Genomic DNA, 70,916 nt, shown 5'->3' on the forward strand with positions numbered 1-70,916 from the left:
CGTATCCCACAGCATTAGGCAGATGCCTGCCAGGCATGCAAGTAGGACTAGTAGCAGAAACAGAATCTAAATTTTCCATAGGCAATTCCAAAATTGCTTTTAGATTCTTATTGATGTAATAAAAAAGGAGATAAAATACTTTATGGAAGTATATTCACCTTCTTACAGTATGAAACCTAACTACTTAAGGTGTCTAGTTTTTAAACTATATATCTATATATATTTTACTGACTTTTAGAGGGAGAGGAAGTGAGAGGGAGAGCAGAACATCGATTGGCTGCCTCCTGCACGCCCTCCACCAAGGATGGAGCCCACAACCCCGGCATGCGCCCCAACAGGGAATCAAGGAACAAAACCTCTGTCAGGAACAAAACCCAACCAACTGAGCCACACGGGCCAGGGCAAGGTGTCTAGTTTTGAAGGGATGGGGAAAGAAGTTAGAATGTTCAAAGCAAGAAATCATGTAACCACCTAAAAGGACTGTTGCCTTGTTTCCAGGAAGGAAGGAGCTGGAGCTGGAGTGTAAGGTGAAGAAAGGGATGGGATTCTCCCCAATGTTCTGTGTTCTTCTAAGTCCAGTCTAGATGGGAGCTTTATTATTTGATTTGCAATAGTGTCTAGAAGATTTATCAGCCTATCACAAGTGCAAGAATAAACACATTCCAGTAATGCGTAAAAGTAACAGATTATCTTTTTGAAATCTGTAATTTTAGCTTTCTATGCCACTAGTCTTTTCTAACATAGTCTTTTCTGTGCCACTAGTCTTTTCCTCACCTATAAAATGGTCTTTCTGGAGTGTAATAACTTTTTCTCTAATGGGGGGATGCTCCTCAGATTCTGGCGGTAACCATCAAAATCAACATTGATAATACGCAGTTGAGACCTTCAAGAACAAAGAAAGATGACCTGTTTCAGGAAGCACCGTGCTTGAGGAAACGGGCCATATTCATTCTTCATCTGGGTGGGATAAGTCCAACGTCACAGTGCCTAGCCACCACTGTGACCATCGGTAAGGCTGTCCTCACAGCACGGGGTAAGTACTTCACACTCTGGGTGGCGCCCTGGTGGCAGGGCATCCTCCCTATAACCCGTAGTGCCTCAGGACACCCCTTTGGGGTGCATACTCACCAACTGGGAGAAATTTGACCCTGAGTCCCTCAAAAACAGGAAGCTAATCTTTTGCAACATAGCCTGGCCCACATATAAATTGGGTGACAAAGAGGTTTGGCCAGTCAGTGGCACCATGAATTTTAATACTGTCTTACAACTAGACCTATTTTGCCATTCCCCCCCAAAAATGTATGGAGGCTGGCCGGGCATGGCTCAGCGGTTGAGCATTGACCTCGGATCCAGGTGATCGGGGTTCGATTCCCGGTCAGGGCACATGCCCGGGTTGCAGGCTAGGCAGCCGATCAATAACTCACTCATCACTGATGTTTCTATAAATAAAGATATATTAAATATATATCAATAAAGATAATTAATATATCAATAAAGATATATATTTTTTAAAAATGGCCCGGCCGGGCATGGCTCAGTGGTTGAGCGTCGACTTAGGATCCAGGCGATCCGGGTTCGATTCCCGGTCAGGGCACATGCCCGGGTTGTGGGCTCGATCAATGACTCTCTCATCATTGATGTTTCTGTCTCTCTCCCTCTCCTTTCCTCTCTCTGAGATCAATAAAGATATATATATTTTTTAAAAAAATGGAAGGAGGTCCCATATATCCATTTGGCCCTCAGTGATAACCCTAGGCTATATACTACCTATAAACTAGATCCCTCTGTAATAGCTATACTACATTCACAGCCCCTGCCTTATAACCCCTCCTCCATTACAGAATCTGAAAGGAAAAATGTACCCAGATGGGGGGAAAAATCCAAAAGTGGGTAAATGGGTTTGTCAGGCCTTTGCCAACATTTAGGTGGCAACCCAATTCTAGAGGCATTATAAACAACTGTCCTTATTTTATAATGAAGTATGTACAGGGCCAGGCATGTGGATCCAGAAACAATTCAAAGCCCACCAACTCCTATTACCTTCCCCAAACCTCCCCTATTCATCTCAAAAGACTTATAGATAACTGGCTTTATGAAACCAAAGTCCTCCTAGCAGGAGCTTGCATTTCTTTTCCTGTACCTTTGAGATGTAAATACCTGCTCTTCTTTAACAACTTGTATCTGGGCCATCTTCTAAAATCCAAGGTAATTCTTATGAAAAAGGGAATGACTAAGCCATATGAGCAGATCAGTTTAACTTATTTTAGCTGCTCTTTCTAAATTAGTGAGTTTTGCTTTATGGTACCTGTCTCATGGCTAAAAGATCTGTGTCTGTCTGTTTCTATGTTCATGAGTGTTGAGGTATTTTCTACCTTTGGATGACATTGTTAATTAAAAAATAGGAGCTCTGTTAAATTGGCTAGAGCTCACTGGGTCCTCCCCTAAAGGGTTTTAAGGGTGGAGATTTTAGGGGAGGTCCCAGGGGAAGATCTCAATAGAATATTCAGCAGCTTTCCAGGTGTGTCCTTTCAGGGTTGTGGTCTCCACTGATTGATTGGTCAGCACCGGGGCAGAAGGTCATTATCTAAAGCAGCTGGTCCTGAGGTCAGGTTCGGTGTAGTTTGTCTGGTTTTGCTGCTTTTCTGGGCCTGGAGCTGAAATACAACTGAGGCTTAGATGTTATCTCTAGGGAGGAAAGGTCAGGGTGTGAAATCACATGACCAGCAATATGCTAGGGGAGGAAAAGTCACCCTGGGGATTAGGTCCCACCCTACAATTGTCTGTTGCTAGGCACCTGGGGCTTTTCACCCTGGTGACCTACTGTACCTGGCCCAAGGTCCCTGCTCTGCTCTCATGTCTAACTACCCACCACAAGGCAACCAATGAATGCATAAATAAATGGAACAACAAGCCAATCAATGCTTCTCTCTCCTCTTTCCCCTTTCCTCTCTCTCTAAAATCAATCAGTCAATAAAAGTAAATAAATAGGTAAATAAAATGAAGGGGTTTTGGATGAACCTTTTCGGTAATAATTATATACATGCTTAAACATATTTTTCTAAAGTCACTTGGTAACTTTATACTTTAGAGTTCTTCTAAGTTAAGTTAAATGGTAAAAATTGTTGAATCTCTAGGTATTCTGAAATAACATGGAATACTGAAAATTATTTCTACACAAGTCTTAAGTTCACCTACTTTTGGCTTTTTATTACAGAGAAACTAGAAAATAGGTTTGGAGCATATTGTGTTAATCAGTGTCAATGTGAGAAATGCCCAAACCTGTAAGAATTTTTAGGAGTCTATTTGAGCAAAATTGATGACAATTGTTAGGAAGCAAAACCTCAAAAGATGGAGAAAATGGCCAGAAAATGGCAGTTTTGCACTTTATTTTATACATTACAATCAAAAGAGTAAATGTAAGTGGGTTACATGAAATCCATTGGTGAAAGATTAAGGAGACGGGAGAAAGCAAGGCACAGCTCTGGGGTTGGATAAAAAGTAAAATGAGCCCGGCCAGTGTGGCTCAGCAGTTGAGCATCGACCTAGGATCCAGGAGATCGCAATTCGATTCCTGGTCAGGGCACATGCCTGGGTTTCAGGCTCAAAGTATAAATTTTAAGAGACTTTTTCTTAACCTAGAAATGGCTTTGAGTTAGTCCAAAGTTCCCCTGAAATACCTGAAGGATTTTCTCTCTCTCCTTACAAAAGAGAAAACTTAAACTAATCAGTCCTATTTAATACACTTGAAGTACATGGGAAGCTTTCTCAAATAAGGAAATAATAGCTATGTTCTATTTTTATACATATATTTTTATTATTAAAGTGGATATTGTAGAGATTATATACAAATCACCAAGGGTCTACAAAGTTCTGATATACTTTCATTTCTAATTCTAATTGTTATTTTTAAATATTGTTAAAGAAAAGCAAATACATTATAATCAGATCTATAACCATGTTATTTTAAGTTTTAGTCATTTAGTCATTTAGAGACACTCATTATTTTACTCTGATGCATTTACAAATATGTTACATCTTTAGAAAAATCCATGGAAAGGACTCCGACTGATTCTAAAATAGAATTTTCTAGAGAGAAAGGAGCATATAAATGGACTAAATGCTCCAATTAAAAGACATAGGGTAGCTGAATGGATATGAAAACACAACTCATATATATGCTGTCTGTAAGAGACCTACCTCAGAACAAAAGATTCACACAGACTGAAAGTGAAGAGATGAAAAAAAATATTCCATGCAAATGGAAATGAAAAAAAAAAAAAAAAAAAAAGCTGAGGTAGCAATACTGGTATCTGACAAAATACTTTATACAAAGGCCACACAAGAGACAAAGAAGGTCATTACATAATACTAAAGAAAATATAAGCCTTGTAAACATATGCGCACTAAACATAGGAGCACCTAAATATATATTTTTTGAAACTCTTGAAAGACGTTAAGGGAGATATCATTAGCAATACAGCCATAGTAGGGAACTTGAACATCCCACTGACATCACTGGATAGATCTTCCAGCCCTCCAAAAAATAAAAATCAACAAGGAAACAATGACCTTAAAGGACACACTAGATCAGTGGATTTAATTGACATTTATAGAATGTTTCACCCCAAAGTGGCAGAATATACATTCATCCATATACATGGATCATTCTCAAAGATAGACTGCATGTTAGGATACAAAATAAGTGTTAAGAAATTGAAGAAGATTGAAATAATATCAAACATTTTCTCTGACCACAATGGCATGAAACTAAAATTCAACTACAATAAAAAACACCTCGAAAACATTCAAACACATGGAGACTAAATAGCATATTATTGAACAATGAATGGATTACCAAAGAGATCAAGGAAGAAATAAAAAACTTCCTGAAAACAAATGAAAATGATCACACACCAAGCCCAAACCTATGGGACACAGCAAAAGCAGTCCTGAGAGGGAAGTTCCTGGCACTGCAGGCCTACCTCAAGAAATAAAAAAAAGCTCAAATAAGCAATCTAACCCTACAACTAAAAGAATTAAAGAGAGAACAATGAGAAAAGTCCAGAATAAGTAGAAGAAACGAAATAATAAAGATCAGAGCAGAAATAAATGACATAGAGACCAAAAAAAAAAAAAATACAAAAGGTCAATGAAATCAAGAGCTGGTTCTTTGAAAAGATAAACAAGGTTGATGAACCTTTAGAGAGAGGACCCAAATAAATAAAATCAGAAATGAAAGAGGAGAAGTAACCACTGACATTACAGAAATACAAAAAATTGTAAGAAAATACTTTGAACAACTATGTGCCAACAAATTGGACAACTTGAGCAAAATGGACAAATTCCTAGAAACATACAATCTTCTGAAACTCAATCAGGGAAAATGATAAAACCTGAATAAGCTGATAACAACTAATGAAATGGAAGCAGCAATAAAAAAACTAGCAGCCAGAGTCGTTTTGGCTCAGTAGTTAGAGCATCAGCTTATGTATGGACTGAAGGGTCCATGTTCCACACAATTTCTGCCAAGGGCACGTACCTCGGTTGCAGGCTCAATGCCTGGCCCTGGTTGGGGTGCATGTGGGAGGCAACCAATTGATGTGTCTCTCTCACATCAATGTCTGTCTCTCTTTCTTCCACTCTAAAAAATATCCTTGGGTGAAGATTTAAAAAGTAAAATAAAATAAAATATTAAAAAAAAAAAAACTTCCAGCAAATAAAAGTCCTGGAACAGATGGCTTTACAGGCAAGTTATATCAAATATTCAAAGAAGAGTTAACATCTATTCTTCTCAAACTATTCCAAAAAAATTCAAGAGTGGGAAGGACTTCCAAGATCTTTTTACAAGGCCTGCATGATCCGAATTCCAAAACCAGATAATGACACTACAAAGAGAAAATTACAGGCCAATATTCCTGATGAACATAGATGGTAAATTCCGCAACAAAATATTAGCGAATCGGATCCAGCAATACATTTAAAAGATTATCCACCATGATCAAGTGTGATTTAATCTGGAGGTACAAGGCTAGTACAATATTCACAAATCAACAAAGGTGACACATCACATAAATAAAATGAAGGATAGAAATCATATGATCACATCAATAGATGCAGAAAAAGCATTCAACGAAATGCAGCACCTATTTATGATAAAAACTCAGCAAAGTGGGAACAGAGGGAACATACCTCAATATAATAAAGGCTATATATTACAAACCCACAGCTATCATCATACTCAATGGGCAAAAACTGAAGGCATTTCCCTTAAGATCAGGAACAAGATAAAGATGTCTACTTTCACCACTCGCAATATAGTACTGGAAGTCCTAGCCACAGTGATCACACAAGAAGAAATAAAAGGCTTCAAAATAAGAAAGGAGGAATTAAAATTGTCATTATTCACAGATGACCTGATATTGTACATAGAAAACCCTAAAGACTCCACCAAAAAACTGCTAGATTTAATAAATAAATTCAGCAAAATAGCCCTAGCAGGTTTGGCTCAGTGGTTAGAGTATCGGCCCAAGGACTGAAGGGTCCCAGGTTCAATTCCAGCCAAGGACACGTATCTTGGTTGCAGGCTCAATACCCAGCCCCGGTCGGGGCATATACGGGAGGCAACCAATCAATATATCTCTCTCTCTCATTGATGTTTCTCTCTCTCTCCCTTCCACTCTTGCTGAAAAAGCAATGGAAAAAATATCCTCAGGTGAGTATTAAAAAAATCTGCAAAATAGCAGGATACAAACTTAACATCCAGAAATCGATGGCATTTTTTTAAAAAATATATCTTTATTGATTTCAGAGAGAGGAAAGGAGAGGGAGAAAGAGAGATAGAAACATCAATGATGAGAGAATCATTGATCGAACCCACGACCAGGGCATGTGCCCTGACCTGGAATCAAACCCCGATCATTGGATCCTAGGTCAAAGCTCAACCGCTGAGCCATGCCCGGCCGGGCTCGATGGCATTTTTACACACCAATAATTAACTCTCAGAAAGAGAAACTAAAAAAAAAATCCCATTGACAATTGCAACAAAAAAATAAGATAGCCAGGCAGTGTGGTTCAGTGGTTGTGCATCAACCCATGACCCAGAAGGTCACAGTTCAATTCCCAGTCAGGGCACATACCTGGTTTGTGGGCTTGATCCCTATAAGGGGAGTTGCAGGAGGCAGCCGGTCAATGATTCTCTATCACCTTTGATGTTTCTTTCTCTCTCTTCCTCTCTCTGAAATCAATTAAAATATATATATATATATATAAAAAAAAGGTACCTGGAAATAAACTTAACCAAGGAGGTAAAAGACCTGTACCCAGAAAACTATAGGACATTGAAAAAAGAAATAGAGGAAGATACAAACTTCGGTTTTAGAACATTTCCCATCACAAACAATTCGGTTCTCAACAAAGTTCACGGAAAAAATGTCTCTATTTTCAAACAAAACATCAGTTCTTGACCTGACAACCCTTCATACTGATACATCAGCATGACAAAAACTGTCTCTCAAGCCACAAAGAAAGATGAGAATGAGAGTTAGTTTACCTTTAAACCTCATGTTGTTAACATCTTAGGAAATTGTGCTGTGAATATTTTCATGGTTTTTTGTTTTTGGGGGTATTTTTGCCTTTGTTGCTGGTGAAATGGATGATTAGCACAATTTTAAAACAAAGAGGCTATTAAGTGTGCTGATGTTGCTAAGGGTGCAAAAGTGCTCACACAACTATGACCATAGGCAATTGAAGAGGTAGAAAAACTGTGGTTTATTTGGATAAATGAAAAGCAGTTAGCTGGCGACATTGCAGAGGCAGTGATATGTGAAAAAGCAAAGATGCTGCACCCCTGGAATGAGTGCTGAAAGTGATTCATTTAAGGCTAGTAGGGGTGGTTGGATAAATTTAAGAAAAGTGTTTTTTTATAGATTAAACAGTATATTAGACATGTACTGTATATAAGAAAGGTTAAAATGGAATCATTTAGGGTCCTGGAATGGATTAATTCAATTTACATTAAATCTAATGGGGGAAAATGATTCTGTTTTCAAACAAATTGCTTCTCAAACAGCTTTCAGGAATGAATTAAATTTGGGAACCGAGGTTCCACCGTATAAACAAGTGGAAGCATATACCATGTTCATGGATTGGAAGAATTAACATCATTAAAATGTCCATACTACCCAAAGCAATCTATAGACTCAATGCAATTCCTATTAAAATATCAATGACATATTTCACAGAACTAAAACAAATATTCCAAAAATTTTTATGAAGCAAAAAAGACCCTGATAGCTACAGCAATCAGGAGAAAGAACGACAAAGTTAGAGGGATCACAATACTGGGTATCAAACTATACTACAAAGCCATTGTAATCTAAACAGCCTGGTATTGGTACAACAACAAACAGACATATAGATCAATGGAATAGAACAGAGACCTCAGAAATCCACCCATGCCAATATGGTCAATTAATATTTGACAAAGGAGGTAAGAGCATACAATGGAATAAAGACAGTCTCTTCAATGTATGGTATTGGGAAAACTGGGTAGGTACATGCAAAAAAATGAAACCAGATTATCAACTTACACTATATACAAGAATAAACTCAAAATGGATAAAAGACCTAAATGTAAGTCGTGAAACCATAAAAATCCTAGAAGAAAACATAGGCAATAAAATCTCAGACATCTCATGTAGCAGTATTTTCACTGATACATCTCTTAGGGCAAGGGAAACAAAGGAAAGAAATTTTAAAAATTGGACTACATCAAAATAAAAAGCTTCTACACAGCAAAAGAAACCATCAACAAAATGAAAAGGAAACCACCAGTATGGGAGAACATATTTGCCAATGATACATCTGATAAGGGGTTAATTTCAAAAATATATAAAATCCTCATACAACTGAACACCAGAAAGACAATCCAATTAAAAAATGGGCAAAGGGCCTCGATAGACACTTCTCCAAAGAGGACATACAGATGGCCAATAGACATGAAAAAATGCTCAGTCTCTAGTCATCAGAGAGATGCAAATTAAAACTACAATGAAGTATCACTTCACACATGCCAGAATGGCTACCATCAAGAAATCAATAAAGAACAATTGCTGGTGACGATGTAGATAAAAGGGAACCCTGGTACACTGCTGGTGGAAATGCAGACTGGTGTAGACACCTTGGAAAACAGTATGGAGTTTCCTCAACAAATGGAGCTGCCGTTTGACCCAGCGATCCTACTTCTGGGAATATATCCTAAGAATCCCGAAACACCAACCAGAAAGAACTTATGCACCCCTATATTCATAGCAGTGCAGTTTATAATAGCTAAAATCTGGAAACAGCTCAAGTGCCCATCAGTAGTTGAGTGAATTAATAAGCTCTGGAATGTAAAACTTTATTATTTAAAAGGTGGAACTAAAGGGACCAAAGTTCTGTCACCTTGAAACTGCTTTTTTGGGGATATAAAGTTTTAGCTATTTTTAGGAACCTTTGACCGTACCCCCTTTTCCCGCCCAAGAAATTCAGACCCACAAAAAACCTCCTTCAGGAAAAAGACCTTCGGATGTTCACCCTTAGCCCAATTTGAGTTAAGTATGGTAAACAAGAGGGCTTCAGTCAGGTGACAAACCTTTGTCCAGGAAAGCCCCTCTGCCAGCCTAATCTGGAACACTGTAAATTCGGTTCCTCCCTTTATCACCTGGTTCTTAACTCTCCTCAGACCTTTAGTTGCTATAATTCTTCTCATTTGGGGGCCATGCCTTTTTGCTGTTGTTAATTCTCACCTGAGGATATTTTTTCCATTGATTTTTAGAGAGAGTGGAAGGGAGGGAGGGAAAGAGAGGGGGAGAGAGAGAGAGAAACATTCATGTGAGAGAGACACATCTTGGTTGCCTCCTCCTGCACATGCCCCGACAGGGGCCATGGACTGAACCTGCAACCCAGGTACCTGCCATTGACCAGGAATAGAACCCGAGATCCTTCCGTTCTCAGGCCCACACCCTAACCTCTGAACCACACAGGCCAGGGTTGGGCCATGCCTTTTTAATCTTCTTGTCAAATTTGTCACATCCAGGATACAACAATTCCGTATCAAGATGATGACACTTCGGGGATTCGGGCCCATCTCTAATTTAGAAGAATCAGCTCACAGCCTCTCCTACTCTCAGCTCCCATTCCTTTATCTCCTTAGATGGGGAAGGGAGAGACATTCATACCCTATACAGGCGGGGACCACAGCCCTTGTCAGCAGGAAGCAGATACAGAAGACAAACCCTCCTTCCTCATCACCCCTGAAAGACTGAAGGGATGGAAGTCTCTAAGGGAGGAATGAGGCAGGATGGTAAGAAGCCAGGAAGATTGCTCAGAAAGTGGAATGGGGACACTAAGACAGACAGCTGACTCAAACTGGCCTCATCCAGCCCGACTCATCTGCCTCCTTCTCCCTTAAGTATTCAGCCCTCAGGACAATGAGGTTTTGATGAGCATCAAATAATCTTAAAAACAGCCCTGGCTGTTTTGGCTCAGTGGTTAGAGCATCGACCCTTAGACCGAAGGGTCACAGCTTGGATTCCCAGTCGAGGGAAGTATCTAGGTTGCAGGTTCGATACCCAGCCCCAGTTGGGTGCACATGTGGGAGGCAACCAATCAATGTGTGTGTCTCTCTCTCCCACCTTCCTCCCTCCCTTCCACTCTCTCTAAAAATCAATGGAAAGATATATCCTCCGCTGAGAATTAACAAAAAAATAAAAACATAATCTTAGGAATAAAGTGTGAGGTCTGGTGATCACAGAGAGAGTTTTGGTCAAACTAGAGATAACATCTAGGCCTCCATTGTGTATCAGCTCCAGGCCCAGAAAAGCAGCAAAACCAGATGAAGGAACGCCATGGCTGACCTCAGGACCAGATGCAATGACTAATGTCCCCCTTACCCTTGCCCCAACAAATCAGTAGAGACCAGGACCCTGAAAGGACACACCTGGAAAGATGATGAATATTCTATCAGGATCCTCCCTTAACACCGCCCCTAACATACTTGCCTTTAGAAAACAGATAAAAACCCTTAAAGCAAATGACTCAGTATTCTCTCTCTCTCTCCCTCCCTCCTTCCCTCCCCCAACCACCTCCTTTGCTTATCTTTGCTTTTCTTTCTCCTACGATCTAAAGTTTCCCAGGAGACTTACAACCAGGGGAGCATCTCATCCCAGGCTAAACCCCTAAACCTGTCTCCGAGGACCCCTCTTTGGCCTCTGTAACTTGTTTCCTGACTCCACATAGCCCAGCTGGCTCACTTCTTCTGTCTCTATGATTTTTTCTTTTTTTTCCCCTTTAATACATTTTATTGATTTCAGAGAGAGGAAGGGAGAGAGAGAAACATCAATGATGACAAAGTCATTAATCAGCTGCCTCCTGCAAGCCCCTTGCTGGGCATGTGCCCTGACCGAGAATTGAGCCGAGATCTCCTGAATCATAGGTGAATGCTCAACCGCTGAACCATGCCAGCTGGGCTGATTTTCTTTTTAAAAGGCCAAGGTAGCTCTCTTAGCAGCCCACTCGATTCTCCCTTTCAAGTGTACTTTCACTTTGCTTGCTAAATAAACTTCCCCCTGTGTTAAGAGTTCTTGGCACTGAATTCTTTCTTAGCTGAACTCAAGAGCCAAGGTTGCTGAACTGAGAGTCAACATCGTTGATAACATAAGGGAAGTTGGATGTAAAGAACAAGTTGGAACTCACAAGTTAGAGGTGGAGCTGAAATTCACCTGTTTTCCCTGCCTCTGACCTTGGTAATATTGGTGTCCAGTAGAAGACCCATCCTTGCAGAGTTAAACACACAACTGGCCCAAGAGTTGGGAAGGTTAGAGGAGGATCCAGGGAAAGATGCAGCAGTTGAAAGGCTGGCCCTGCCACCCACCAAGGAGGGTAAGATGGCAGGTTCCACTCTCAAAATCTCACACAAGAATCTTTTGAAGCCCCTTCCCCAACCAGAAACACAGAGGAGCAGGAATTCTGTGCAATGTCCTTCAGTTTGGCCAAGCTGCCACAGCATGAAGCCACCACCTCTGGTTCATTTAGAGCACCGCCTGTGGCCTGTCTCTCGGGGTGCCCTGACAAGAGGAAGAGTTCAGGAAGCTGTAGTGATTCTGAATTTGGTTTCTTCTTCCTTGTACAGGAGTAAGCCCTACCCTTTTTTTTTTTTTCCTGTCTCTCCCACCCACATACACCAAACCACTTGACTCAACTAATCTTTAATTTACAAACCTTTTTTTTCTGTTGTAGGTCAGAAACTTTCAAAGTCAACATTATTAAGATAAAGATCTTAAATTTGTTCCATTTTTCCAGGATAAAACTTGGTTTATTTTTTCATAGTGTTCAAAATATGTTAGCAGGACACATTGCTGTTTAATAAATCCCAAGTGATTAAAAAAGAGAACTTCTTTTTTGTTGTTAAAATTATTTATTTATTTAAATCCTCACCTGAGGATATTTTTTCCATTACTTTTCAGAGAGAGTGGAAGGGGGAGAGAGAGAAACATCGATGTGAGCCACATTGATTGGTTGCCTCCTACATGCACCCCAGCCAGGGCCAGGATTGAGCCTGCAACTGAGGTACATGTTCTTGGCCAGAATTGAACCTGGGACACTTCAGTCCGGGGGCCGACACTCTAACCACAGAGCCAAACTGGCTAGGGGCATAACAGCACATCTTAGTCCAAATGATTTTCTGACTCTGTCATAGAAGTGAAGGCATCTGCATACTCTTGGGTGGAAAAACTTACGATGACAGTTCACAGTGGAGAGAGCTAGACTAGCTCACTAACAGCCAAGTCAGGACTTGTAGGCCCAGTCTGCTGAGGAAATGGTCAAAGTAAGGGCAGATGCTCATTATTGCTCAGTCTCCACCTGCTGTCTTTTGCAAGGCAAAGAAAACAATTTAAGCAAGTAACCTTCAAGCTCAGGGGGCGCCATAATCTCTCTTTCACTATTTAACACTAAGTGCTATTTGAAAGAACTGTCAAGTCCCTGAAAGAGTTGCAGACCAGGGGGCCAGCCTTCCGTGGTGGTGACTGACTTCTTGGATAAGCATTGGTGCTGCTTCAAAGGTGCATTTTTCTATATTGATCAAGAAAAGTTAACTAGATGAGGCTGTGACTACTGAGCTTGCCTGCGTCCCACCTGGGTTATCTTATCCCTCATTTCTACCTATAAAGCACCTGGCCTCAAGGAGAAACATTACATTTGGACAGGACGCATACTGTAGCAGGGCAGTTCAGTTTGCTCTCTCACTTTATCCTTCCCTCAGATGGGAGAGGGTCTGAGTTAGCCTAAAACACCTCTCTCTCCCAGGTTCAAGAGTGTAACAGTTGAGAGTCCAGACCCTGCAACCAGAATGTCTCAGCCCCATGCCCGGACCTGTCACCTGAGTGACCTTAGGAAAGTTACCTTAAGAATTCTGTGCCTCAGTTTCCTTCCACTAAATGTAATGGTAGTATTAACATCTACTGCTGGGTTGCTATGTTTAAATGTGGTTAAGTATTCACAATAGTGCACAGTGAAGATGCAATACATGTTAGCTATCACAACTGCTATGTGACAGATACTGTGATTTTAGTTAAGGGCCTTCACTGGACTTTGGTGATCCTGCCTACCCACTGTCACTCTCCTGGGGAACAGGATCAAAGCTTAATGTGTTCAGTGTTCTTTCAGGGGCTATCAGCTGGAAAATTTTAACAGACCCTAGACAATACAAACTTCTGTATCACTTGTTATGGACTAGTGGTTTCCAGAGAGGAACTTATTTTAAAACAAAATATTTCTTGAAAGGTATTAAATTTGTGCTAATCTACTGACATAAACAACAGGGAATAAACAGGCAGGTCAGTGTGTAAGAGGATATATCTTGGGTTGATCTTCATTTGTGGTGAATTCAATTATTCCTGAATCACAGACCTTAAAGATGCATCTCAAAAAAAAAAAAAAAAAGATGCATCTCTGTGCAGGTACTCTTAAGAATCAAAAAAAATCTCTTGCCCAGCCGGGCATGGCTCAGTGGTTGAGCATCAACCTAGGATCCAGGCGATCAGGGTTTGATTCCTGGTCAGGGCACATGCCCGGGTTGTGGGGTAGGCAGCCGATCAATGACTCTCTCATCATTGATGTTTCTATCTCTCTCTCTCTCCCCCTCCTTTCCTCTCTCTGAAATCAATAAAGATATGTTAAAAAAAAAAAAAAAAGTCTCTTGTTAGATTTCAGAGTTTAGAGGAAATACTTTTGTGGATACAGAGGTGAAAAAGGGTGGCGATCCCTATGGCCCCCCAACTTAAGTGGTCCAAGTAGACCAAGTGTGAGCGAGCATCCTCCAGTTCATGAGATGGGCCAGACATATGTGGAAAAGGCCAGGGATCTGTGGCAACAGTGACTGCTTCCAGCCCTCACTGCGGAAGAGGGCTTATATGTCACTGTGCTGCCATTCACCTCTAAAAAACACCATAGTGCAGCCCAAGTGCCCATCTGCAGATGAGTGGATAAAAAAAGCTGTGGTACATTTATATAATGGAGTACCACTCAGCCATTAAAAAGGAAATCCTTTGTGGATGGACCTGCACATCATGCTAAGTGAAATAAGCCAGTCAGAGAAAGACAAGTACTATATGATTTCACTCATTTGTGCAATCCAGTGAACAAAATAAACAAACGAAACAGAAACGGACTCATAGATACAGAGGACAGCCTGATAGCTTGGGGGGCGGGGGCGTTTGCAGGACTGGGTGGAAAAGGTGAAGGGATTAAGAAAAAAACTTATTGACACAGACAGCAGTTCAGTGATTGCCAGATGGAAAAGGGGGTGAAGGGAGGTAGCAGAGGATATGGGGGGGGGGGGTGAGGTGTTAAATTATGATGGAAGGAGCCTTGGCCTGGTGAACACAAGGTATACAGATGATGTATTATAGTATTGTACACCTGAAACCTATCTAATTTTATTAACCAACGTCACCCCAGTAAATTCAAGAAATGAAAAAAAAATCATAGTGAACACCTGGGATAACACCCTAGGTCTAGGGGCATGTTTGTAACTAGGCCAAGGCCCTAGTCTTGCACTCAGACTACAAGGATTACTGCATCCTTGATGCATGATGAACTGTCAGACTTGCTGGGATCAAAGAGCCCATTAGGCTCAGAGGCCCTCCCAACCAACTACATGAATTATCTTCTTGGACCTGGTTTTGCAGTTCCTAAATTTGGAAGCATTACTATTTTTGGTATAATTTTAATATTTGCTTCAGATTGGCTACTTGCATTTTCTCTCCAGAAAGACTTAATGGAGTCATTGTGGGGTTTCTTAAAAATACTTGATTTTTGTAGGACCCATTTTCTATAATTTTGCCTCTGTCACCTTGTACATTTTCACCTCCTCTGACAACTCCTGTATTTATGCTTCAAATTTTTTTCTCAGAAACAACAACTTCTGACAATCTGTGTTCCTCCATCATCCTTGTCCAAACATAATCACACAGTACTCCAAAGCACTCCCTTAAATGGTGATTTTTAAAATAATTTTCTGCTTAATTTGTGACTTGATTTTATCCACTTTATGAAGTGTCCAAAAAATGGTAACAATGATTAATTCTAGAGCATATCACGAAAAGCCTGCTCTACTGCCGCAGGCGGGTGGTCAATCCCAGGGAGGCAGCCAGGTGGCTCCGGCGCTCGGTAGCTCAGCACCCTGCGCTCCCCTTGAGGCTTCGAGTCACCTTCAGGGGCTTTGGGGATTTTTATCCCAAGTGACCATTACGAAAGCAACCCGTTCATTCCTCCCTAAATCCTGCCGCCACAGCTGCCTCTATCCGTCTCGGGTCCTCAGGTCCCTCTCTCCTCTCCGCAGGAAACGGCCCTCGCTTTCCTTCCTCACGCAGGTCTTCAGCCCAGCCGTCCCTTGGACTCCCTGTTCGGGGGCGCTCCGTCAGTATTTCAGGGCTCAGTAGCGCCCCGCACACGGACGCGTCGCCCGACTCCCCGTCTCCAGCGGCCGCCGCTCGCCTCCGCGCACCGCCCCCTCCGCAGGCCCCGCCCTCCGCCTGGCTGACCAATCCCCGGCTCTGCTTAGGGAGCGACATAATGGCGCCTCGAGGTCGAGTTCCCGGAAGCCAGCCGTGGAGGCCCCGCCCCGCGGCTGTCTTTGCGTCCTTCCGGTTCCCTGGTGGAAGTAGGACTGCGTCGCGTCCTCCTGGAAAAGGTGGGGTTCCTTGGGGAAACCGAGCAGGGCTCGCACCAGCAGTCAGGAGCGGGGTGGGGGCGCGGGTTCCTGGGGCTGCTACTCCCGGGTGTTGGGGAGCGGGGCCGAGCAGGGGGCTTGGACGCCTAGAGCAGCAGCGTTTGAAGCGCTGCGTGCGCACAACGGGCGCGAATTGTGGACTCGGGCCTGTCGCGCTCCCGACCTGGAAGCCCCGCCCAGGGCGCGCAGCCAGGGGTTTCCATGGTGATGGTAAACAAGCCTCAACTGCCTCATCTGCAACTGCCAAGTCCCCCGCGTTCCACCCTCCTCTAGGTGTTCAGAGGGACGACGGAGGCGCCGGATGTGAAGTAGAGCGGGAGCGTGGACGACTTGGAGCCTGAGGTGAGGAGTGGGACGAGCGGAAGGTCCGAGGCCGAGGGTCGCACACCTGGGACCGACTGGGAATAGGGCCCCCTGGGGGTAGGGTGGCGGAGTTGAGATTTGGGGTCCGGGGAGGCAGGATCTGAGCACACCGGGCACCGACCTGGGACGGGGCCTCCTGCTGGTGGGGTGCGAAGGGCCTAATTAGGCGGGGTCTGAGATTCAGGGCCGCACACGGAGATACCCACCCAGGACTGAGCCCACTGGGGTGGGGGTGGCGGGGCTGAGGTTTGGGGTTGGGAGAAGTGGGCCTGAGGTCAAGGGTCTTATATTCGGGGTGAGGTTTGGGGTCCGGAAGGGCAGGGCCTCGTGCGGACTCCAGCGGGAGCAGAGGCCGAGCGCCCCTGCCAGAAGTAAGGTAAGGGGACCGGGCGACCGTCAGAGAAGTTTATTTTAAAATGAAAGCTGTACCTCCACGTGGCTGGAAGCGCTAGGGAGTTGCCCAAGAAGGGCTGGGACTGACTCCGCCCCCTCCCACGTTCCCGCTCGTCGGGCCTGTACTTTCGGTCTCTGCGGCCTTTCTTCCTTTTCGTGCTGCGTGTGTGGCCGGAGCGCCTGCCTGCGTTCGTCTCCTGCCCTGAGAGGTATTGTCTGCATTTTGGCTGGCTCTTTGGTTCTCGTCTTTACCTGGTTGCCACTTTTTCTGAGCGAGCTTGATTAATCGGTAGTTTCTTTTTCCTTGTCTTTCACTTCTTTGTATCTTTGGATATATTTGCTGATTCTTGACTGCGCCTCAGAAAGTTCTGGACGCTCTCGGCGCTCGCGCTGTGCCCTTTGCCTCCCGTGCCCCGCGGGGTTCACTGAAGGTGGCCCCGGTGACGCCAGGCAGTAGAGGGGTCCCGACCTACCCTGGTTTCTTTATATAAACGTTGGGCGGTCACAAGCCCGAAGAGCCCCCCCATCCCCCCACCCCCGCTCCTTCCCTGGGCGCCTGCGAGAGTGCTGCCCCGCGTCCGGGCGGCCCCGGCCTGTCGCAGCCTGTGTCACGCAGGACGCCCTTCGCAGCAGTTTCCTTCCCTTGAAGGCCCGAGGACAAACGAACGTGCTTCCCTCTCTGCTCACTACTGTTCGCGGCGCGCCGGGCCTCTCGCCTGCCCCTGCGGGCCGAGTGCGTAGCGTGCGGGGACCCGCGAGCGGAGGGCGGCGCGGCGGCTTCTGGGCTCCCGGCTCTGGGCTGGTCGGCGGGGGTGGGAGGTCGGGGCAGAAGCCCCTGAGGTTAGGGGCGGCCCTTGCGTGTCCCGAACCTGGTGGAGCTAGGAGAATTTTGAAAGCTGGAAATAATCTTTTAATTCAAAACGCCATCGAAACTACCGATCTTAATGTAATTCTCACTGTTACTTTTAGTCACGTTTTTAAAAGTTAATTATTTGTTTCTGAATTTCCAGTAATGAAAATACTTTGGGTTCTCCGCCGAATAGACAAAAAATATATTAGGGTCTGTCGGTGAAAATTGGTGTTTTCAGTGCTTATTTCTAGATGAGATTTTTTCATTTTAAAATAAGTGAATATTGGGAGAGACTGCTCTATCACTAATGTTAGGGGAGTCCATCCTTTGCTTTGGGAATCTCGTGTTCCTGTATGCATTTCTGTAAATTGATTAGGTTTGTTATTTCCATGTTAGTCTCCTTTTTATTTTATTTTAGTTTTTTAACTGACAAGTGACTGGTTTTCACTTAAGAGTCTAGTTACAAAGCTCCCATTAAACAAGTAAAAATTCGAATTGACTTAAGGGAAAATATTGATTAAATAGAAGAGTTACTCCTTGTTTATGGCCAAAACTGTGAAGAGTGTGGAGACAGGGTGCCCATCAGGGTAGGTGCCTGGAGGGGCTGCATAAATGGGAGGGGGCCCCCTTCCACAGAGGTAACTTCCTGCCAACTTCCCCTCAATATGAGCTCTGGCACTTACTCTTTGTAAAAACCACGTTAATTCACCTTTACTGGGTCATGCACAGAGCTAGGTGTTTTATAACATTTTCTAATCACATGTTCATGGCCAGGCTATAAAGGGGGTATTGGTATTCTCCTCGTTTTACAGATGAGAAAATGGACACCAGGAGACAAGAAGTCATTTGCTCAGTAACACAGTTGGGCCTGGCACTTAGATCTTTCTGAACTTTCTGACAGACAGCCATTCCCTGCCAGGGCCTCTGCCCCCATCTGGTTGTCCTGAACCAGGGTAGTTGTGGAAGACAAAAGGCAGGGCAGAGGGAAAACCAGGATCAGCTAAGACCAGCCTGTCTTATTTTATAGCACATCCCAGACATAATAAGATTTTTATTCATATTTCAGCTTGTATTTCTAAGGATCTTTATAACCACAATACCATCACACCTAGAGAAATAATAATTCCTTGATATCAACAAATACCCAGTGTTCAAATATACCTAATTGTTTAATAAATATTTTTATACAGCTGCTGGGTTTGAATTGGTATCCAAATAAGGTCACACCTTATATTTGGTAGATTATCTTTTTTAATGTCATTTAAAAAAAATCCTCACCCAAGGATATGTTTTCATTGATTTGAGAGAGAGAAGAGAGAGAGAAACATCAATGTGAGAGCGAAACATGGATCAGCTGCCTCCTGCATGCCTCCTACCAGGGATCGAGCCCACACCCACTATACGGCATTTGCCCTGACCAGAATCGAACCAGCAACTTTCAGCTGCACAGGACAACATCCATCCAACTGAGCACACTTGCCAGGGCTATATCTTTTAAATTATGTTGTAATCCAGAGCAGTGTTTTACAATAGAAATAAAATGCAAGCCACATATGTAATAATTTAGTTTAACCTAATATATATCTAAAATATTCATTTATTATATTTTTAAATTACATTTTTCATGCTTTTTTCAAACTAAGTGTGTACTTTATTATTTACAGCCACCTCAGTTTGTGCCAGCCAAGTTTCAAGTGTGATAAGTGACTGCCTTATTAGTAACCATCTAGATATAGGTGGTTCTCCATTCTTACAAGATTCTTCTTTGTTGAACAAATCAGGTTGTATGTCATGTAGAGGTCTTAACTCACTCTGGGTTTTTCTGATTGCATTCCTGTGGTAGTGCTTGAATCTCTGTACTCTGCATTTCCTGTGAAATGGTATTTACCTCTAAAGGCTGTTCTGATTCGGTTGAGATATTTTTGTGGAAAATAACTTTTCATTTGAGGTGGTGTGTACTTCTGCCAGAGGGCATCTATTGGTTGGTGTGCCCCATTTGTGATGTTAGCAGCCAGAGATCATTCCCTAGATCCATTGTTTTGTTAATGTTTCCAAATTAGTTTTTTTGTTGTTTTTTTTTTAAATATATCTTTTATTGATTCCAGAGAGAGGAAAGGAAAGGGAGAGAGAGAGATAGAAACATCAATGATGAGAGATTCATTGATCGGGCCCACAACCCGGGCATGTGCCCTGACCGGGAATGGAACCCTGATCACCTGGGTCCCAGGTCGATGCTCAACCGCTGAGCCACGCCTGGCCCGGCAATTAGTTGATATTTTAAGTATTTTTTCTCATTTATTAGGAATACTTCTATAGAAAGGAAATTTCTGTGTTAATCATTTGATTACTCTAAGATGTACTTTATAAAAGGCAGGTTTATTTGTTTTTTTAAATTTATTGATTTTAGAGGCAGCCGAAAGGAGGAAAGAGAGAAACGTTGATTTGTTGTTCCACTTATTCATTGGTTGATTCTTATATGTGCCCTGGCCTGGAATCAAACTGCAACCTTGGAGTATCAGGACAACCAACTGGGCTACCCGACCAGGGAAAGGCAGGTTACATTTTTTTATTCCTTCCTTATGTTTATCAGTATGCAGCATAATGAACTGAATCCCTAGCATGTACCAAAGACAGTTTTTCTGGTACCATTATGAGTTCATGAATTTTGACATATAGCATATATGTTAAACATATAGTGTTTTAATCCACAGTAGGTTTTATTCTCTTTGCTCAAATTATCCAAGTTTTGGCCAGTGGGAGCCCTTCAAATTGGTTCTTGGCTTCCGTGATTTAAGGTATAATAATAAATACTTCATTAAGTGGATCCACTAAAGTTTATCAACTGGACCTCTAGTGATGGGTAATTTGGCTGTTTCTAGTCTTTTTCTGTTGAAAATAGTGCTGCAGTGAATAGCCTTTGGGAAAAAAGGTGGCTTTTCCCTTTTTTGACCATAGGGGTTGAACCATTTAATATTTCCACAAACAGTATTTGAGAGTGCCTGCTTATCTACAGCCTGCTTATCTACAGCTTTGCCAAGGAAACATGTTAGCAAACTTCTGTATTATTCCCACTATGATAGGTATTTTAAACGTTATTTAAAATTTTAGTTTATTTTACATGGGTGAGGTTGAGCATCATCTTTTCATGTTTAAGCTCTTTTTGTTCGTTTGGGTTGTTGGACATTTTGTGTCTTTTTAGAGGCTGTTTATTAATAACACTTGGGAAATAAATTGCAAATATCTTTCCCATTTTATCATTGGTATTTTTGCTTAGCTTAATAGTGTTTTTGGCCATGCATAGGAGGCGTGGCTTTTTAATGTAATCAGAATTTATGGTATTTTCCCCATATCCTGGTTTTTGAGACATGGTCAGGAAAATTTTCCCTATTCTCAATTGATAGAAAGGTTTATCTATTTTCTATTTTTCTTTTTATTATTTAGGATATTTCTTAGTATTTCTCATAAAACATGAAAAATTCTTAGTTAACTAATATTTTGCCTTCATTAATATGTTAGTGTGACAAATTTCAGTGACGATTAACTTTGACATGATGAACTACAGTTGCATTCCTGGAATAAACCCAATGTGGTCATGATGTAGTATTGCTTTGTGTATTGCTGGATTTGGTTGGCTTTAGGGTTTTTTTTCTTCTGAGTTCATGGCTGAAATTAGCCTGTGTAACTTGTTAAGCCAATTCTAAAACTCTTGGAAATGGAAAATCAATTCCAGGTTAATTGTAGATCAAAATGTAAAAATACAGATACAAACAGAGCTTTATAAGGTGAAAAAAATCTGTGTGGCCTTGGGCTTAGGAAAAGGTTCTCTTAAACAGGACCTAGAAAGTGATAATTAAAAGGAGAGGGTGGGGAGCCCTGGCCAGGTAGTGCAGTTTGTTAGAGCATTGTCCTGATATGCCAAGGTTGTGGATTCAGTCCCTGGTCAGGGCACGTATAAGAGTCAATAGTGCCCAGCCGGGCGTGGCTCAGCAGTTGAGCATCAACCTAGGATCCAGGAGATCTGGGTTCGATTCCCGGTCAGGGCACATGGCCCAGGTTGTGGGCAGCAGCCAATCAATGACTCTCTCATCGTTGATATTTCTATCTCTCCCTCTCCCTCTCTCTGAAATCAATAAAGATATATTTTTTTTAAAAAATCAACCAGTGAATGCGTAAATAAGCGGAACAACAAAATCAATGTTTTCTCCCCCACCCCCTTCTCTAAAATCAATAGGTAAACAATTTTTAAGCGGGGGTGGGAATGGAATACTAGGATGAAGTCTGAACTCCTTCTAGGTTCCCCGATAGCGCACCTCTTTGTTTTCAAAGACCCTCGCCCAGCATGAGTATTTCAGATCCTTACCTCTCTTATTCTAATTTAGTGCATTTTAATAGGTTCTGATTAACTCAGTACACTCCAAATAATGTTTCAGCACGTAACAAGGATTTTAAAATGGAGAGATTTTACATTCTTGTTCTAATCTTTGCAACTCAGTGTGCATTTTAATACTTGCACAGCAGACCTCAATTTGTACTTGACACATTTCAAGTGCTCAGTAGCCGCATGTGGCTAATGGCTACCATATTTTTATTCTTTTTGCCTAACTTGTTCTTTTTCCAAAGCAATTTTTTCTATAGTTTAATTTTAGGATTTTTAGCAACATGTGCCTTTAAAATGTTTGCTGGGAACTACATAATTTATCCTTTTTAATAAAAAAATGATTTTGAGAGGGAAAAAGAGATCGATTTGTTGTTCTACTTACTGATGCATTCATTGGTTGCTGCTTGTATGTGCCCTGCCCGGGGACTGAACCCACAATCTTTGCTTATGGGGATGATGCTCTAACTAACTGAGCTACCCGGCCAAGGCCTACAGTTTATCATTAAGCCAGGAAAATTTCCTTCTATTTTTTATCTGTTCTCTTGCCTCCATTTGTGTCTTTATCTCCTGAATTTGTTATTCACGTGTTATTTCTCCAGTCCTGTGTTATATCTTATGTCCTCCAGATTTCATATCTTCCCCCCTTATTGTTTCTACTTCTTTTCTTTGATATTTTTATTTTATATTTAAATATAACTGCCCTTGACCAGGAATCAAACCAGCAACCCCCTGGTGCATGGGATGACACCCAACCGAGCCACAAGGCTAGGGGGAGATATTTCTTCATTTGGTTTTCAGGCCACTGTCCTTTCTTTCAACTCATTACTGACTTTTAAATTTGAAGCTCAGTTTTTAGTATTAAAAAGTTTAATTCTGTAATTGAGTATCTGAAAGTGCTCGTTTTTTTCTGTTAAAATATGGTTTTGCCCAGCACTTGTTCTCTGAAAACCACTGTCTGAGCTGTTTCCCTGTGTGTTGTATTCTCTCCGGGTGCTGGAAGCCCCTCAAGGACATTGTCATGTTCCTTTCCTCTTCTTAGCTCTGTTCTCCACTCTCACGGATAGTGTGCTGTGGTCCCTGAACAGCGAACATTGAGCACAAGGTGCTACAGTGGTCTCCACTCCTGTGGCAGCTGCATGGGACCTTACAAGGTGTCAGCTCTCCATGGAGCCCCAGGAGGAAGCTCTAGGCCCCTGAAGGACACCTTCTTAAGGAGGCTGTGGGCATGTACTGCAGAGGTCCCTGTGGAGACCACAAGTGTAACCCACTGCCCTCCTGAGGCCTTTAGCCCAGGTCCAGAATCAGACTGCGTGCCCACCCCAGGTCTGCTTGCTTCAGGGGAGAGAGCTACAGAAAGTTGGGGGGGGGAGGGTAATTGGGAGATTATTTTCTTTAGTAAAAATCCACCTCACCCCCCAATCATATTTTCTACTGTGGGGAGAACACTCCCAATTAGTACAGATGATGAAATTTCCCCTCAATTGAAAATAGATTTTATCTTTAGCAAGGGGAGTCTAACAGTAGTCTTCCTCTTTACTGATTTTAGAGAGGAGAGAGAAACATCTATGTGAGAGAGAAGCATCGATCGGTTGCCTCAACCTACCAACTGGGAATCGAACCTGTGACCTTTCAGTGTATAGGATTGTGCTCCAACCAACTGAGCCACACCTGGGCAGCAGTGTTTCTTTTTATGAAGACCACCCAATACATGTATTTTTCTCTGTTGTAACTTTAGAGTCACCTACAAAATGAAATCAGTAACATTAGATCAGTGATTTTCAACCTGTGTGCCACAAGAATTTTTAAAACATGCAATACCTGACTATATTTAGTCAGGGGTACTGACTTCTTTTGCCTTAGATTGTCAAATAAAAAAATGACAGCCAAAACAACAATAGTTGTCTGCTGTGAATGAATCACCTATTTTTAAAAATCAGTTTGTGTGCCATGAGATGAAAAGGTTGAAAGTCGCTGGTATAGATCAATGTCGAATATGGTAGGTACAAGCAACAGGTCGCTACTAAGCATTTGAAATGTATTAGTCAAATTGATAAGGGCTATAAGTATAAATACACACAGGATTTTAAGAGTTAGTATGAAAAAATGTAAAATAGCTCATTAGAGTTAAAATTACTGAAATTTAAAAATAGAGAGCAATGGTTGCTTGTTCTGTTGGATAAAAATTTGTCCCTTAAGCATCATAGATGTTATTTACCTGACATCACATTATACTGTTTTTGCTTTTTAGTTAACACAGCTTTTGAGAAATATGAGTACTGAGGAAAAACAGTGTATTACCCCAGACTTAGCTATACTAAGAAACTAAAGGGTCTATTGTTAAAGATAATAGAAAACAGCTTTCCTGTTGCTTATAGATCATGACATATCCCCTTTGATGGATAAAAATGTAGTAATAGCAATAAACACTTAAAATATTAATGTATTTCATGATCCATCTACACCTTCTCCCTTAGGTAGCACAGTGTCTTGAACTTGTCATGTGCAAATTAGGTAAGAGTTCTCACACTTTGGGGGCATGAGCCCCTTGGAAATTTAGGTATGTAACAGTGTGTCGGTACTTTTTTTTTTTTTTTTAGAAGTTGGTCCAGACCTTCATCATATTCTCAAGTTAATTCCTGACAGCAAGAAATATTTAAAAGCAACTAAATTGAGACTTTATAAAATTGCTGGGTTGGAAGAGACTTTTGACGTTTCCAATGTAATTTGTAGTAGAGCCCGAAAACATAACAGAGAGGGGTCTGGGTTCTGCTCACATACTATCCCATGAGAGGGAATTGCTGCTTTTTCATAACTATCTGCTCAAGTGGAAAACAAATATGAGCAGCAGAAATGTATCTAAAATTCTCTTGTGGGTTTAATAAGAACGGAATATAAAGATTAAAAGGATTTTCCACAAAATAAAAATATTTATACAACACCAAAACATGCTGGCAAAGGGTTGCATTATAAAGAATTTGAACAAACATCAGGGAGAATAAGAAGGGTAATATGCAAAGGAATAAAAGAATACCGTCTTCTGACTTCTACTTTGAAACCTTAGCTGTTGGGGCCAGGGATTGGGGGATGGAATGGAGTTTCATGTTCCTTCCTCTGCATTGCTTCTGGTCTGTTTAAATGTCACTTCTTCAGAAGACCAATGTAAATTCTCATTTTCTAGTTTTTGTTTATCTCAGAATTTGTCATTAGACATTTCTTTGTCTGTTTCTCACTTTCCATGGAAGGGCTAGATTTTGAATCCTATCACCCAGATCCAATGATTACCAATTATGGACAGTTCTCTACATCCCCCCTGTACTTCACTCAGATAATTTTGAAGCAAGTCTTAGCCATCACACTGTTTCATCCACAAATACGTCAGAGTGAATTTCTAAAAATTAATTCCTTTATTTTTACTGTTCACTGTTCTGTGGACCTGCTTCTTGTAAGTGCACAATATATCTGGGTTAATGAGTGACTCTAGTTTGGTTAATTTTATCTACTGCACATCACTGAAATCCATTCACATTTTTCAATTTCCACCACAATGTTTCTGTTGCAGGGTACCATTAGTTCTTCCTAAACTTGTCTAATTCCTTCCCATGCATCTGTTCTCACCATTCTTTCCAGACAGCAGCTGGACTGTTCAGTTGAAAGCAAAACACAGAATGCATTTTGTAATGCATTATATATTTTGAAACAATTACATTACTTCCCATTGGCCTTTAAATCAAGTCCAAAAATACCAAACCATTGTTGTTTATTGCAAGTGTTTTCAGGTGCCTTCTGTCTTAGCGCACAGCAGGCTACCTGGTGTATTCTGTACTTGTTGTTCCTTCACTGGCAGGAACCATTATCGTGACTGATCAATTATTAACACTCGTCTTGCTGGTGTCACCAACCAGTTAAGCCAAGAAGACTCATGTAAAAACTACTTAACTGTAACAAATACATTCAAATACAGTAAGTGAGAAAATGCATGCCAGTCATATAAACCACCAAATATATACTTTGAAGAGGATTTTAAGAAGCGAAATAAATGCTTGCGAAGCAGTCAAGGTACCCATTTCTGTAGACATATTCTTTGCACAGACTTTTTCAGATTGTTTTACCTTATGTTGAAGGTGTGAGTTTTTAGTGTCTGTCTCTCACTTTCCATGGGATGGCTAGATTTTGAATCTTATCACCCAGCTTCAACAGTTAACCAGTTAGGGACAGTTTTTCTCTACATTCCCCATCTACTTAGATAATTTTGAAGCAAACCCCAGCCAACACACCATTTCATCCACAAATACTTCAAAATGCATTTCTAAGTAGTAATCTTTTGTTTTTAAACATAACAATTCTGTCATACCTAAAATAATATGCTTTAAAAGCTAATTTCTAGTCATTGTTCAAATATCTCTTAAATTGTCCCATAAATGTTTACCAGTTTGCTTAAATCAAGATCCAGATATGTCCTTGATGAAACTCTTAATTTTATTCATGGTTTGTTGAAGGGCTGGCTCATTTGTCTTTTCAGTTACAGTTTATAATTCCTGATATAAAATAACTAAGTCACTGCTTACATTACTGCAGTTGCCTTGTAATTGTTTTCTAGTGTGTTTATATAAATTAGGATTTAGAGGTTCATGAAATGTAATTGCTTGTTAGGTATATAGTTCTGTGTTTTAAAATTAATCTTTTAAAAATTGCAAACTATTGACGAGTCTGGTCAGATCTACAAAAGAAGGTGCTCTTGTTCCTCTATACCCACTAGTTCCCATTCTAAATTCTTCCTGCCTTCAAAGATGGGTTTTTTTCCTTTAAGTTTTACGGTTTCTCCTTCCACATAACCTTGCCCGCCCTCCCCGCTGGTACTCTGGACTTTTCCCCACACTGGCACCTTTCCTGTGAACTCAGAACAGTCTTCCTCGTTGCTTTTCTTCCCTCCTCCCACTTCCTGCCTTGGCCAACCGCGCGGGCTGCGGGGCCGCACCTGCAGGACGCGTTTCCATTGGTGACATCTTGGCGGGCCCGTCGGTGGCACTTCCTCCTTTACACCCCGTGACCCACGTCCGGCTCGCCGCCCTCCCAGTCACGCGGCCTCAGCCTACGGGACGCAGCCCCGCGCGCCGCGCCGGCCTTCCGGACTCCGGATCCAGGCCAGTCGTGGTGAGCCGCCGCGAGCGGACGACCCCCCGCCCGCCTCCCCCAGCCCCGCGTTTGGGGCAACTCTTCCCCACCTCCCCACTCTCCGACCGTGCCCCCCTTTTCTTTCTTGCCCCCGCTGCCCCAGGAACTTTCCCCCACCCCCACCCCGCCCCAGGAAGTCCCCCGGCGCGGGAGCTCCGCCCTAGCCCTGGAAGCCACCGGCTCCCTGCGGGTCCCGGGAACTCTCGGCGGTCGTAGGGAGCCCCCCTTGATAGGGAGCTCCGCCTCCTCGGCCCCCCTCTTCGAGACCCGGGCAAGCCGGCGGGAGAACTCTTCCCTCAGCGGGCAGAGAACTTCCTCCCGGCGTTCCCGTAAGCCCCCCGACCCGCGGGCTCCCCTCGCTCCGCCGGGCCCGGGAAGCCGTGAGGCCTTGTGCCCTCTTACCCCCACCCCCACCCCCGCGGGTCCGGGTGAGCGGTTCTCCGCCCGCTCCCCCCCTTCCGTCGCCCGCTCGCTCCCCCGCGCGCAGCTCGCTCCGCCCCGGAAGCGGCCGTTGACCCCGCCCATGCTCTGGAGGGGGCGCCCTGGGGTCCGGCGTTACTCGCTGCTGGGCTGACGGAGGCGGTCGGGGCGGCAGGTGAAGGCGGAGCGAACTCCTGTTCCTGGTTCCGGTGCCCGTGGGCCCCGGGAGCTCCACGTCCGGGGCCGCGGTTACGCTTCCCGCCGAAATCGCTCCGACGCGCCCCTGGCGGCTGGCGCTTCAGCCTCGCACTAACGTACTCGCAACCGGGCAGTTTCAATTTCAGGTTAACAACAGGAGATGCACCTGGAGTTTCCCCAGAGCCCTCTGCGTTTTTAAGCGTCGGGTGGAATTGGGTCCTTGGCTGTAGACCGCGCTCGCTTGATGAAAATAGACATCGGCCCTGCTCCCGTCAGCGGTAAGTCTTAAAGCAAACAGCCAACCAACCGTGTGACCCTGAGGCGGTGTCTGCCGCGGGCTGGGGCTTAGAAATAGAACTTTGCGAGTAATTAAGGCGTCCGGGACAACCTGGCTGTGTGTGCTGCCAGCTGCAGGTTAAAACTCGTTTACAAATGAGGGCGAAAGTGCTCTTCGGGTCTCGCCGGAACAGGACTGACGGCGGGCCGCGTTCCCGGCCCGGAACCTTCGAGAAGCTGGGAGGTGCGGTTTAAGCCGCCCTGTTTACTCCACCGATAAACCTAATCAGCCGGGTCCGCGAGGGCGCCACCCAGTTTATCTTGATTGGATCTGCTTGAATCCGAATTCAATCCCGTCTAACCAGTAGCGTGAGGGAAGCCCGTTCGGGAGAGCCTCGCGGGAGTCCGGCAGCCTGTTAGAAACGCAGACTCTCTTCGGCCCCGGATATAGCGTTTTAAATAATAGTTTACATTTATGCGGGGTTTCCTTCCCAATAGTGCCTAACGTAATAATCACAGGGGCCTAGTAAGGCAGGGCAAATAATAAGGCAACAGGCTCAGCGAAATTAACTTTCCCAGTTCTTTGTTTCTAAAACTAACAATGTAGCTTAGTTTTCAGACGTATTCCCCATACTTAAGCAAATAGTCTAGGCCTTTGGGTACAGCCTTATCGCGTGACTTGGAGCGATGGTAGTAACGCTGTTTTTCCTGTTGAAAGCATATGTCATTCAACGTTTCTTCCCCTTATCCTTAGTTAATTAAAAGGTTAATGTTAGGTCACGGGAAGTGAAGTTAATCTAGTAAAACTGGGAAAGAAAGCCTTGAGTGTCTCCACCTTGCCACCGAGGATGTTTGTAAATTACAATCCCTGTTGTTGGATTTCTAGCAAACTTTCTCTGGGGTCCATCCCAGTGAAAATAGGCTGCCCCCTGCTCAGGCTCTGGTCTTGCCCCACCCCCACCTGCTCTCAATATTTAAATTTTCTTACTGTGATTAAAGTTTTCTGTATAGAAACTTGGGACTTGAGTTGTCTCTTCGGGGCAAGTGGGAGTTCCCTTGCAGTTATCTTCTGTATTACACTAAGAAGAGGTAAATCTTGTAAATGCTTGAGGGCAAGCCCCAGCCCTGCTTTGTTTCTCTAAGGAAGGCAGCACCTAGCACCAGAACCACCACCTCTGGTTGCTCTGGTGAGTGCTTGGACACTGAGGCTAGATGGCCATATTGCTCTTTTTTAGGACAATTCGCACCTACCAGGAGTGTCTCCGGCTGTGGGCATCCCCCCTTGTTCTTTAAGGTGAGCTATTTTAAGAAAAGTAATTTCTGTTCATATCTGTGTTATATTCAAGTAGAAAATTTTCTTAAGAATGTGAGATTTAAATTTTTGTCCTAAGTACTATAAGTCTCTGCAAAGAATCTAAATATAGAGGATTCTGAAAGCAAAAGTGAAAATATTTTAGTTTTTTGTGGTGTTTAATTGCATAAATAATACTTACGAAATGCGTGTTCTTTTTTATGCTTCCTGCGTGTCTTTCTTGGCCTAACTGGGCTGCCATATTCTAGAGGAAGATATTGACCCTCCCCCACGTGGTCTTCAGTTAATCCCTTGCTAATCTTAAACCTGCTGTGCCTGGGGGTGGGGCAGCAGTGACCCACAGAGCTGACAGTCTGTCCCCTCAGGCTTCCAATGCAGTTTTGAAGATATCTTTTAAACACAGCAAGTATGCTATGGTAGCATAGAATAATAAGATTTAGTTTGTAGCAGGGGGAAGATCTTTTGGAACTGTGGCATATTTGAGCTGAGGCTTTAAAGATTATAATGTAGGATTTAGCTAGACTGAAGGTTGGAAGGAATGCATTTGGAGAGAATTACCATGTGTGTCAGATCCAAGGGAGCAAAGAGCCTGGCACATTTCAGGCATGGGAATAAACAGGAGATTTTAAAATGGTGGGGTGGTATGAGTTAGTAGATAGTGTGTTGCAGGCCAGAGTTGCAAGACCTTCAAACCCCTTAGCCCTGTGGTTTGTGTTCCAATGTTAGTGGAAAACCTCGGCAGACTTGCAGTGGGAGAGGGACATAAAGTCACCTTAACATGGAACACTTCAGCTACAGATTGAGTTGCAATATGAGCTAGCCATTATGCTTGGAGAAGTTTAAGAACCAGATCCAAGTATCCTGGAATGGGCTATTGGTATAGGAATTAGAAATATGAGGGCAATGCAGAAAGAAAATGACAGTTTGATCATTGATACCACGAAGGAATTATTCAGCTCATTCTTTGCCAAGCTCAGACTGAATATAGAACCGTAAGAAGCCTTTATTGTTGACATCAAGAGTTACTGATAGGGTTTAGGGGTGTGGTTAGGGTTGAGAATGGGATCACCTGAGAATAATGAATTCGTTGGATTTGAGGCAGAAGGCCTCAAATTTATTTATTACATTGAATATTTAAGTTATGAAAATTATGGTTCGAAACATAACTTGTCAGTGATTTGTTTTCTGTAATACTAGTGCAGTTGAGTATTGCATACATTTATTACCAGTTTGCTTTTCCTTAGCTTAAATTACCTAATCATGCTTTCTATTTTTTATAAATTTTGGGTTTTTAAAGAAAAATTAATTTAGACGTTCTTTTTATATATATTTGTCCATATTTTGCACTAATATTGTAAATAACTCATTCCATCAGAGATGCTTTTGTGATTCATTTGAGCTAAGTTTCTATTATTTTATTGTTTTCTACTCATGCCCACGTTTCTTGAAAAGTTATCTCTCTTACCACTGATTTTAATGGCTGCATCTATACTTGATGTGAAATGACACTTTTCATGAAACATTTAATTTCCACATCAGTACATGTACCCATTTTGAGCATTGGTCACTAAAAATAAATTTTTAGTTCTATCGATATTTTTGTCTCTTATGCATATGTTGCTATCAGATGGTTCAATTCCTACTCTTCAGAAGACTTGAACTCTGGGTGCCAGATGCCATTTGCACTTTATGACACCCTATGAGAAGGGCAACTCTCACCCCTCTTGTATGTGGAGGAGTTCTTTTTCCTCCTAGTCCTTCAACAAAATGTAGCAGAAAATGTGTATCATGTAATGTTATTTTAAAAAAACTTTTAGAGAGAAACATCAATTTGTTCTTCCACTTATTTATGCATTTATTGGTTGGTTCTTGTATGTGCCCTGACCTGGGGATTAGACCCGCAACATTGACACATTGGAGCAGTGTTCTAACCACTGAACCACCTGGCCAGGGTCAAACTTTTATTTATATATGAACCTTGAGAAGCTTATTTGATTTCTGTGTTTGAGGTGCACATAACTAATATTCTGTTGATGGACTTGTCTGCTTGTCTGGATGTGATTTCACCTTGGTCTCACACTTGACTCATTTTGTTTGATTTGACAATCTAGAAGAAAATGATCCTTAGACTCTGGAAACCATTGCTGTCTTACATCCTTGCAGCTTTGCTTATAAAGAGAACACTGACTCCCGGTGTCAAAGAAAATGTTATTCTATATTGTGGTTTAAAGTAGTCTGTGATCATCACTTGTTTTACTTCTATAGCGTCGAAGAATCTACAGGAGCTCTTATTAATGAACTACCAAATTTCATCATGACAAATACCTGGATTAAACATATAACAAGAAAATGCTCTTGTCTAACCTGACTAATATGTAGATTCCTATGTTCAGTGCACCAAGTTACACTAGCCTCCTGCCTTTTACTTTAGTGATGCAGTAGTACATCTCATCTGTTTTCTTCTAGTTGAGTTCTCTTACCATTTCTGAATGTTGCTTTTACTTTAGTGATGCAGTAGTACATCTCATCTGTTTTCTTCTAGTTGAGTTCTCTTACCACTTCTGAATGTTGCCTGAGTTGATTCTCTTGTCTTCCCTTCTAGAACTTGAGTAATTGACCATTAGAATTTACAGATTTTGAGATACTGATTGAAGCTTCCGGGTCACTACTTTGCTCTTCAAATTTTACTCTAAATTCTAATTACCTTTTTAAAATACCCACCCCCAGTTGTTTCTCAGTCTGTTGGAAAATATGTACGTTTTTTGAAAGACCTGGGACTGAATCTCAACTCGAATGTATTTTGGGGCATTTCAACTTCTCTTATCCTTCCTCTCTGTAAGGGGGAGAAAACTGTATTTACTGCATGTTCTTGTTATACATTTGAAAGGGAAAATTATGTAGTTTTTGCTTTCTTTTCAGCCACAAAAAGCAGCAGCTGGGCTTGTTTGAAGTCTGCCCTGTCAAGTGTCCATGATGCTGGGCCCTGAGGGAGGTGAAGGCTTTGTGGTCAAGCTTCGTGGCCTGCCCTGGTCCTGCTCTATTGAGGATGTGCAGAATTTCCTCTCCGGCTGCATAATTCATGATGGGTCCGCAGGCATTCATTTCATCTACACTAGAGAAGGCAGGCAGAGTGGTGAGGCTTTTGTTGAACTTGAATCAGAAGATGACGTGAAAATGGCCCTTAAAAAAGACAGGGAAAGCATGGGACACCGATACATTGAGGTGTTCAAGTCCCACAGAACCGAGATGGATTGGGTGTTGAAGCACAGTGGTCCAAACAGTGCTGACACCGCTAATGATGGCTTCGTGCGGCTTCGAGGACTCCCATTTGGATGCACCAAGGAGGAAATTGTTCAGTTCTTCTCAGGGTTGGAAATCGTGCCAAATGGGATCACATTGCCTGTGGACCCCGAGGGCAAGATTACAGGGGAAGCCTTTGTACAGTTTGCCTCACAGGAGTTAGCTGAGAAGGCTCTAGGGAAGCACAAGGAGAGAATAGGGCACAGGTATATTGAAGTGTTCAAGAGCAGTCAGGAAGAAGTTAGAACATACTCGGATCCCCCTCTGAAGTTCATGTCTGTACAGCGGCCAGGGCCCTATGACCGTCCAGGCACAGCCAGGAGGTATATTGGCATTGTCAAGCAGGCAGGCTTGGAGAGGATGAGGTCTGGTGCTTACAGTGCAGGCTATGGGGGCTATGAGGAGTACAGTGGCCTCAGCGATGGCTATGGCTTTAGTGCTGACCTGTTTGGAAGAGACCTCAGTTACTGTCTCTCTGGGGTATATGACCACAGATATGGAGATGGCGAGTTCACTGTCCAGAGTACCACTGGACACTGTGTCCACATGAGAGGGCTGCCATACAAAGCCACAGAGAACGACATTTACAACTTCTTTTCTCCTCTCAACCCTGTAAGAGTCCATATTGAGATTGGCCCTGATGGAAGAGTGACGGGCGAAGCTGATGTTGAGTTTGCCACTCATGAAGAAGCTGTGGCAGCTATGTCCAAAGACAGGGCCAACATGCAACATAGATACATAGAACTTTTCTTGAATTCCACAACAGGGGCTAGCAATGGGGCATATAGCAGCCAGATGATGCAAGGCATGGGGGTGTCAGCCCAGTCCACTTACAGTGGCCTTGAGAGCCCATCTGTGAGTGGCTGTTACGGAGCTAGCTACAGTGGCCAGAACAGCATGACTGGATATGACTAAATTTTGTAGAGCATTTGAGTTGTTATAAATTTTCATAGGCAACCAACAAGCAGTGAAAAGCAGTTATTACTTTAGAAGAAGCTGTGGGGACCCATTTTGCACCATTGAGTTTGTGAAATCTGGATTAAAGAGTTACCTCTTCAGTGTTTTCTCATGCAAACTTTCTTCTGGCATGTGATATTGAGTAAACTAAAACTTTTCAGTTTTTTTCAATATTTTGATAGTGTCCTTCAGGGGGTGATGTTATCTGACTTCAAGTAGTTTTAAGTACATCAAATACGGATCTTTTACACCATATCACCATGAACACATTGGGGAGATGGATTTTTGGGAAACTCAAGGTGCTAGATTCCCTAACTCAAAGGAACATTTCTCATGTTTGTTCATTCTAGTTTATTTTCATTTAAAATCTCTTAGGTTAAGTTTAAGCTTTTTAAAAGTTAGTTTTGGAAATTGAGACACATTACTAATACTGTAGGAATTGGTGAGGCCTTGACTTAAAGCTTTCTTTACTGTGATTTCCTTTTGGGTGTATTTTGCTAAGTGAAATTTGTTAAAAAAAATTTTTTTGTTAACTAAACTTTTTTCTTAAAATAAAGACTTTTTCACAATGACTGGCATAGACTATCTACTCACCAAAAAGTAGCAAAACGACTGGGTGGTTGAAGAGAATTCATTTAAATAACTATTTCAGTGTGAATTTAAAAATAATTTAGCACATCAAATCTGATTTTCCTTATCTTTTTACTAGGAAGCTAAATTGAAAGTAATCTTTTTGAAAGTATTATGTATATATGGGTGGTAGAAATGGTGACTTAGGAACACATCCCAGAAAGCAGGAAAGTAGAAGCACACAGTCCCAGCCTCCTATGACTCGTGCTCTGTTCTTCAGCCCTGCTGGTCCCTCACATGCTAGAGTCACATCCATTTCTCAGCCTAGAGATCTACAGTTTTTCCCCTCCATATTTAATGGCTATTTCTATAGGGTACAGACCTGGTTTAGCAATTCCAGGTTATTGCAGGATACACGTAATCTTAAGGTTTTAGACATATCTCCAAGATTGTTACAAAATTGTCATCTGCCTAGCAGTGTAAAGTAGCATCCAAATTCCAGCCAGCTCTGCACATGGCATATTACCATCACGTTTAACTTTATGACCTGCACTAAATAAAACGAAGATTCTAAAATGTGAATGGAGTTTATTTTTTTACTGATTTTTTTTTTTTTCTTCTTAAGAAAGGAAGGCAGAAACATTGATTTATTCCACTTATTTGTGCATTCATTGGTTGAGTCTTGTACATGCCCTGACGGGAATTGAACCCACCACCTTGGCATATCAGGACAACACTAGCCAACTGAGCTACCTACCAGCCAGTGTGTATGGAGTTGATTTTTATTTTTTAAAAAACTTAAAATTTGTTTCCAGTATACACACAAATAGGTACTTGAAGCCCTGAAATGGAGTTTGTTTTTAAGAGAAAAACTTTGCTGGATAGCTGCTACTGGTAATTTTCCCGTTTATTTTCTCATTTGTCTTTAATGACCATATAATGTAGCCCACGTTTCCTAATTTCACTAGTTTAAAGATCATGTAGTCTCTTCATTTCAGAGAATATTTATAGAGAAAATGGTTAAGCCTAAGAGTTTATTAAAAACAAGTCTGTAGGTAGACTGGAGACTTGGCTCCAGTCTTCCTGATTGAGTGGGCTTCACAGGCCCACCTTACCTTGTGTCCTTTCCACTGGTACTCTGCAGCCTGCAGCCGCAGCGCATCACCCAGGAATACTGTAAGTACCACAGCACCAGTAGAACTAGGAAGATCCAGAGGAGGCTTGAGTAGCATGAGAATTCTAGGGAGGCAGAGACCATGCAACTTTTCTAGGCCATGTGCACAGGGCCCATTCCATAGGTCTGCCATGCTCCCAATTTTCAGGTAACAGTCTGCCATAGGGGAAAGCAAAGGTTTGGGTTGTGAGGAAGACCCAGAGAAACCCTGACAGAACCACCTGGGAGGTTATGAAGCCTTGAATGACTGTAGGATGCCACAAGATCCCCTGTCAAACTCCTTTGCTAAGTTAAGGGTCCTGATATGGAACCCAGTAACTGGAGATGGGAAGTCTGGAGGCAACATGCTAGGTGACCCTAGTTCCCAAGGTAATCCTTAGCTCTGGGCCAGCAGCAATGACCTTACCAGGAGAGACTTGAGAAGCATAAACACTTCCGCCCCTTTAAGTTTTTTCCACAATAGGTTGGTAAACTATTCTGGTAAGTGAAATCAGCTTGCTACATTTTTCTGTGGCCCATGAGCTGTCATTTTGTTGGCAGGAAACCCTAATCAAGAAAAGTATAATTCCTCCCCCAAAAGTTACTAAACCTGTAGTACAATATATTGTGCTTGTTTTGTCAAAAAATGGAAAGTTTCAAATTTGCCTCAACCTGCCTGCAAAATCTAAAATACTCCTTTAAGGTTCTAGAAAAGTAGTATCAGGATTGAGCATGGTACAGAAGGGAGAGTTGCCACTATAGAAGGAAGTGAATATTTTACCAGAAAAGCTGCATGGTATCTGTGGACATGACCCGTAGTACACGAGATCTTGCTCAACCAGAGGGTTGGTTGAGTATAACATGGTTAATATGGGGCATCTCTCGTGACTCAGGATTTAAATTGAGTAAAGTGACTTGCTGGATATGAAGCTTGGAGACAATGCCTACGGGAGGAAGAGACCCTGGGAGTTGAAAGGGATCAGAGGACCCAGGTGGGTATGCTATGAATTGTTATAAAGGGTCAGGAACAGAACAGCAAAAAAATGTTCCCCAGAAGGGCCCAAGGACACATTCACTGAATTGACAAGGAATGTGCTGTTGAGGTACACCAGCATTTTAGGAAGCTTAATGGAAGCTTTCCTCACCCAGGATTGGCAGGAGAAAATAGGTATAAAAGGGTTTCAGAAGAGCAGAGACCAGGCAGGGGCAGTCATCAGCTGTGAGGTTAGCATAATTGCCATAATGGGCAGCAAAGCCCAAAAGGCAGTAAGGGGCCTTTGTGCCAAGTCTATGGCAAAGGCTAATAGACCTCTGTCCAGGGACCACATTTAGCCACATTTAGCTATGAGGTCTGTCAGCCTTCTGCTCTTACTCTGGTTCTATGACCAGAAAGCTGGTTGAAAGCCAAGACCTTGTTCCCGTTTCCAGAACCGGGTCAGATCTCAGGTCCAGAGACCAATTGAAGTGGAGGTAGAGCATGGCGACACTGTAACAATTATATGGAGGAAGGGAATGACCCAAGTCTTTCGAGTTGGTATTGATACCAGGGGTTTCAAAATGCCATTGTGGGCCTTCTGTTATAGGGGAAGCATAGGGAGGCCAGATGACAAATGGGTTCCTGGGCCATGCTCATTGCACTGTGGGTTGATAAGGTTTGCAGACCTCTCAGATTTATCTCCCCAACTGAATGGGTAGGGAGGGGTACTCTAGGCAACTAGAGCTCCCACACTTGGTCCCTGGCTTATGGAAAGCCATACCATAGGAAAAGACAAAAGGAATCTCAAGTGACGTTCCCCGTGCAAAACAATAAGGAGTTGCTGTAATGCGTGTGCAAAGCCTGAGTTTAGGACCACGCTTAAAGCTTTAAAAGGCAAGCATAGGCCCTTTAATTTGCCTGCCTGGTCCCAGCAAACATGGATTCTGGCAGATGATAACAGACAACCAATAACTTAACCAAGTAGTTTCCACAGTCAGCTCATTGCTTAATGCGGTGCCTGCCAGTATAGATTAACAAGCCTCTGGCACTTGGGAAGCCCTTGACCTGTTGAATATATTCTCTTCAATCAGCATCAAGCAGGAGATTAAAAAAATTCTACCATTATACATGGCCATCGGAACACATACCCTGTCTTTCCCCAGGGCTGTGGTAGCTCCTGCCCTGTTACAGGAGTGTCTAGAGAGACATTGGTCACTGCACCATGATCAATATTGATGACATTCTCTTGGGATTTGATGAGGAAACAGCAAGTACTCTAGATGGCCTAGGAAGACGCGTGCTAGGGCAAGGGAGAATGCAGGGCGCTGCCACATCAGGGAAGTTTTTAGAATCTGATAGCCTTGGGCAGGGATCTGCAAGGCAGGTAGAGTCCATGGGCCTGATCTGGCCCACTGCCTGTTTTTGTAAATAACATTGGTACACAGCCATGCCCATTCATTTATGTCTTATCTGTGACTGATCTTGTGCAACGCTAGCAGAGATGAATAATTTCATCAGAGACCACAAAGTGTAACATATCCTAACGTATTTACTGTTTGAGTCTTTACAGGAAATGTCTGCCTACTTCTGGCCGTGGGCAGAACTGGGACATTCCCTCCACTGTAAAGGTGAAGATACTGCATCACTAAGAAAGAGGCATAATTTTTGGTGGGACATTGGATTTTGGAGAAAGGTTTTGTGGGTTTTTTTAATCCTCACCCAAGGATGTTTTTATTTTTAGAGAGCAAGGAGAAGGGCTAGAGAGAGAAACAATACATGCCCTGACTGAGAATCAAACCCGCAACCTTTTGGCCTAGGGTACAACGTTCCAACCAACTGAGCCACCAGGCCAGGGCTGGAGAGAGCTTATTTTACACTTGAAAATACTGCTCCTACTCAATTATTAGGTGACCGGAGGCTGCAGGGGTTCCACAAGCTGTCCTGCCATCTGCTATAAAGGACAGAGCAGGTCCCAGCCTTGAAGTATCGGTTCATAAATGGTTTTTTGCAGTGTCTCTGACAAGTAACAGGCACAGCTCAGACCCTGAGTGTTAAAACTGGCTCGTCTTCTGCAGCAGAAAGCTATTTACTGTTCAGAAAGCAGCTCCTGGAGCTGCTGAGCCCACTCTGCACTAAGACTACACTCGTGAGTGTGGGCAGATGCATCATGTTGTAAGGCTCTTTTATGGCATCTCAGTTTTTATTTTATATTATGTTTTTAAAGATATCTTTATTGATTTCAGGGAGGGAGCTCAGAGAGAGAGAGAGAGAAGCAGCAATGATGAGACAATCATTGACCGGCTGCCTCCTGCACCCCCCTCACTGGGGATCGAGCCCACAGCCTGGGCATATGCTCTGACCAGGAATCGAACCTCGATCTCCTGGATCCCAGGTTGGTGCTCAACTGCTGAGCCACGCCCGGCCCAGCTTGATTTTAGATTTTGTATAAAATTCATGCACATATTTCATCAGATTTATTTCTAAGTATTTTATTTTTTTAAATGGTGTATTTTATTTCATTTGCTGAGAGTTTATTGCTGGGACTAGAAATACTAGGATTAAAAAAGAGAAGGAAATAGTATGGATTTTTGTATTGAACTTTGTGGCCCTGCTAAATTCACTTATCTGTGCTAATTTAAATGTGGATTCATTGGATTTTCCACATACAAAACCATGCCATTTACAAATAGTGACAGCTTTTTTAATTTGTTTCTAATCCTTACAAAATTTGTTCTTTTCTTGCCTTGTTGTCTGCTCTTAGATACGTTTATTTTTTATCATTAGAAAATGTGGTGCTGAACAGAGTTGGGGTCACAGGGTACCTTATTCCCAGTTTTTCAGAGAGAGCGTCACTATTTCGCCCTTAAAATACTGTTTTTTGATTTCATACCCTTTATTAAATTAGTTGAATTTCCATTTCTGGCTTAGTGTAAGGTTTCTATTTTTAATCATTAGTACATTTTGAACTTATTTAATGCATTTTTTATTTAATGCATTTTTTCCTAATATTATCTTGATACTTCTTATTATCTCCCAGGTCACTCATTCTCTTCAGCTAAGTCTAGTTTGTTGTTGAACATCAGCTATGTTCTTAACTTCATTTAAGAGCTTCTAGTTCTCAAAAAATTTTTAAAAAAAGAACTTTTAGTTCTCAAAAAATTTTAAAAAAACTTTTAGTTCTAAAATTTTTATTATTTTTTACAGAGTGTAAAAAAATTAATTTTCCCACAGTTTTGGTGGTGAGAAGTCAAAATTAAGGTGTTGGTAAGGCCATTCTCCCTCTGAAGTCTCCGAGGCAGAACTCTTCCTTACCTACTCCTAGCTTTGGTGGTTGCTGGCCATCCTGGTGATGTCATTCCCATGTCTACTTCTGCTACCACATAGCCTTCTCCCTGTGTCCAAATTTTCCTCTTTAAGGAAACCAGTCATTGATTAGTGCCCACCCTAATCCAGCATCACCTAATCTAAAATGATTATATCTGCAGACACCCTGTTTCCAAATAAGGTCACAGTCTCAGGTACTGGGAGTTAGGACATAAACGTACCTTTCTGGAGGACACAATTTAACCCACAACGCATAGGTTCCATTTTCTTCTGACAATCTCCAAACATCATGTCATTCCTTGAATATCAATCACAGTTCAAATTAGGGCCTAATCATTCCAATATCTGCATCTTCTTTGTCAGTGTTTATGGTGTCTGTCTGATACTTGTTTGTCTTTTATGCCTAGATATTTTTTATAAGAGTACCAGGTGTTGTGAATATAAATTATAGATACAGAATAACTACAAGATCCATGAACTATTATCTATCATCTGTTAGACTGGTGAAAGAATGCAATCTGATTTTTTTTTTTTAATTCCCCTAAGAACATGAGAAGCTCAAAATGGCCAATATATATTCAGTGGAAATCATAAACTGGCAATCAGAACAGCCAAATCTATGAGCCAAAACCCAGGAAGTTCTGCAGGTGCCAATTTGAATTGCATTAAGGTAGGGCTCGGAGACCATAGCAAATAAATCAGTGGAATATACATACTACATGAATTAGGGCAAAGTACAAAAAGTAGAAGCAGCAAATAGATAAGAAGGACGAGTGCTGGCGGTGCAGTTGTAGAATGACCCTGGAAGGCGCCTGGAAGCGCCTACAGGAAGGGAACTGGGACAAGGTCCAGCAGGGGGAGGGGAGTGCAGTGCCCTAGGGCTGAGGCTGCAGCCTGTGGCGTGTTTAGACAACACCCAGGAGGCAGGGTGAGCATGGGAGAGCATGGGTGAAGGTGGAGCACGGATGGTCAGGCATGGGGCTGCAGTCAGACTCTAGGGTCAATAGGCCATGTTAAGGGAATTTTTCTGTAAGATAAGTAGGATCTTTAGTGCTTTTTTTTTTTTTTTTTTTTTAAATATGTCTTTATTGATTTCAGAGAGAGGAAGGGAGGGAGAGAGAGAAACATCAATGATGAGAGGGTCATTGATCGGCTGCCCCTTGCACGCCCCACACCGGGGATCAAGCCTGCCTCCCGGGCATGTGCCCTGACCGGGAATTGAACCGCAATCTCCTGGATCCTAGGTCGATGCTCAGCTGCTGAGCCACGCTGGCAGGGTCTTTAGTGCATTTTGAGCAGAGTTGATCTGACCTTGCCTTAAGAATATTCCTCTGATGGCGGGGTTGAGATTCGAGTAATAAATTCCTCTACAGAGCCAGGCATAGGACCTAACCAGTGATCAACCCAGATGGTTCCCATCACACGCCCTTGCCTTAGCTGTTAGCCCTTCTTACCCTGGGTTTTATAGTATTTGACACAAAAGTTGAGGATAAGATGCTGGTACTTTCTAGGAAACAAACATTACAGTGTTTTCAAGCCATTAGTCTTAGAATAAACCTTATAGCTTTTTCTTAAGTTAGTAGGCCCTTACTTTAAAAGCACTGTCTGGGAGTACTACTCAGCAATACAAAGTAATAAACTACTGATTCATGTAAGAACCCGACTGGGTCTCCAGAGACTTATAGAAATATATATGTAATAGAATTATATAGTATTATATCAAACTTTTAACCTTACTTATTTCTGGGTGCTGGGTTAGAAATTGGTTTACCTTCTAAGTAAGATAACTATAATGTTCAAGTTTTCTATAATAAGCATGATAAATGTTTGCAATCAGAAAAAATAAAATTGTTTAAAGGGGAGGAGGGATATATAGTCCCCAAGCAGGTGCAGTCACTGGGTTCTCTTTCAGATAATGATAAGCACCAGAAAGGCAGTGTAGCCCAGTCCCTCAGAAACATGGCTCAAAAGAAGACAGCCTGTGAGAACCTCTGAGAGTACGGGTCTTCTCTTAGCACAGGGCATAATGCAAGTCTCTGTCTCATGTGTTGCTGGGAAAATTGAGTTAACGTGTGAAATATTCATCACGTACTAAGGTTCAATAAGTGGAATTTACCTTTTGCTTTCTCTGGACCTTTCTTGGGCTACCCCTCATCCGGGAGAGGACAAGAGGAGGGAACTGTGACTAAAGCACCGCTACCCCCTAGGAGAAACGGGCCAGGGACGGAGTCTCTGGGGCACCGTAATTGCACACAGGAAGCCCGGGCAGAGACTCCTAACATCCTATGGCAACCTTTCCCACCTCCTCCTCCAGGGAGGGAAAGGAGAACTTGTTTCCCTTGAGAATCAGCAGCCCACCTCCAGCGCCGACCTCATAGGATAACACCCATCTATCCTGCGTCAGCCCGCCGCCCTCCCTCCATCAACAGTCCTGACTTCTCCCACCCAGGATTAGACACCTTCCATGAGCCCCTTGCCCAGGCCTTGGACAGGTAGAATCAGCCTAAACCACAAGGCACTAGCCCATTATTGGATGAAGTCTCACTGACCCTGAGCAGTGAGCCCCTCCCACCCATACACCCCCTGGGGGTGGAGGTCGGGGGGCCCTCACTCAGGATGGTTGCCTATGGAACTTGAGGGGACTGTGGAATCTGTTCAGGCAAAACTGAAGTGAAGCTGTGCTTGGCAGGCTGCAAGCAGGCCAGGACCGTGTGTGTGGTGTGTGTGTGTGTGTGGTGTGTGTGGTGTGTGTGTGTGTGTGTGTGTGGTGTGTGTGTGGGGGGGTGGTGGTGTGTGTGTGTGGTGTATGTGTGGTGTGTGTGTGTGTGTGTGTGTGTGGTGTGTGTGTGTGTGTGTGTGGGGTGTGTGGTGTGTGTGTGTGTGTGTGTGTGGTGTGTGTGTGGGGGGGTGGTGGTGTGTGTGTGTGGTGTATGTGTGGTGTGTATGTGTGGTGTGTGTGTGTGTGTGTGTGTGGTGTGTGTGTGTGTGGGGTGTGTGTGTGTGGTGTGTGTGTGTGGTGTGTGTGTGTGGTGTGTGTGTGTGTGTGGTGTGTGTGTGTGGTGTGTGTGTGTGGTGTGTGTGTGGTGTGTGTGGTGTGTGTGGTGTGTGTGGTGTGTGTGTGTGTGTGGTATGTGTGTGTGTGGTGTGTGTGTGGTGTGTGTGGTGTGTGTGTGTGGTATGTGTGTGTGTGGTGTGTGTGTGGTGTGTGTGGTGTGTGTGTGGTGTGTGTGGTGTGTGTGGTGTGTGTGTGTGTGTGGTATGTGTGTGTGTGGTGTGTGTGTGGTGTGTGTGGTGTGTGTGTGTGTGTGTGTGGTGTGTGTGTGTGGTATGTGTGTGTGTGGTGTGTGTGTGGTGTGTGTGGTGTGGTGTGTGTGGTGTGTGTGGTGTGTGTGTGTGTGTGGTATGTGTGTGTGTGGTGTGTGTGTGGTGTGTGTGGTGTGTGTGTGTGTGTGTGTGGTGTGTGTGTGTGGTATGTGTGTGTGTGGTGTGTGTGTGGTGTGTGTGGTGTGTGTGTGTGTGTGGTATGTGTGTGTGTGGTGTGTGTGTGGTGTGTGTGGTGTGTGTGTGTGGTATGTGTGTGGTGTGTGTGTGTGTGGTGTGTGTGGTGTGTGTGTGTGTGTGTGTGGTGTGTGTGTCTCCCCCCCCAGGAAGTGGCACAGGGACAAGCACACTAAGAGGAATGCGGAATGCTCTCCCTGCACACTCCAGCTCCGGCAGGAACCACATCTGCATCTCGAGTCAGTGACTTAGGTCCCCAGGATAGGATGGGGTTTCCTTGTTACTGAAGGATTTCAAACAGCAGAGTTTGTCGCAACATGAGACGGCGGGGCCCCAAGTTTCTCTGAAGCAGTTGTGGGGCACTCAGAAGGGGCTTTCTGCCAAGATCCGTCCCATGCTGCCACTCCACTGACAGCCAAGACTTTGCTTTCTTACGCAGAGCTCATGTTTGCTTTCTCACATGCAGTCCACTCACGCCAGCATCCTCCGTGTCCAAGGAGGAAAGGGACACGGCTCTGTGACAGCTGGCCCGCCTGCGCTCTCCTCTGGGGACCCGCATCTTTGCGCTCTGCTCCTCCTGCATCCGCTTTCCCCTCTGCAGCTCCCGGTGCCTCCGCTGAGTCCCAATTCAGCAGGGGGCAGTGGCACTCCGAGTGGCCGCATGCCTCCTCTTTCGCCTGCGTTCAGGTCACACAGACTTTCTCTAGTCCTCAAAAAGCATGAAGGCCAGTGTCCCCTCAGGTCATTTACATGTACTGTTCCCTCTACCATGAAAGATGTTTGGGTGCCTGGCTCTTACCGTTCACAGTGGAGGAGTCACCTTAGATGTCACCTCTTGGCCTGACCACATCACCCATTGCTGTTCATGCACCCAACCACTCCTCTTTTTTTCTGGGTGTGCATCCCACCCAGATCAGAGAGCTGGGGCCTTGGAGAACCTGTGTGGCCATACATGGGTTTGGCACAGCTGCCCACCCCCACGGCTCCCACTCATCCTCCATCACTCACCTCGGACAGTGGCTGCACTTTCAGCCAGGTGTCCGGAGTCCCATTTAGGTTCTTGGGCGTTCCTGCTGCAGCTCCTGGCTAACCTTAGAAACCTACCCTTACACTTTCTGGTTGAAGGGCCCGAAGCAGATCTAAGAACCTCATTTTTAGACCTCAGGGCCTGGGGATGCGCTTCAGAGCAGGAGGCAGGGCCCTCGGCCTCCACACTCCCCTTCACTGGCCTCCTGACCCCAGCCCACGGGTCAGGGGACCTGGAGTCGAGGCCACATCATTCTTTCCAGAGGATCTGGAGCCACTCAGAATTGCAGGGAGGGTTTAGAGCAGGACACCATTAGAGAGCTGGCCTGAAGCAACCGCAAAGGGGCCTCATCAACCCAGACCCGACTGTGAGCCACTGCCTGGCAGCGACAGGGCAGACCTTGCTGCCCCAACCTGCCCCTGCCCCAGCGTCTCAGCTGGGGGCAGGGGCTGGGCTGAATACACCGCACACCCTTGGCGGTGGAGGTTGGCAGGAGGGGTGAGGCTGCAGGATGGACAGGCTGCTGAGGTGGGAAAGGTACCCTCTCCCAGCTCCACCCCATGCAAGCAGGGACCTTTCAAGTGCTGCTTCCAGGAGTGGATACTGGACATACTGTTCGATAGGACAAGGTTCTAAAGGTCTGGGTGCTTCTTACTAAATGCTATTCTTTTCTTCCCCCCATTGATTTTTAGAGAGTGGAAGGGAGGGAAAGCAGAGCAGATCTTTAGAGAGAAAGAGAGAGACATAGATGCGAGACGGACACATCAATTGGTTGGCTCCTGCCCTCGCCACAACGGGGGATTGAACCTGCAACCCAGGTTTGTGCCCTTGACCAGGGCTTGAACCCATGACCCTTCAGTAAGTGGGCAGACACCACTGACTGAGCCACAGCGGCCAGACTTCTTTTTAAGTATATGAGAGGAAGATAGAGAAACATCAATGATGAGAGTCATTGATCGGCTGCCTCCTACATGTCCCCCACTGGGGATCAAGCCCGCAACCCAGGCATGTGCCCTGACAGGGAATTGAACTGCCATCTCCTGGATCATAGGTCGATGCTCAACCCCTGAGCCATGCTGGCTGGGCTAAATGCTATTCTTGCTAAGTGCTAAAATACTTTGCAGAAGCAGCTGTGAACAAGATGAGCTTGACAGGAACTCAACTGGTTAAATGTAGCCAACTGCAAAGAAGAAATCAACATGTAACTGACCAAATAGTGTATGTAAGCAATGGCTAAGCCTCCCTTCAGAGACAAAGCTTTGGATGTGAATCCCTGGTCTCCTTTATTTGCTGCAAGTAAATAAAACTACCTAATGATAGCCACATGTCATTCTTGAATAGAGCACCCCAAGTATTGAACCCTCCTTGAGTTCGGTAACAACAGTGAGGGAGCTAGATTTGCATGGATGGTTTTGTTTCTAAAAGGCACTATGTGGGCTTCTTGGGATGTAGCTCACAGGGGGGATATTACCTAGGGAGAGGGGAGAGTCCATGGATTGGTCTGAGCATAATACAGGGTTTTACTGGAGTGGGTCAATGAAGGAATTGTTGCATTTCCTGGGCTGTGTGAGCAATAGAGAGCATTCACTGAGTGAGGTGTGTCTTAGTGGAGGGAGAGCCACTGGGGATCACTCTAGGTTACAGGATGTCATGGGTACCTGGCTCATTGGGACTTCTCGGGTCTCTAGGCAAGGAGTGGAAATTATAAGGTCCTTTGATATAATATTAAGGTGTCTCAAATGGTGCATGGATCAAAGGAGTGCAAGGGGGCAGGAGCTCAATTATCAGGAGGTTCTTAAAGTGGGGGGCATGGAGTAGGTCTTAGGACAGACATTTCACAAGAAGCATTAGCAGTCCACCCTGCTGAGGGTCTGGGTTTTCCTGAGCAAGATGTCAGAGTTCCTGCCTAGCCTGCCCAGCCCCACAGAAGGTTACGAGACCAGGGGAGGAGTGAGACCAGTTTAATTTAGAAATAAGCTTTGCATAGCCTCCTGATCAGAAGGGAGCCTAAGAGCCAACTCTTAGAGAGAAAGGCCCCCAAGTGGGGAGGGCACAGCATGGGAGCTGGCACTGGTAGTTCCATGAAGCTGGTCCGGTGCTCAGCAGGTCCGCAGGGCCTGTGGAAAGAATGTGAGTCAGGTCCTCACAAGCACCGTTACTACACAGACACCCCCCTCAGCCTTGGGCAACCCCAAGGCTTTGCTGGCTCAGGACAGCCCCGCCTTACACACAGCATATCCTTTTTTAACTCTCAAATTATATGGTCACCCTAAGTGCCTGGAAGCCTCTCAAAGAAGCCCGTCTCACCTGAAGTGATGAGTGGAACAGCTTTCTCAGTAAGGGGCTAAGGAAGGAACACATCCGATTAGCATTCTTGGACCTCTGTCCTCTACGAAGACTCCTGGAGCCCCCTCCCCAGAGGGTCCCCAACTGCCCCCTTGCTATTCTTCCACTGTCATTTTAAGTGATACCAGAGGTCAGAGCTTTCTCTGACTTGGGGCCCCTTCAGGGTTGATCATCTGTGAATAATCCCACCGGAAGCCCAGGGAGCAGCCAAGAAACTCCTCTTTCTCCGCTTGTAGGACTTTACCCCAAAACAGTCTGCTCAGCTTGAGGTTCACACACAGGGGCCCTGTCTCACCTCTACTTCTGATTGTGCTTGCATTTGCATTTGCCACCTGTGAGAGGGAAAGACATCCATGCCAAGAGCCTGGGGACCCAGGCCACCCCTCTTCCCCCATGCCCTCCCTCACCCCCCATCCCGCCAGCCCCACAGCTCACTGAGGGCGAACAAGACTCCAGCGATGCACAGGAGCCCTGCGCAGATCATCCCGCCCAGCTGCAGGCCTTCCCAGTCTAGGCGAGTGGAGAGTGAGCTGGCGCCGGCCTGGCTCCCCCCCAGCACTCGTTCAAAAGGCATGTGTGAGCACCTGCTTGAGCAGTTGCCCTCACATTCCAGGCAGAGAGGAAAACAAGCCAGCAAATAGATACACAGCACAGTATCTGGTGGGAGCGAGTGCCAGGAAGACAAGTGCCAGAAGAGCCCAGAAAAAGAAGGGGGTTTAAAGGATGGTCAGGAAGGCTTTTTAGAAAGGTGGCGTTTGATCTGAATAAGAGGGAAGCTCAGGGGCATGTGGGGACATTGGAGGACAGTGCAGACCTGCTTGGGGGCGGGGGGGCTGTAGGGCTGCAAGGAACCGGGTGCTGGGGAAGGCAGGTGAGAGTGAGGGGAAGGAAGAAGGTTGGTGTGAGATACCTGGCGACCCAGCAGCCCTTGCCTCCAGCTGATTCCCCAGAAGTCTTCCTAAATATGATAGGTGCCTTCCTTCCTTGCTGGAAGGAGGCTCTTTCAAAGACCAGGTTGCATGTTGGCCTTACGTTCTTTTAATTGAGCACACTGGCTCTTTAATCTCCAGTCCCAGCCCCATCCTGGCCCTCCTTCCTCAGCCCCTCAAGCCCCACAATGTCTGCATTGGGCTCCACATCACCCCTCACCAACCTGTAGCCAAAAGGTCCAGGACAGGCAAGGGAAGGGGTGGGGGTGGGGAATATCAGCTCTTACCATAGTAGAAGGAACTGTCTTTATCTGCAGGAAGGAAACAAGTAAGGACCAAAACTAGGAGGCAGGATGTGGGGTCTTAGAAGGAAAATGTGGCACAGCAGGAGCAGTTTGTTGGGGGCCTCACTCACCAAACAGGTCATTGGCTTCCAAGGCAGGCAGGCCTGGGTGGGAGAAGCAGAGATATTGCGTGATCATTGGCGACAGCAGGCAGACCTCAGCCCAAAGGGCAAGGACCGCCAGCCTCACTGGGAGGCACCCTGGGGCCGGTTCCCTTCCTCAGGCCTTCCCCAGCCCCAGGCAGTACCGCTGGGATTGTCTTCGGCCCCCGGGCCTTGGGCCCCTGGCTCACAGCCTCGCTGCTATTTCTCACGCTTCCTGCTCCTCTTTCTTGCACTCAGAGTGGATGGTGTGTCTGCATCTCTTCGCCCTCTCCTGAGAAGCTTCCTATGTACAGACCCTAGCTAACCCTCTTCTTCCTGAGGAAACGGGGATGCTCCCCCCTTCATACCAACAGATGGTTACAGGTTTCCTGAGTTAAATTACCCAGGATAACTTTTGCAATATCTGCTTCTTCCCTGTACTATTATTTCCTGTACTATGATTTCCCTTTAAACTGACGGTGTAAATAAGAATACTTTCATTCGACATCAGGCCCCCTCTGAGAGATGCTGCCCTGGTCTTTCTTCACTGCCTTAGCGGGCATGTGAGTGGCAGCAGGGTCACCTCTAGGAGGACTCACCTGCCAGCATGAAGAGAAGGCCCCAGGTCACTCCCTCCATGTCACAGTGGCAGAGCAGGGCTGTAGAAGAGGGGGTCAGGCTGGAGTCAGGCAGCCACGCCTGCTTGGAGGGAAAGCAAACGCCCAAATCTCAAGGGTGCATTTGCTTATGGGGCCCTCTTGGGAAAGTTACTAACTCCTGTTTCCTCATTAGAGATGACAATAGCAGTGGACGGCAGGAGCTGTTTGCTTGTGGAGTGACACGGATTGATTAGTACTCGTTAAGCGCTCAGAACAGTGCCTTTGCGTACTAAGTGCCTACAGGCTTTGTTAAAATCTGTCAGATGCCTGCCCCAAGGGCAGGTGAACAGGGCTGCTGTTCTAACCCAGGCTTATTTTTTTTTAATTCAATTTTTTTTTCAATTACAGTTTACATTCAATATTATTTGTATTCTTTTCAGGTGTAACTAACTCAGGATTTGATGCCTGCCTTCCTAACCCCACAAGAAGGGCAAGGTTGTCAGCCCTGGGCTATTGTTCCCAAAGGTGTGGGCCTGGGGCACTATCAGGCTGAATTCCGAAGTAGTTCCACAAAGGGCGCAGCCAGGCCTGAGTGGAGCAGAGCAGCCAGCGGCCTAGCAGGGAAGTGGGAGGACTGCTGGCAGGAGACAGAGCCTCCCACCCCAGCCTCCGCAGGGACCCTGCTCCGGGCCACCCCCAATTCCACTCTCAGAGTATGACTACTATTGGCAGGAAACTCCTTGGTGGGCGGGGCATCGCTTCTTTCTTTTTTCTTCGTAGGGTGTGAGCTAGTCCCTGGGGTGGCTGTACCCTGGAGATAAGGCCCTTCCCAGCTTTCAGCATTTTGTTAGCCGCTCGGAGGTTTAGGGATTGTTGGTGTTCCATATTGAAACCATTGTTATTGTTTGGTGGGGCCCAGCGGGAGGGAATCCTAATCTACTCTCAGCCACTTAACAGCTGTGTGACTCAGCGAGTTACTTAACCTCTCTGTGTTTCTTCTGTAAAATGAGGACAATTATTATAGCAACTTCATAGGGTTATGATTGAATTAAATAAATATGTGAAGCCTAAGAACAGTGCCTAGCACACAGTAAGTACAAAAACGTAATACATACATAAATACCGAGGTCTTACTGCCATAGAAGGAAGGGCCTGTTACAAGCTGCTTCTGAAGGTAGGGGCATGTCCTCTGAGCAATCTATGAAGCTGGCTCTCCTTTAGACTAGCCTGCCTTTCTACTCCTTTCATGATCCTGGAATTCCTGGGTCATGAGGGTTGCAACTCCATTTTATATATTCTTTAGTCAAAGGCTGGCTCCTGTTTACACCAGCCCCCAACCCACCATCCATCTGACAATGGTCACAGAATAGACACCCTCCAATTCTCAAACTCCAAACACATACCCAGTTACCAAGAACACCCAGGCATCACCACCCCTTCCTCAGGCTGGTACTCTGGGCCATCCCTCTGCCCTCACCCCTCCACCTAGCGCCTGAGGTCCCAGTAGTCGCCCCCTCACCTGAGAGCCTTTTCTCTGAGCTCAGCTGAGAGCAGGGTGCACCGGGCAGGTCTGAGGAGGCTGCTGGGCTGTGTTCAGCTCAGTGGGTTCCAGCTCTTTAAACCCAGCAGCCTCGCCCAGGGCAACAATACCTTCAGACAGGAGGGAACTGGTCAGACTCTGTAGGACTCCTGCAGCTCCCCCACCCCTACCCCCACCCCCATTTGCTTTTAAGGAGATGGCTAGCCCTGCCACACCCAGGGCAGAGCAGAGCTCCTGGGGCCCCGGGGCCAGCTCAGACACTGAGGTGGTGGTGGGGGAGAGGGGTGAGCAGAACCTCAGACCCTTCTCTTGAGAAGGGGACTTTCAGCTTCTTCTGCTCACCTAGATCCTAAAAGAGGGGCCCTGAGGTGTGCTGGAGGGGACAGGTGTTTCTGAGTTCTTGTGCCAGCAGAGGGGGTTCAGGACTTCTGTGCGGGGGTATCCTAGGGACAGGTAAGTTGACATGGAGTCAGAGACTGGCCTTGAAGTTCCATTTGCTTAATGGCCCCATTGCTTTTCCTTGGACTGGGTGTTCATCAAGGGCAAGGGCCGGCGCTGATGGGCACCCCTCAGGATCATCCACCCTCTGACAGGCCCTGACACCCACTTAACCCAGGGACACTGACAGCTGGAATTCCGAAAGCACCCGGCCCCAGCCCTGGTTCCTCCCCTACCGCAGGGGACGGGTGGAGGGGGACCGCCAGCTCCAGGATAAGGCCTGGGCTGCCTTCCTTTGCGGAGCCCGTGCCTGCCTCATGTGCTGCTGGCCAACTCTCCGCCTGCCTCTCATTCCTCCACATACCTTTAGCCTGTGCTTTCGGCCCTGGATGACCCCGGGCCTCTATTCTGCAGTCTCCTTTCCCCAGTTTCTCTCTGGTCACTGCTTTTCCCACTGCATGGTAACCAGCTGAAGGCAGGGAAGTTGCCTCCCTTGTTTTCAATGCCCAGCTATGGACACCAATAAATAGACTTCGATTGGGTTGTCATTGGAGGAGGTAATCAAGAGGATGTGACTGTCAGTTGACCCTCGAGCTGGACCCAGGCAATCAAAGGCTCCTCACCTCACCCCCTGTTCTTGAAATGTATGCTCTGCCCACTGACTGCACAGTGAGAACTGTTCCAAGGACATAGCCTTGTGTGTTTTGTACTGAGCTCAGCTTGTCAATAACCAGTGTTGTGGCTGGACCGGCCCTTGTGGTTCTTATTATGATTGCAAGATGTCCTTCAGTAATAACCACCAAAAAACTCTGAAAAAAATAAAGGGTTATTACTCACAGAACCTGGAAATCACACAGCACACCTGGGACCACTCATGAGGTTGTAGCGTGCTTGAGAGCACATGGAACTGGGGTTATGCAGTTATTGGGGTTGGGGGTGGGAGCCTAGGGTTTCATGGGCTCACACTTTATTGGTGGATTTAAAACATTAGAGCAGGGATTTAAAGTCCCGGAACAGAAAGAAAAACAAGTAGCCCTAGCGGCCAGTTATGGAAATCAAATTTCTAAAGCAAAGAAGCCTCAGTGGGGTGAGATGGCCCGGCTCTTTATCTAGCCTTTACCTGCCTCTTTATCTATATGACTGCAATATGTTTATTTGCGATAGCCCTCTTTGAAATGGATACCTCATACCTGGACAATCAAAGCTTAAGTCAGATACTTGCATTACAAAAAGATAAATAAAATACTGTCAGGGTTAATACCAAACCTTGAGAGAGTAAGGTGGTGTTGAGAACATCCGGACTGTGTATGACTGAATCCAGTTAAGGCCTCTATATAAACTTTTAAGTTTCTAGTGGGGAGATCCTCACAAGCCTTGTCAGTAAGGTCCCTTGCTTATGAAACCCGCCACCTACCTATCTGGAGTGGCCTGCCTCTTTCTCCTGTCTTTTCCTGCCTGCCCCTCCATGTAGGGGGCCAATTTGTGAACCAATGATTATTGAGTCAGTGAGGACAAGAATCCATCAGATAGATACTCCCAGTGGTGGGGGGCAGGGGACAGACAGGCCAAGGCCTGGGGGCAGGAAGAATTCAGGTGAGTAGGAAGGGAAAGGGCGTTCCTAGTGCAAACATGTTACATCTCATGAAAATGTTCCATGGTGTTTCGATTTCAAGATTCAGCTTCTGCATAGCGTTTGAATGGAGGTTCTGAGGCCAGAAAGAGCTGGATTTGCAGCCCAGCTCTGCCATTTGCTTTCTGGGTGACCTCAAGTTACTTCATTGCGAGCATCATTTAATTCCCTCTTCCTTAAAATGGAGAAATGACAGGTTTTACCTGTGAAGTTTGGGGTGGAGGTGCTGCAGGGGCTCAGGGCCACCCCTTGTCAGCCCTCAGTACGTACTTGAGGAATGAATGCCTCTCAGGCCTGGTGTGTGGAAAGTTTGAAGGTTCAGAAGAAACATTAATAGCCACATAGTTTGGAGTCAAATGCAGGCTCTGTTAGTTACTTGCTATGTGCACTTGAGCAACTGACTTACCTGTTTACTTATCTATAAAATGAGAACCATATCTCCTTTGCCTACTTTGAATGTTTACGGTACAATGACATCTGATTACGCTGCTCAGTTCACAGGAGCTGTTACTGCAGTTGGGCATGGCCCCGATACACACTTGGAGAGATCTGCAGCATGAGAGTAAGGGGCTCATCGTTAGAGAGACCCCCATGGGAAAACTGCATTCCAGAGAAGAGAAAGGTCTTGCTCAAGGTCACACTTTGGGGGCTCAGCCAAAGTTTCTAGACTCCTCAGTTGAGTTTTCCTGCCCTATCAAGCTACAGTGGGAAATAATTAGCAAGAAAGCAGGAATTTGTAGGAAGGGGACCTTTTTAAAAAATACATATGTTTTTGTTGATTTCAGAGAGGAGAGGAAGAGAGGTAGAAACATCAATGATGAGAGTCACTGATCAGCTGCCTCCTGCATGCCCCCTACTAGGGACAGAGCCGGCAACCCAGGCATGTGTGGAATCAAAGCATGACCTCCTGGTTCATGGGTCAATGCTCAACCACCGAGCAACACTGGCCAGGCAGGAAGGGGACCCTTTAAGTCCCAAGTGCTATCTTTGCTTTGGAAGGTCTCCATGAAGTATGAAAAGGACTTCAGATCCACTGCTCCAGAGGGACTAGTGCTTTTGCCCTACAGCTTCTGCCCTCTTCAGGGATTCACCAACTCTCATCCCTATTGCTACCAGGTGTTATCACCTTTAACAAGTAGAAAGAAAATATCACTTGAGTCAGGTGGTATTGACACTGGTCCAAGATAGGGGATAGGTTGAGCCTGGGGCAGAACCAGGAGGAGGGAGCCCAGCTGCCTGTAACTTCTGCAAGCACAATAGTAGGACATCACCTCATTTCTTCTTGCCAAAGTTGGCTGTAGGTGTAGGTGCAGGTGTGCCATGGCTGAGTCCTGCATTTGTCCCCTTTGAGAAGCCCCAAAGGCTGTCTCCACACTCAGTGGCAGGCAAAAATGCCTTCCTTCCACACTGGAAGTGGCATAAAATCAGTTCCTGGGTTAACGAATTTGTCTTCTTAGATATTAATCCCAGTACTTATAAGTGGTCACAAAACCTGGTACAGAAAGCTTTAGAAGCTTTATAGATTAAGAAGTGTTTAGAAAAACTTCCCTTTTATTCATTAGGAGCGTTTAGGATGAACAGCTGCTCTCTCAAGATGTGATTCCTGAGGCCTGGACTGGCGGTGAAGGGTGTTTTCAGGAAGTGGCATTCCAGGAGGGCTGCCCACTGGCCCTGCTTCTTGGATATGCATTTCTTTCTTTTTTGTTGTTGTTAATCCTCACCTGAGGATATTTTTCCATTGATTTTTAGGGGGTGGGGAGAGAGAGACATCAATGTGAGGGAGACACATCAATTGGTTGCCTCCTGCACGTGCCCTAACTAGGCCAGGGATCGAACCTGCAACCCAGGTACATGCCCTTCACTAGGATTCAAACCCAAGACCCTTTGGTGTGTGGGCCTAAGCTCTAACCATTGAGCCACAGTGGCCAGAGCTTGGATATGCATTTCTCATCAGAATCCCCAGAGCCATCCATTTGGGTCTGATGGCACTGAAACCTTCAGGCAGGAAAATCAAACCTGGGGTGATGAAAGGCTGGAAGGAGTGGGTGATAGAGAACCAACCTCAGTTGTGTGGGTGGAGATGAGAGCCTAGAGGTAAAGACTTCAAGAAATAAAACTGCTAGATCCAACTCTGAACTCTTTCTTTCCCTCTGGACTCAGCACTGCAAAGGATACAAAAACCTTGTGTGGAAGTGTTGTGGGCTGCGGGGAACAGGTACCAGGTGTCTGACCGGTGGGGTCAGACTGGACCTGGGGTCAGCAACCTCGGTACCTGGTTTCTGGCTACGAAAGAATTCAGAGCCAGGACTCCAACTATAAGAGAACATTTATTTATAAAATCACAGAGGTGAAGGAAAGGCGCTTGGAGCTTGGGAGTGAGGAAGCTAATGGTAACATGCCAGGGGAGAGGGGCAGGGGAAAGGGAAAGGGTCCAGGAGGGAGAATGCACTGGGTCCTCCTTCCCAAGGGTATTAAGGGTGGAGATTTTAGGGGCGGTCCCAGGGGAAGATCTCAACAGAATATTCAGCAGCTGTCCAGGTGTGTCCTTTCAGGGTTGTGATCTCCACTGACTGACTGGTCAGCACCAGGGCAGGGGGGTCATTATCTAAAGCAGCTGGTCCTGAGGTCAGATGTGGTGTAGTTTGTCTGGTTTTGCTGCTTTTCTGGGCCTGGAGCCGAAATACAACTGAGGCCTAGATGTTATCTCTAGGGAGGGAAAGGTCAGGGGGTGCAAACCATATGACCAGTGACATGCTAGGGGAGGAAAGGTCACCCTGGGGATTAGGTCCCACCCTGCAATTGTCCTTTGCCAGGCACCCAGGACTCTCCACCCTGGTGACCTTCTGTACCTGGCCCATTGTCCTGGCTCTGCTCATGTCTGTCTAACTGCCTGCCGACAGAAGGCGGGAAATCTGTTGCCAAGAGTGGTGTGGAAATCAGCACTCACTCCCAGGACTCCCTCCTGGGATCCTGTCAGTCGCCACCACAGCGCCGGCTCCCCAGCAGCGCTTCCCCTTCTCCAAGCCCGACCTCCTGCTCTGGGAGACACATGTACCCCAAAGCCACTCACCTCCCTGAGGAAAGGTGGTGAAACCGGACAGACTGACCAGAGGTAAAATTAAGGGAAGTGGCTCCTATCTTGTCTGGCGCACAGTGGGAGCGTAAGATGAGTTTTTTCTATTATGGACTGCATGTCACCGGCATCAGTGGAAGGCTGAGGCTACTTTGAGGGCTCTGGTGCAGGAGAGAAAACACCTTTTTTTAAAAAAAAATTATTTGTTGATTTGAGAGACATACATCCATTTGTTGTTCTACTTGTTTACGCATTTTCTGGTTGATTCATGTATGTGCCCGGATGGGACTGAACCGACACCTTGGCCTACAGGGAGGCCACGCTAACCAACTGCCCTGCCCGGCGGGGCGGGCACGCCCCATCTGTGCGACAGCGGCGGGAGGGCAGCGGGAACCTCTGCTCTGGGGCCTCTCCCGCCTGGGTCCCCGCCCTGGGCTCTGTCTCCCTCAGGAGCCCCTGGCTCTTCTTGCCCTCTGGGTGCCAACCCTTTGGGGGCCAGCGGCCCAAACTGAGGTCCCTCCGGGCGGCGCTCACAGAACGAGGCCGAGCTCGGGAAAGCAGAGGAGAAAGTTCCTTCTTTCATCGAGTGGAGAAGGTGAGTCATGTTCCAAATACACCTTCTCCCCCACGTGGGAGGCCAGGGTAGGTAGGTGGGATCGGGGGTGAATTCCAGGAAGAGTGGGGCCCGCCGAGTCCTGACGGCTCCCGAGCCTTCAGTGCGCGAGGGGGGACCGACCCGGGGGCGGGGGGCGGGGGCGCCCGCCCCGCCGAGGAGCCGCCGCAGGCCCACCGGGAGCGGTTCGCGCAGCTCCCTAAGCGAGCGGAGCTGGCGGCGCGGCTTACACACCGGGGACAGTGGGGTCCCCTAGATGACAGCCCAGCGACGCTCCGCAGTCCTCGGCCCCCCGTGCGTGCCGAGCGCCCGCGGCCCACCCCCTTCGGGGACGCGAGGGGAGCGAGGCCGCCTCTCCGCTCACTCGCCGGCCCACGCGAGAGCCGGGGGGAGGGGCGAGCAGGCTGGCAGCGCGACCGCCTGCGGGCTGGGGCTCCTCCCGCCGCGCGACCTCAGAGCCTCCTGGACAAGGGGAGACGGAAACGCGCGAGTGGGACGGGTCTCCAGAGGGGTAATACTGGGGTCCCAGCGGCAGCCACTCCACTCAGGAGCGTGGAGCGAAGGCCCGGCTTCCTTTCGCCCACTCGCCTCCAGGAGGCTGCTTCCAAGAAACCGTTTACGACGCACCCTCTCCCCCTCGGCAAGGCGTGGAGAAACAGCCAATGGGAGCAAGGCCTTGGTGGCTTCCAGCCAATCAGCACCTAGGGACGGTGGGCGAAGCGGCTCGGACGCAAGCGGTGTGGGCGGGGCTTCCCTTCCTCCGAGCGGTCCCGCCCCTCTTCGCGCGGATTGGTTGCTCGGGGCCGCTGAGCGTCTGTCAAGCCTGCGACACAGTGCGCTTGCGCGGCGGCTCCCGTGCAGGCCGCTGGGCGTCCTCACGCGGTCATTTTTCTGGATGCGTTGTCCGGTGTGTCCGTTGTCGGTTCGCTCTGTCGCGATGGTCACGGCCTTCTGTAGGTCGCCGTCTTCAGTAACTGGCGCCTTAGGAGCTGGGCGGGGTGGCCGAGGCGAGGGGACGGCGCCGCTGGCGCGCTCAGAGCAGGCCTGGGCGGAGGCGATCGGCCCAGCGGTGGAGGGGCCGCGGGAGGGGCCAGCAAGCCGCCGGGGGCCTGGGGCGCGGGGAGGGCTGCAGGCAGGGGGTGGACATCGTTGGGTTTGCTTTTGAGGACGTCCTTCGTAGGGCGAGGATGCAGACGCCCGAGAGAAGCGGGAAGGGCTCACGGGGCTGCGAGACCGGCGCCTCGTCGCCCCGTTCACTCCGCTTGTCGTAGAGCGAGTGGCGCTTCCCTCCGCCCGGCCGTTCCCGCCGCGCCGCCGCCCCGCCGCCCTGACGCAGACTGAAGGGTCACAGCGCCCCTTGGACACAGCGCCCTTCGTTTCCTGAGGGCACTTCACAGTGGGCAGCTAACAAATTGAACCTCTCCGTCGTCTCTCTCGCCCCCCCCCCGTCTGTTTCACAGAGCTCCCCCATTTTAGGCCCCTCCCCTGTCCGCCGGTCCGCAGGCCAGCGCCGACGGCATCGCTTGGGAGGTGATGGGTGAGATGCCTCCCCGCAGGCTGTGACCTCCCCGAGGGCACTGTGGCTGACAGCAGCTTGTCCACAACAGCAGCACCTTTTGTGCGACCTGGTTGCTCTTCCAGGACTTTCCACACGTTAACTCGGGTCATCCTCACAACCTTTAAGAGAGGACTCATCACCCGGTTTCAGAGGAGGGAATGTGGAGAGGTTAAGTGAAGCGCAGGGCCGCGCCCTGGACGGAGCTGCCTGGCTCCTTTTTCTTTCCCTATTAGTTTGCACAGAGCCGGCTCTTCACCACCGCTCTCAGCACTAAACTGTGCGTGTGGATCTTTCTCTCGTTCTCTCTGTCTCTCTATCTCTGTCTCTCTTTCCCTCTTTCCCCCTCCCCTCCCTCCGCTCCCCTCTGCTCCTGTCAGCGTAAGAAACATTCAGACCTTTGAGCCTAACTGTCCATAATTGCTGGGAAGGAAACTCTCAACGGATTGAGACTGCTCCGGAGAATGGCAGTTTAGTGCCTGGTTTTATACATTCCAATCAAAAGAGGGAAGTGGGTTACATGAAACCCACTGGTGATCCATTAGGGAGGCCTGGGGGAAAGCAAAGTGGGGAGACCTCTGGGATTGGGTGAAAACTAAAATGATAGACACATCTTTCACTTAGGCGAGTACAGGATAGTTAACAGACAATAACAATGAGGGGATTTGTGGTCTCTACGGAGCGGTGCCTGTGCTTTGAGGGGCCCAGAAAAAGGGAAATTATTTTGACATTCCAAAGATATGCTATTGTAGGTGCTAAAGACAATAGACAGGCTCAGTTAAGGTAAAGATTGACTTTCGTCAGGGAACATTCTAGTCTAGGACACAACTACCTGCCATGAACTACTTTTAGTTAAAAAGTTTTAATTTTAGACCATCCTTTGTGGTTACTTTAGGTCTCTGAGTTTGCAGGGCCTCCACACCGGCCTTCCCTGACCTTGTCAGGTTAGCATGTGGTCCCTTTTCGTACACACTTTCTATTGGATTTATTGGGGTGACATTGGTTAATAAAATTATATAGGTTTCAGGTGCACAATTCTACAATACATCATGTGTATATTGAATTGTGTGTTCATCACCCCATTAATGTGATTTAAAAACAGCTTTGTTGAGATAATTCACCCACCATATAGTTATGCCATTTATGTACAATTCAGTGGTTTTTAGTGTGTTCACAGAGTTTATACACATTGTTTTAAATACATATATTTTGTGTGCATGTGTGTGTGATTTAAAATTTAAAAAAAAATGTCTTTATTGATTTCAGAGAGAGAAACCTCAATGATGAGTCACTGATTGGCTGCCTCCTGCACGCCCCCTACTGGGGATCCAGCCAGCAACTGGGGTATGTGCCCTGACCCTGAATGGAACCACTATCTCCTGATGATATGTCCATGCTTGATGGATGAGTCATGCTGGCCATGCCGTCCGGGCTGTGTATGTAATTTTAATTTCCATATTTCATGTTAAGTGTACATTTTATTTTCATTAGGGTGTCAATCGTTGAAAAGTTGGTATGTGTACTGTGCTTTTTCATTGAATAGATTATCATCTAATTTTACAATTTTAAAAATATTGCCCGGCTGGGCATGGCTCAGCGGTTGAGCATCGACCTAGGATCCAGGAGACTGCAGTGGTTCGATTCCTGGTCAGGGCACATGCCCAGGTTTTGGGCTTGATCCCCAGTTGGGGTAGTGCAGGAGGCAGCCGATTAATGACAACTCTCTCATCATTGATGTTTCTACCTCTCTCTCTCCCTCTCCCTTCCTCTCTCTGAAATCAATAAGGATATATTAAAAAAATAATAAAATTAAAAATACATACATTTTAATATAATTACTTGATATTTATTTACTGATTCAACATTTATTTTAAATTTTTATTTACATATTAATATTTATTGATTGAACACTGATTTACTAATTCTATATTTTGAATCTCACTACAGTTCTGCCACTTTTTCAGAAACTGGGGCTTCTGAACAAGTCAGTGCAAAGCTCCTTCCCTGAATGGCTGATATGTGGAACAACGAGTAGGAAAAGGAAATAGATGGTTAAATATTTCAAGTATTGATTGACCTCTGTAGTGAAGACACATAAAATGGCTGAGATGTAGAAAGTGATGGGGTAGAGGGACAACTTTTCTAGATTGGGGTGTCAGAGTTGGGCAGTGACAGAAACAGGTTTAAGACATTTGTATGCCAGTCATTAATTTTCCTTTGCATGTGTTTTCTAATTAAACTGAACCAATGAAGTAAAATATATACCCAGATTTTAGATTAGAGTATAATTTATGAAAAGGTTTTCTTACCTGGAACCAGTGGCTCTCATCCCAAGAAATGTCTATGTAACTTGTTTATCTACATCTTTATATGTTAGTTATAATAAGATTAAGTGTCTGATAAGGAGAATTACTTACATATTTGGCAGCAATAGAATAAAAGAATGTTTTTCCTGGTACTGAATGTTGAAAGACAAAAAACAGTGGCTTAAGAGACCAAAGACATGATTGGAAAGGACCTACATTTCAGCCAGTCTTAGTTCTGTGTTTTGTTAGCACTGAATATGACTATAAATGTCAATAGTTTCTAGAAGCTTGTCTGTAGATAAAGAATGCATTAAATGGATTCAAATTCAGTACAAGCTTGACAAAGTCTTTGTTGTTTTCACTGCAGTAGCTAAATAAAAAACTCCTGCAGTCATTTGTTATGCAGGTTTACCAACAAAGGGGCTAGTGTTGCGTTCTACTCCAGACTACAAAAGAGAATAGCAAGCCCTGGCCGATGTGGCTCAGTGGTTGTGTGTCATCCTATGCACCAAGAAGTCTCCAGTTTGATACCCTGTCAGGGCACATGTCGGGATTGCTGGCTCGATCCCCAGTAAGGGGCTTGCAGCCCATCAGTGTTTCTTTCTCATCAATGTTTCTCCCTCTCCCTCAATAAGAACATATTTTAAAAAGAGAGAAATAACAAGCACATTCTAGCAATGTGAACTAATTAAGAAGTTGAAGTATAGTAACAATGGGGAAAATCACATTAAAAAATTAAATAGCTGCCCTGGCCAGGTGGCTAAGTTGGTTGGAGTTGGTTCAATATCCCGGTCAGGGTGCATACCTAGGTTGTGGGTTTGATCCCCAGTCAGGAAGCAACCTATTGATGTTTTTCTCTCCTTTGCTCTCTAAAAATCAAAACATATCCTCAGGTGAGGATTAAAAAAATTTAATAACATTATCTTTTTTCCTGTAATGTAAAATTAAAACATGCCTGCAAGTTCTTAACACACTAGTAAAATATTAATAACTTCTGATGATCAACATTGGAATTTTCCACAGTGAGAATCTGAAGCCATTCCCTCCACCACACTGCACTTGGAAAGCCAGTTTTGCGGCTAGGGATGGGTGGAGTTTACAATATTCTACCTTTACATTGATGGTGACTAAGACCTAACTCCTAAGCCTGGACAGAGTGGGGCGCACAGGTCTCAGTTCCATTTCTAAATTGGTTTCACCTGCCTTGGGAAACAATTGCATGGCTTCAGAAAACTGAAGGTGTGCAAAAATGGTTCCCAGCAGCAATGCCCCAGGCCAGTCCTTCATAGCACAGTAGCACCTGCCCAGAAGAGGGGCTCATCCTGGAAGTGGGAGCTTCAGCTGGTACAGTGCTGGAAGTTCTCTATGAAAAGAACACAAAATTATGAACATAATATGTTTGTGTCTTTTAATCTTAAGGAAAACATGTTCAGGGCTTCAAAACTAAAGAGAAAATTTTGCCTTAGACTGGTGTTCAGTCTGGTGCCAAACTTCCAATAGACTCAAATCCACGTAAGAATTTTATTCACGGAGGTTATCCTGATAGAGTAATCCTTCAACCAACTTAAAATTTGCTGTTTCAAACACCCATGTTAAAATACACACCACACGTTTGTGTCAAAGTTTATTTTTTAAACAATTTTTTTTTGCAAGAGAAAAGTTTGTTGCCAGCAGCTTATCACCATCTTCAAATTGATGGCCTCCAGTCGCAGTTATATGTTAACAGCACCAGCCAGGCATGACAACTAACAGTTTAAGCCGGAGAGACTCTCTTTTTCATAATAGAAAAATAGGCCTGTGCGTAGCAGCAGCTGGTGAACGCGGTGCCACGCTAGATCGCGGGCCCCAAGCCCTGGCGGGGGGGGGGGGGGCTCCTCAAGTCCTTCCATCCCGTACCAGGGCCCAGGAGAACAGAAGGCCCGGGAGGTTCGTGTTCCCAGAGGGACTCCGCCTGCCCGCGGTCTCAGCTGCGGGCGGTCTTCCCCTACCGCGCAGATTCGAGCTTTCCCGGGGGGCGGGGGCGGGGGTTACCAACACCAACTGGAACCGCGCCATTTGCGTCGGCTCCGGTTCTTTAACTCACAAAAGCAAAAGGCCCTTCAAGGCAAGAACCTCGATGCGAGACGTCTACCGCTCCAGGCTCGGGACTGACAGCGCCGCGGGGCTGCGCCTGCGCGCTCTCGCCTCCGCGCTGCGCGTGGCCCGCCCGGGGAGCGCGCCCGAGAGGCGGGTGGTGCAGGCGCCGCACCGGGCGGCGGGGGTCCGGCGCCCTCCTGAGCGCGGCCTCCGGGTCCTGCGGGCGGCGGGGCGCGGCGGGGCGCGGCGGGGGCGCGGCGGGCGCGCTTCAGCAGGCGGGCTCCTCCCAGCCCCGTTCCCGGGGCGGCGGCGGCTGCTGCTTTGTGGGCCACAGGCTCCCCTGGGCTCCACTGTGTCAAAGTCTGTTTAGCATGACAAGCAAAGTTTAAAATGCTGACAAACAACAAAATTAAAAAACCCTTTAAAATGAAATTCCTGTCAAAATACTAATTTTATCGGTGTGGACGAAAAGGGGCGCTGTAATAAAACAATCCCTAAGTGGGCAGGAGGCGGTGGGTAGTCACCCGGGGAGTATAATTTGTTTACTGAGGGTTTTGTTCTGTTTCCTTTACACTGAACGTTTTTTAAGCCAGCCTGCCCATTGTGCTTGTTCATTGAGGTTAACACTCCTTTGAAATGCCTCTTTTCAGACCCCTCCCTGGAAGCAGTGGCCAAGCGCTCGGGGAGCATATAATGTTAATTCTCCTGTATTCCTGCCCCCCACTTAGCTTTCTCCCAGCTTTCTGCCATCTTTCTTACATTGCCTCCTTAATTCCAAATGCATAAAGAAACTGCAAACTGTTGTTCTCAGGAGCATTGGAGATCTTGCTCCCTGACATGTGTAGTCAGTTTGGGCTCAAATAAACTCATAAAAATTCTTTACACAAGTTTGGATGTTCTTACCTCAACACTGGTAACATTAACTGCATAATTACAGCCACTGCTTTATAGGATAGTGATTTATACTATTTAAATTAGAATATGTAAAAATTAGAATAATTTCTATGACAAAGAATGGAAGATAACTCAGTCTTCTAGCCTGACTGACCCACTCTAAAAAATCTTTGCGCCGTGGCTGGTGCAGCTCAGTGGTTAGAGTGTCAGCCTGCCAAGGGTCTCTGGCTTGATTCCACGATCAAGGGCACTTCCCTGGGTAGCAGGTTCAGTCCCCAGTAGGGGTCATGTGCCTGGCAACCGATTGATGCTTCTCTCTCTCTTTCTCTCCCTCTCAAAACCGATAACAACATATCCTTGGGTAAGGATTTAAAAAAATAGTTTAGCCGGTGTGACGCAGTGGTTGAGCATCAACCTATGATCCAGGAGATCTTGGTTTGATTCCCCTTTGGGATGGATCCCCAGTAGGGGCTGTGCAGGAGGCAGCTGATCAATGACTCTCTCATCATTGATGTTTCTATCTCTCTCTCTCCCGCTCCCTCTCTCTGAAATCAATAAAGACATATTTTAAAAAAAGTTTAAGAAATTTTTTACTTATAGTTTACTTTTTAAAAATGTTTTTTTAAATTGATTTTAGAGAGAGAGAAAGGGAGAGGGAGAGAGAGAGAAACATCACATCAACGTCAATTGACTGCCTCTTGCACTGGGGATTGAGCCCACAACCCGGGCATGTGCCCTGACCAGGAATCAAACTGGTGACCTTGGTGCATGGGTCAACACTCAACTATTGAGGCACACTTGCGGGCTTTACTGATAGTTTAGAAAATTTGCTTCAGTTTCATAATTTATTATTGCTAATGTCTTGTAAAAGTTCTGGATGCTGTCAAATTTGGGAAAATCTCTACTGAGTGATTTCCATATTTGAGCAGCAGGATTTTAGGGTGTTTCATGTTTTTCTGGTGCAGAGCCCAGTCTTAAATATTCTTTGAATTAAAGATGTTCGTTAACCACATTATGCCACCAAAAATCCAGAGTCATTGGAAGGGGCCCTAAGAGTGTATATGGGGGGGGGCAGGTGTGAAGGGGGCCCAGAGGGTGGGGAGGGAGTATGTGTGGGGCCTGGATAGAGAGAGTGTGTGTGGGGTCTGGTCATGGGCGGGGAATTCAGTCATTGGGATATGACCTGGTGTGAGGAGAGTCCTAGAAGAATGGGGAGTAGTTGGAGCTTGGGAGGATCGGACATGAGGTGGGAGTCAAGACATTGGTCAGTGTCAGCTGCTTGGGGGTGTGCATGTGTCTGGGGGAGGCCTGGAATGGGGGTGGGGGACAGGACATTGGGGGACCTTGGAGAGTGGCTTAAGTAGCAGGGAAATGTTCCCACCAGTACTGTTGTGTTTTTTTAACTTTATTTATAAATAATTTTTAAATTTTTATTTCTTTTTTAAAAAAATACGTTTTTATTGATTTTTTAGAGAGAGAGGAAGGGAGAGGGAAGGAGACATAGAAACATCAATGAGAGAGAAACATTGATGGGCTGCTTCTTGCACGCCCTCTACTGGAGGTAGAGCCATATGCCCTGACTGGAATAGAACTGCTGACCTCTTGGTGCACTGGATGACGCTCAACCAATTTAGCCACACCGACTGGGCTAATTTTTTATATTTCAGTTACAGTTGAAGTACAATACTATATTAGTTTCAGGTGTACAACCCAGGGATTAGACATTTATACAGTGATGGGAAAAATAGGTTTACAGTTTTTCATATGGAAAAAGGCAACGCAAGTTATGCTTATTACAGTAGCTTCATTAACCCAAAAGAATCGTAAGTGCTCAAATTGCCAGCCTTCATTATTCACACTTTCTCATAGTCTACTTGCAATACTGAAGCATGCTTTGGCACAGAGTTCTTTTGTTTTTCTTCCCATTGCTCTTCAGAGAGAATGGAAGGGAGACAGAGGGACACATCAATTGGTTGCCTCCCACACTCGCCCAGACTGGGGCAGGGATTGAGCCTGCAACCAAGGCATGTGCCCTGGGCCAGAATCGAACCCTAGACTCTTCAGTCTGAGGGCCGACGCTCTATCCAATGAGCCAAATGGGCTAGGGCGGTACAGAGTTCTTTAGCATTATCCATAAACCTACTTTTGTCCACCCTTGTTTAACTTATGAAGTGATTACCCTGATAAGTCTGGCACCATACATAGTTATTATAAAATTATTGACTATATTCCCTATGCTGTACTTCACATCCCCATGATGATTTTGTAACTACCAATTTGTGCTTCTTAATATATTCACCTTTTGCACCCAGCCTCCCAATCCCCCTCCCCTCTGGGAACTATAAAAATGTTCTCTGTATATCTATTTCTGTTTTGTTTGTTTATTTTGTTCTTAAGATTCCACATATGAGTGAAATCATATGGTATTTGTCTTTGTCTTATTTCACTCAGCACAATACCCTGTAAGTCCTTCCATGCTGTTGCAAATGGCAATATTTCACTCTTTTTTTTTTTTTTTTAATGTATCTTTATTGATGTCAGAGAGAGGAAAGGAGAGGGAGGGAGAGAGAGAGAGAGAGAGAAACATCAATGATGAGAGAGTCATTGATCGGCTGCAGCCCGCAATCCGGGCATGTGCCCTGACCGGGAATCGAACCCTGATCGCCTGGATCCTAGGTCGATGCTTAACCGCTGAGCCACACCTGGCTGGGCCACTCTTTTTTTTTTTACATAAAAGTTCTTAGTTTATTAATTCTCTCATGAAAAATCTGCACAATCACCACAGATAAAGTCATTAAACAATCTTTACTCCTTCTGTTGTGCAATCTCTGGCTCACTTTTCACCAGCACCAATATTGGCCTTTGAATTCCCTTGACTTTCTTCATTCTGCTCTTATGTTCCTTTCTCTGTTTTATTGAAGTCTTCCTCTTTTCATATAAGCCATGTCTTGCAAGTCTATGTTTGAATTCATTTTTCTTTGCGTAATCCAAGGAATCATAAATTATGCCAAAGCCAGTTGTTTTGCCACCACCAACATGGGTTCTAAATCCAGACACAAAGATGACATCTGGTGTTGTCTTATATATTTTGGCTAGTTTTTTCCGAATTTCTATCTTGGGTACTGTTGCCTTCCCAGGGTAAAGGATGTCAATGACCATTTGTGTTCCACTGAAGTAGTCTATTAGTCATGAACTTCCTGTCCAGATAGTTACTGTGTCATTCATGATGGCAGCCAATCTTCAAGCAGCCAGGGAGGAAAAGAACAAGACTGATTCATTTTTATGGCTGAGTAATATTCCATTGTATGTATGTACCATTCTTTTATCCATTTGTCTTTGAATTTTTTTTTTAATTTATTGCTCTGCATTTCAGATATCAATTTGTTGTTTTACTTATTGATGCATTCATTGAGTCTTATATGTGCCCTGACTGGGGATTGACCCCACAACCTTGATGTATTGGGATGACGCTCTAACCGACTGAGCTACCTGGCCAGGGCTTATCCATTTGTCTTTTTTTTTTTTTTTTTTAAACATGTCTTTATTGATTTCGGAGAGAGGAAAGGAGAGGGAGAGAGAGAGAGATAGAAACATCAATGATGAGAGAGTCATTGATCGGCTGCCTAGCCCACAACCCAGGCATGTGCCCTGACCGGGAATCGAACCCCGATCTCCTGGATCCTAGGTCGATGCTCAACTGCTGAGCCATGCCCAGCCAGGCCATTCATTTGTCTTTTGATGGACACTTAGGTTGCTTCCATATCTGGGCTCTTGTAAATAATGCTGCCATGAACATGTGGGTACATATGTCTTTTCGATTTAGTGTTTTCGGTTTCTTTGGATGAATACTCAGAAGTGGAATTGATGAGTTCTTCTTTGTCTCTTGTTATAGTCTTTGTTTTAAAGTCTGTTTTGTCTGGTATAAGTATTGCTACCCCAGCTTTTTTTGTTTGTTTGTTTCCATTTTCATGAAATATCTTTTTCTATTCCTTTAATTTCATTCTGTGTGGGTCTTTGATCTGAAGTGAGTCTCTTGTAGACAGCTATGTCTTGTTTTCTTATCCATTCAGCCACCCTCTGTCTTTTCCCCCCAACTTAGTCATTTTTTATTTTTCAATTACAGTTGACATACAGTATTATATTAGTTTCAGGTGCACACCCCAGTGATTTGACATTACATAACTTACTAAGTGATCATCCCAATAATTCTCCTACCCATGTGATAGCAGACATAGTTATTAGAATATTATTGACTACATTCCCATTCCCTGTGCTGTGCTTTACATCCCCATGAGTATTCAACCAATTTGTACTTCTTAACCCCTTCATCTTTTTCACCCATCCCCCAACCCTCCTCTTCCCATCTGGCAACCATCAAAATGTATCCTATGAATCTTTCTGTTCTGCTTGTTAGTTTATGTTGTTTTTTAGATTCAGTTGTTGATAGATCTGTATTTCTTGCCTTTTTTTTTAATTCTCCCCCAAGGATATTTATTTCCCATTGCTTTTCAGAGAGAGGGAAAAGGGAGAGAGATAAAGAGAGAGAGAGAGAGAGAGAGAGAGAGAGAAACATCAATGTGAGAGAGACATATCAATTGGTTGCCTCCTGCACACACCCCGACTGGGACTGGGAATGGAGCCTGCAACCAAGGTACGTGCCCTTGGCCACAATCGAACCCAGGACGCTTCAGTCTGAGGGCCAATGCTCTAACCACTGAGAAAAATTGGCTAGGCCTTGCCATTTTATTGTTCATATTTTTAATCTTTTTTCCCCCTCTTCTTCTTAACATTTCGTGTAATACTTGTTTGGTGGTGATGAACTCCTTTAGTTTTTTCTTGTCTGGGAAGCTCTTTATCTGTCCTTCAATTGTAAATGATAGCTTTGCTGTGTAGAGTAATCTTGGTTGTATGTCCTCCCTTTTCATCACTTTAAATATTTCTTGCCGCTCACTTCTGGCCTCTGATGTTTCTGTTGAGAAATCAGCTGACAGTCTTATGGGAGCTCCCTTGTAGGTAACCAGCTGTTTTTTCCTTGCTGCTTTTAATGTTCTCTCTTTGTCTTTAACCATTTACATTTTCATTGTGATATGTCCTGGTGTGGGCCTCTTTGGGTTCCTCTTGTTTGGGACTCTGCACTTCTTAGACTTGCATGTCTATTTCCTTAACCAGGTTAGGGAAGTTCTCTGTCATTATTTTTTCAAATAGGTTTTCAAGTCCTTGCTCTCTCTCTTCTCCTTCTGGCTCCTCCATGATTTGAATGTTGGCGCTCTTGAAGTTTTCCCAGAGGCCCCTTACACTATCTTCTTTTTCTCTTTGCTGTTCTGATTGGGTGTTTTTTGGTTCCTTATCTCCCAAATCGCAGATTTGATTCTTGGCTTCATCTACTCTACTGCTGATTTACTGTAAATTATTCTTCATTTCAGTTAGTGTATCCTTCATGTTCTTCATTTCTGGCTAGTTCTTTTAAAAATAATTTCTATGTCCTTTTTCATGCTGTTGAAGTTTTCACTAAGTTTCTTGAGCATCCTTATAACCATTGTTTTGAACTCTGTATCCAGTAGTTTGCTTGCCTTCATTTCATTTAGTTCATTTTCTGGAGATTTCTCCTCTTCTTTTATTTGGCACCTATTTCTTTGTCTCTGCATTTTGGCTGCTTCCCTAAGTTTGTGTCTATGTATTAAGTAGAACCACTAAGTCTCCCAGACTTGGTATAGTGGCCTTGTGTAGTGGGTGTGCTGTAGGGCCCAGTGGCACAGCCTCCCTGGTCACCTGAGCTGGGCACTCCAGGTGTGCCTCTGTGTGGGCTATGTGAACTGTTCTGTTGTAGTTGAGTCTTGATTGATGTTGGTGTCAATGGGAGGAATTGACCCCCAGGCTAATAGGCTTCAAGGATCAGCTGCAACTATAGCAGAGGAGCTGCTGTGTAGGAGCTAACCTTATGGAGCAGGACTTGTTTCAGTGGAGCTTCTGTGCTCACCAAGTCCACCCCTTGAGGGTGTTGCTCATGGAAGTGGTAGGGTTGTAATATGGTGTGGTCTGAAACTGTCCACCAGGTACACTGGCTCTGGGGCCTTCTTGGAGGTGCAAGGTCACCCACTGCCTGCGCCCTGACTGGAGCCACTCAGCACAGGCTACAGAGCAATCTGCAGATGGCTGCTACTGGTGCTGGGCTTGGAGGTGCCCAGGAGAGGCCAAGCTGTGAACCAAGACCAGCTCCACCCTGTGTCTTTTGATTTGAGCATTTAACCCATTTGTGTTTAAAGTAATTGTTGATAAATATGTATTTATTGCCATTTTATCATTCATATATATATTTTAAATACATCTTTATTGATTTCAGAGGGAGGAAAGGAGAGGGAGAGAGAGATGGAAACATCAAGGATGAGAGAGTCATTGATATGCTGCTTCCTACATGCCCCCCACTGGGGATCGAGCCTGCAACCTGGGCATGTGCCCTGACCAGAAATCAAACCACAATCTCCTGGATCCTAGGTCGATGCTCAACTGCTAAGCCATGCCCAGCTAGGCTTATTATTCATATTTTTGATCTTTTAATTTTTCTTCTTAAAGAAGACCCTTCAACATTTCATGTAGTACTGGTTTGGTGGTGATGAACTTCTTTAGCTTTTCCTTATCTAAAAAGCTATTTATCTGTCCTTTGATTCTAAATGATAGTTTTGCTGGATAGCCCTGGCCGGGTAGCTCAGTTGGTTACAGTGTCATCCCAATATGTCAAAGCTGTGGGTTCAATCCCTGGTCAGGGCACATACAAAAATGAACAAATGAATGTGTGAATAAGTGGAAGAACAAATCAATGTCTCTCTCTCCCTCCCCCTTCCTCTCTCTTTTTCAAATAAAAAAAAATTTAAATGATAGCTTTGCTGGGTAGAGTAATCTTGAAGGTCCTTGTTTTTTTTCATCACTTTGCCTATTTCATGCCAATCCCTTCTGGCCTGCAAACTTTCTGTTGAGAATTCAGCTGATAGCCTTATGGGCGTTCCCTTGTAGGTAATTTTTTTTTTTTTTTCCCAACTTCCAGCATCATTTATTTTTCCTAGAATCTGGATACAATTAATTGTAGACGAGACAGTAATACTATTTAAGCCTCACTTTAGGTTGTTAAACTACCTCAAGTATTTGTAAATGTGAATTCACATCCCAGTAAAACCAGAAAACTAAAATTTGACACACCAACAAATTTACTCAATATTGATGTAACTACAGAATTTTATATGGTAACATGTGGACTTTAATATAACAGAATTTGGCCTTTATAAACTAGTTTATACATAACTAAGTTACTGGTTATCTATCCTAACCTATTTAGTGTTATACCAACAGATCCCCTCCCATAGCTTTTACTATGTAAACAGAGGATTCCTCCCCTTAAGTGAAAAACAAAACAAAAAAAAACCCCAACCCCCAAAGTTCCCACCCAGAAAAAAGTTAACAGAATTATCCAATGCTAAAGTATCAGCAGATATAACATCAGAGATAGGTCATGAGCAACTCTGAAGTCTTTTACCTAAGTAGTATAACAGAAGGTTACCGTGTTGACCAAAAGAACACACAGGTTTCTCATTAAACTGTTTTAATGGGTCTCAAAATTCTGTGACAGATTTTTGGTCGAGTTGTTTCCATTAAAAAGTACTGATTTTAAAAACTAATAACTTAAAAACTGCCACACACACAAAAACCCAAATGGTTCACAAAACATTCTCCTTTCCTTCTGAAGGTTTTACGATGCATTGTAATCATTAACCAGCCTTTTACTATTAAACTTAAATGGCCAATTTAGACAAACAGTTCGGAGACCGTTCTCCCACCACTGATTAAGACTGGGGTGGCAGGTATTGGGGATAATATTCATTTAGCCGTCTGAGTTTCCTGGGCAGACTTGGTGACTCTGCCAGCTCCAGCTGCCTTCTTGTCCCCTGCTTTGATGACACCAACAGCAACTGTCTGTCTCATGTCATGAACAGCAAAACAGCCGAGAGGAGGGTAGTCAGAGAAGCTCTCAACACACATGGGCTTGCCAGGCACCATATCACCG

General features: G+C 45.0%; 2 protein-coding genes and 2 pseudogenes across 9 annotated transcripts in view; 1 reads left to right on the top strand and 3 right to left on the bottom strand.

The window, feature by feature from the left end:
* The first annotated feature begins 16,176 nt into the window (after positions 1-16,176).
* On the top strand, positions 16,177-34,461 carry HNRNPF (heterogeneous nuclear ribonucleoprotein F). Of its 6 annotated transcripts, none has more exons than XM_081157708.1 (6): positions 16,177-16,231; positions 16,544-16,612; positions 27,159-27,405; positions 28,179-28,322; positions 29,556-29,614; positions 32,552-34,461. In XM_081157708.1, the coding sequence occupies exon 6, from the start codon at positions 32,603-32,605 to the stop codon at positions 33,845-33,847; it is 1,245 nt and encodes a 414-aa protein (XP_081013834.1). In that variant the 5' UTR covers positions 16,177-16,231; positions 16,544-16,612; positions 27,159-27,405; positions 28,179-28,322; positions 29,556-29,614; positions 32,552-32,602; the 3' UTR covers positions 33,848-34,461. The 6 variants fall into 6 exon arrangements, with proteins under 6 accessions (XP_081013834.1, XP_081013835.1, XP_081013838.1 ...); XM_081157709.1 differs by having other exon boundaries at positions 27,236-27,405; XM_081157712.1 differs by lacking the exon at positions 27,159-27,405.
* Positions 34,462-46,382: 11,921 nt separating this feature from the next.
* On the bottom strand, positions 46,383-50,326 carry FXYD4 (FXYD domain containing ion transport regulator 4). The gene is made up of 8 exons (XM_081157717.1): positions 50,258-50,326; positions 48,739-48,798; positions 48,128-48,160; positions 48,000-48,023; positions 47,219-47,440; positions 47,079-47,115; positions 46,745-46,781; positions 46,383-46,554 (listed from the first exon to the last, which is right to left on the bottom strand). The coding sequence occupies exons 2-6, from the start codon at positions 48,776-48,778 to the stop codon at positions 47,081-47,083; spliced, it is 354 nt and encodes a 117-aa protein (XP_081013843.1). The 5' UTR covers positions 48,779-48,798; positions 50,258-50,326; the 3' UTR covers positions 46,383-46,554; positions 46,745-46,781; positions 47,079-47,080.
* A 15,288-nt stretch (positions 50,327-65,614) lies between these two features.
* Positions 65,615-66,088, bottom strand: LOC308566838 (small ribosomal subunit protein eS24 pseudogene; annotated as a pseudogene). The gene has a single exon. The product of its transcript is annotated as a small ribosomal subunit protein eS24 pseudogene (transcript).
* A 4,641-nt stretch (positions 66,089-70,729) lies between these two features.
* The window catches only part of LOC308566834 (elongation factor 1-alpha 1 pseudogene), a 1,341-nt pseudogene continuing 1,154 nt past the window's right edge, over positions 70,730-70,916 (bottom strand). The window contains exon 1 of the transcript in view: positions 70,730-70,916. This exon is cut by the window's right edge and continues 1,154 nt beyond it. The product of the transcript in view is annotated as an elongation factor 1-alpha 1 pseudogene (transcript).

The sequence above is a fragment of the Miniopterus schreibersii genome, assembly GCF_964146895.1.
Source record: "Miniopterus schreibersii genome assembly, chromosome: 14".
Classification (NCBI taxonomy): domain Eukaryota; kingdom Metazoa; phylum Chordata; class Mammalia; order Chiroptera; family Miniopteridae; genus Miniopterus; species Miniopterus schreibersii.

Bases quoted from the DNA above. Each gene is read 5' to 3' on its own strand.
- HNRNPF (XM_081157708.1), top strand. From the start codon at position 32,603: ATGATGCTGGGCCCTGAGGGAGGTGAAGGCTTTGTGGTCAAGCTTCGT.
- FXYD4 (XM_081157717.1), bottom strand. From the start codon at position 48,778: ATGGAGGGAGTGACCTGGGGCCTTCTCTTCATGCTGGCAG. The intron at 48,161-48,738 runs GTGAGTCCTCCT...TCTCCCACCCAG, and splicing joins CCTTCTCTTCATGCTGGCAG to GCCTGCCTGCCTTGGAAGCC. The intron at 48,024-48,127 runs GTGAGTGAGGCC...TCCTTCCTGCAG, and splicing joins GGAAGCCAATGACCTGTTTG to ATAAAGACAGTTCCTTCTAC.